Source organism: Macaca mulatta, chromosome 2 (genome assembly GCF_049350105.2).
Source record: "Macaca mulatta isolate MMU2019108-1 chromosome 2, T2T-MMU8v2.0, whole genome shotgun sequence".
Lineage (NCBI taxonomy): Eukaryota > Metazoa > Chordata > Mammalia > Primates > Cercopithecidae > Macaca > Macaca mulatta.
Genome location: NC_133407.1, coordinates 88,180,857 through 88,252,945, shown reverse-complemented (window position 1 = coordinate 88,252,945; position 72,089 = coordinate 88,180,857).

Here is a 72,089-nt window from a genome sequence, read left to right as displayed (position 1 = left end):
GTACATATTTATTTTCTCTGAAGTTTATTTCTCATATTTATGTTTGTGTAATATTTCATTATATCAAAACTATGCAAAAATTGCAGAGGCAGTATGTTTTGTAAAAATGCCTGCTTTAGTCCTTCTTAAATAATTTCTTTTCACTGCATTATTGCTTAATAAAATTGAATTAATAAAATAGAACTCTCACTATAATCCCTGTATTCTAATAGCAGTTTGTCAACTCTTATTTCTAACATAAAATTAACTTGGAAATTATACCTTATAAACTTGAAGAAAGAGTAAGTGGCAAATAATTTTAATTGTTCATATGCTAATAAACATCCATTATCATCCATTACTATAAATGGCTTTTATGTATTAAGGCACAGATTTCTTGCTTGTAATTAAACTACACAAGTATTGTGGTGTCAGTAGGTCTGTAAATGTGCTGATATTAATGGGTACATTAATGAGTAGTAAGCAAACCAAAGGCAGGCCTCCCTGGAAGCAATGGCTTGAGCAGAGATTCTGAATACTAGGTCACCTTAATTTGTGCTGGCAGTTACACCTTGTCTTTTCAATTTATTATTGTTTAATTAAAAGTGGCTTGAGGACGTACAAAAATTAGCCAGGCATGGTGGCCAGTGCCTTTAGTTCCAGCTATTTGGAAGGCTAATGTGGGAGGATTGCTCGAGCCTCGGAGGTCAAGGCAGTAGTGAGCCACGTGTGTGCAACTGCATTCCAGCCTGGGCAACAGAGCGGTAACTTATGAAAGCACCAATACAAACCAAAAATAGAAAAACAAAACCAAATAAAAGGAAAGACTGAGAATTAAGCACAACATCATGAGTGATGTAAACACAAGAAAAAGAAGAAGAAAAAAATTCTGTTTTTTAGCTCTTTAACAACAACAAAAAATCTATAGTGAGTTGGAGAAATCAATTTTTCCAAAGTTTATATTATGTTTCCCGGCTTCTGATCAGCATTATTAGTGGCATAGTTTCCCCTCGAGAGGAGCTCTACTTATTGGAAGTTCTGGTATGGGTCAAGAATGAATCCCAGCACTTTGGGAGGCCGAGGCGGGCGGATCACAAGGTCAGGAGATCGAGACCACAGTGAAACCCCGTCTCTACTAAAAATACAAAAAATTAGCCGGGCGCGGTGGCGGGCACCTGTAGTCCCAGCTACTCAGGAGGCTGAGGCAGGAGAATGGCGGGAACCCGGGAGGCGGAGCTTGCAGTGAGCCGAGATCGCGCCACTGCACTCCAGCCTGGGCAACAGCGTGAGACTCCGTCTCAAAAAAAAAAAAAAAAGAATGTACAAATTGGGAATACCAAAATCGTGTCTCAGTTATAGAATGTGAAGTTTTTATTAGGGAGAGTATAAATGAACAAAGATTGAACAAATGCTTTCTTCTGTGTTTGCCTTTCCATGGATATCAGTGTTGGAAGGTGGTGAAATTCTAGAGCTGGGATCAGGGTGTAGACTTCGGAGATAAGGACAAAGGAATCTATTTTCTCAACATTGAGTGTATGTTACTGCTTCACAAGCCTGACTCTAACCTGACCGGGAGTTTTGACATCAGTCTTTTGAAAAAGTCATCCAAGTGATTCTGCTAGAAGCCAGGAGAGGTAACCACTTATTTAGGCTACTTGGGTTACAAATGACAGAGAACAGCTCAAATGTTTGAATACTACATCACTGTATAGATGTTTGAAGCCCAAATACTAGCCAATAACATACATTAACTGCCTGAAGCCTTGTGGCAAGGCAAAAAGGACATAGCATTCAGGTAATCATGATTTTTACTTAATTAACCAGCACAATATGCAATGGCCTCAAAGAAAATTATATGTATGCAAATTTACATTTTGAAAATGAGAAACAGATAATGAGATTGGTTTCTAAATTAAGAGTGCGAGTTTCGTTGGGACAGGCAATGTTTATGAAAGATAAGCAGGAGAGAAAGTAGGATTAAATAGAGAAAGTCTTCAGACCATGATATAGATGTGATACCTGTGAAAAGAATGGGAAGAGAATGCAGGATTGGGTATGGGAAACCTCCAACACTGATGCAGATGTGACAACATCTTGTCTGGTCCATTTGTGAACAATAAGGAATGCCAGGCAGAGAGGTCCTGCATTGAGTTGAATGAGACTGGACCTGTTATCACTGACACTCTTAGTTATTGCCTGGGGGCTGTCCAGAAATATTTTGGTTCCATCAGAAAAGCTGAGGTGAATCTTGAAGGTTCTAAGAGCTGGAGGCAGTTGGTAATTACACTCCTTGCAGTTGGAGAGCATGATGTTCCTTGTTAAGACACTGAAGTGCTGTAGTTCTGTGACTACCACAAACTGCATGTAGCATATTGTTAACATTTAAAATTTCTTCTTTCAATTAGCATTTTTAATCATAAATCATTGATGAGATGTTACTATCTCCTGGCAAAGACATTTGGCCACCAAATCCAGAGGAAAGGGCAATAACTTGCCATCACTATACATCTCCACAGCTTCTTTGCCTATATTCTTGATTTATGGTTAATCATAAGTTTTTTTTGTTGTTGTTGTTTTTCAGAGAAGACTTTCTATTTTTACGTAGATTTCATGGGCATCAATAATACAACAACCTAGAGAAGGAGAACTCTGAACACAATGCAAGATAGAATTGATAGGAAAACCTACAATTTGGTCAATCATAAAAATCTTTCTATACTCAGTATGTCTCAGCTATCCAGCTTAAACAATGGCACTGTGCAAATAAGAAAAAATGTCAATATTTAAAATGAGTATGCCATTCTTTCAAGTATTTTTAAATGTTTCTAGATTTTATTACATATTTGTGTTAAATAGAGTTTTAGAGCAAAGTAATTTTTCTTAAGGGATATGAATTTTGAAAATTTTCAATTACTGTACTTTAGATACATATTTACAGATACATCCAAATGTGATGCTTAATTTGTTGGATTAATTTACATCATGGTCTAGACATACAAACAAATCACAAGTACTTTTATTCTTCTCTTTCACTGATGTGTTATATAATAGACTGACTTCTTCAAATCAATAGCAAATCTTCAAAAGTAATTATTGATTCCAAGGTTAAGCATTTTTCTTGTAAGTTACATTCTTATTTCAAAGTGCTACATTTTATTTTTTTAAGTACCTTTTCACTTTTAAAAGGCACTCAAAAGAATATTTAGCACACCAAACCACTTTATTTCCCAAGGCGTATTCAATCATCTCTCTATTTTAATCACATCATATTCATAAGAAAGCACCAACTTTTGTGAAATTCCAGGAATGATTATTTTTTCCAAAATGAAGTCCTTGACTTATTTCTATATTTCCATTTTTTTCTTACCCTAACAATTCAATCAAAGTTACTATGAGGCTCATAGAAGAAAGCACAAGGTAATGCCCCAGCTTTTTGGCTTAAGTACCTAAACTGAAAAACTTTAACATGTTCAGTATGCAAGCAAATAATTTTTATGCAGAATTATTTTTCAGTTAGAACAAGACAAAACACCACTCCAGAAATTTTTCCCCAATTTACGCAGACTAAACATGTATTGAAACTTGTATTTTAATTGAAGCCAGTCACTGGTATAATGCTAAATTTGCTGAATGCATTGTTAGAATAAAAGGTATACATGTCTTTAAATACAAATAATTAAAAAATTATATTCTCTGATTTAATAAAAACTAATTGTACTTTTAGGTTTTTTGAACAACTGTTGCACAAATTTTTTGGTAAAATGTTAGGCTAGATCTTAATAAGATTGTCACCACTAGGGCAACAATACAAGAGAAGTGGTACAAACTAAGTTTTCAGTTCATTAATTTGGAAAAGTATTTATTCTTTCATTTAATAAATATTTATTGATTCCCTCATTCATAAAGGGTATTGCTCTTTGATATCAAGATAATATATTAAACAACAGAAAAAACAAAGCTAGGGCTCATGCAACTTACACTTCAGTATGTTTATAGAGGACAGAATAAACAGGCAATAACGAAGACAAAAAGAATCAAGTGAATAAATTCAGACTATGATAACCATTATAAAGCAAAATAAAGTTGATAAGGCAACAATAATAGTGGAGTTGGAATGTTAAATAAATGGTTTCACTACCTTTCAAGTGCCCCTTATGGTTTTAAGCCATACAAAAAATTAGTGAGGGAAGAAAGAAAAAATTAGAATATGATTTCTCATGAGGTTCCAGAAGTTTCTTTTGGGCTCTTTCTTATTGTGATGAAAGAAATATTTCTTAGTTTTAATTTTTTCTAATAGGATCGAGAAAAGAGAAAGGTTGGTTAAGGTGTAAAATTTTATAAATAATGTCGCTCCTTTGTATTTTAAGGCTTCTTTGAATACTTTATTATGATTATATTTTTGGCAACTTGCTTTTGTCAGTTACTGGTCTGTAGAATGAAATCTATTTAACTTTCTAAATAGATTTTAAATTACCGCTAATAATATCAATGTATGGATGTACCATAATTTATACAATTAGCTTTCTTTGAAGATAATTTGGTTTGTTTCCAGTTTGGTTCAGATTTTAGTTGTTTTTTGCTTCTAAACAGCACTGTAAGAAATATATATTTTAGCATAGTTCATTAAGTATATTCCTATACTAAATTACTAGAGTGAAAATTTCTGGAACAAACAGTTTACATATTTTTAACTTTTGTAGATAGGAAATGCCCAAATGTACGCCTACCAAGGAGGTGAAAGTGATTCTTTTCCCTCAAATATGTTAACCATAGTGACCTGCTAATTCAAATATTTTAATGAAGTCCAACATAAAACCTGGTGTATCTCTTTTGGTATGCACCTGCTAGTGAAATGTTTCCTTTGGGCTGGGTACATCTCATAGGGTCTGATACACTTCAAGGAGTTTGGGGAAACCTTTATAGAGATTTCACTTTACTGCTACTTTGGGTAATTAGGTCTTGCAGGTAATTAAAATAAATATATCAATAAAACATAAGAATCAAATGTGATTTCATTTGCAGTTAACATAATAAGAACACGAGAATTAATGGTTCTGCTGTCTTTATGTTATAGTAGCTTAGCTAATATCATTTAGTCACTTATAACAAGCAAGCAATAGCTTAGCTAGAACTGCTTTGTTTCCACTTCTACCTTAGGAACTTCACATCATAAGGGATTTACCGGGGCGGGGGGCATTCTGGCGGCTACCTAATCAACTGGTGGGTAATATGGCCCTTGCTTTTCACCCCTTTCGGTCCTCCGCATCCTTCACTAGTACTTCCCTTTCTGTTCATATAGCCATATATATATGTATATATACACACATACATACACATAAATATTATATATAATATTTATATTATATATAATATATAATAGATATATATTATATATAATAGATACAAATCAAATATATATATATTTTAATTATATATAAATATATACAATATATAGATATACTATATATATAATAGGTTTAAATCAAATATATATATCTATTATATATGTATTATATATAATATTTATGTATCTATTATATATATGTATTTACTTTTTTGAGACAGAGTCTAGCTCTGCTGCCCAGGCTGGAATGCAGTGGCACTATCTCTACTCCCTGCAACTTCCACCTCCCGGGTTTCAAGAGATTCTCCCACCTCAGCCTCCAGAGTAGCTGTGATTACAGGTGCACACCACCCTGCCTGGCTAATTTTTGTATTTTTAGTAGATACAGGACTTTACTATGTCGGCCAAGCTGGTCTTGAACTCCTGACCTCAAGCTATCCACCCACCTCAGCCTCCCAAATTACTGGGATTATAGGCGTGAGCCACTGTGCCCAGCCAGTTCTACCTAATATTGAACTGAACATAATTTAAGATTACTTAATAATATATTTTAAATAATACCTAAAAATATATAAAAGGCAGTAAGAAAGTGTTCAAAATGAAAAGAAATTTCAAAATGGGAAGCAAAGGTAGAGAAATTAATGAGGCAGGTGCATATACCAAATTAAATGTCATGAGCTCCTGAACGCTTATGACAACAAAGATCATAATTTAGCAGCAAATTTATCAGTCAATGCTAAAAGCAAAACATTGATCCCCTCAACAGATATTAATTTCGACACTGTACTAGATGCTGAGACACAATGTGAACAAGGCAATGTCCTCATAGAGCTCACATAGGAAGGAAAGACTACAGTCTACTGATCAAGACTCACCATTGTAAAAAGAAAACCAAAATTTAGGATTTCATCAACTACCTAAACATGCCAATTGACTTCATATGTTATCATACAATCTACCACTTTTCCTCCTTCTGATGTATTCAACTATCATCACATATAATTTAATAGAATGTTAAATCAACATTTTTTTAAAAAAACTGAAAGGAAACAAGAAGCATACTTCAATTAGTAATTAAAAATTAGTAATATGAATGTATGTTACCCTCATGGTAATTATCAAAACAACTAAAGACAAAAGTTGCTAACAAATGCTGCCTAAAACTTAAGGTTTATTGAGAGAATGGTTTATTTATCATTTTCCTGACCTTATACTATATGAAAAAAAATCTTATCCATGCACAAATGCTACAATATTAAAAAATAACTAACATAGATTTTGAAATTTCTAGATCTTATGCACCAAAAAAAAAAAAATGGGGAAGAAAAGAGCATAACACAATGCCAAACATTTTAGGCTTTAAATTTATAGTGATCATAAATGTTATAAAAATGACAAAATGATGAAGGCTTCTAATTTTTAAGCTCTTACTCTGAGCTGTGCACTGGAAAAAGTACTTTTCATAATTTCATGTAATCTTTGTCTCATCTAAACATGAAATTAATACTCTTCTTGTAGATGGAGGAACATGAAGAATACCCTTCAAAGTGAAGAAATCAGACACTAGTATATTGTAGAAATTACATAATTCACTGTTCCCAAGAGAAAAAAATAAAGTTTCTTGGGAGAAATAAGGTTGATGTTGAAGCTTGTAGGTACTTACAAGAGAGATACATTTCACATATTTGTGAAAAAATAACATATCCCAATATCCATGCAGTAAATGAGTTTCCTAGAGCATTTTTTTATTTTTAAGAAAATTCTTATTGTAAAAATGAAAATGAACAGAAATATATAGAAAATGACTATCTTTCCTTCCTCCTTCTCCCTCCCCTTCTCTTCCTTTCCTACAATTTCTATACTTTAGAAGCAATCACTTTCTTTACTCTGCATTCTTGGCAGAATATCCGGCTAAATGTGGCTTTATATTATTTGAACAATTTGATATTTTCCCAAGTTATACAGTAAAATAGTTTCTGTGAGTTTAATCTAAGTGTGAAGCTTTTTGATATAGTTTACTTTAACACAAAGATAAATTATGTTAAACTACAGCTAAAATGATTTAATTTCTTATCCTTTAGATAATCCCATATAAATTTTTCATCAATCAGTCAAACGTTTATAGAATACATATTAGTTGTGACATAGTGTGGTCACTAGATCCAATTTATTTTTGCATTGCTTTACTTGAAATATTCATGGATTAATTTAGACAGCATTTAAATAAAAATAGCACTAGCCAGGATTGATAAGTGCAAAGAAAGCGCGGTGGATAGATGCCAAAGAGTTCAAAGGAGAGAGACATTTCTTCCAGTTGATGGGGTCATGGATTAATGGAGAATATGGTCAAATAAGAACTGAGTTGGATTCATTTGGAGGATAATGTACTTGATGAGAAAAAGAAAAAAAAAAAAACAGATCTAAGGAAGATGAGACAAAGGGAGTAAATGAAAAAGGGAAAAGGAAGACTAGTGAGGATTCATAAAGAGTTGTTAATAAGACCTTTAGATACTTCTTATACCCTTCCTAGGACAATATGTTAAATTATTTTTAATGGAAGTCTAGGGAGTATCTGGAGGTGCCTGTGAAACCTGAGCAGTGGATGGTATAATAAATGCACACGGCTTTGAGGCACCATCAAGGTCTCAACCCAAGCAGGTAAATTTTTTTTATTTTTTGTTTTCTTTTTATATTTAGGTGGAGGGGGAGCTCTTTCTTTGGTTAAAAGTGACAGAAACCCTATTTCAGCCTAAGGGGAAAAAGATATTATGTATCATTAGGAAAAAAAAAAAAAAACTCTAAGAAGGGCAGGATTGCAGCTTGGCTTTAGAGAATTCAACTGATGATTGAAACATTTCTAGAAAATACCGATTTCTTTGGCTTTATAAGATTGCCTATGATATGTGACATATAACTTCTTCATTTTCCTCAACATGATTCCCATTAGAGAGAGCTGCCTGAAACTCCTGTATCTTCCATCTTACATCATCATCATAGGTCCTACAAGGTGTTGTTTGAAAAATCTTGGAACAAAACACTGTTTCTGGCTCAGATGTGTGTCCTTGAGCCAATTAAATGGAACCAGAGCAGAGAGCAGTATGAAAAAATCCTTTCTGAATCCTTTCTGTTCCTCAAGCTTGCAAGGCCTGCTCTTACCTTAGGGCTGGCATTAACTACTCTCTCTGCCTATAACAGTAGACACTCCATGAAATGGGGAAATAATAGAGTTAAAGATTGTCAACACTCCATAGGTTTTAGCTGCATGTCTGAAAGTTAGGTTTTAATTAAGAGAAATCATGATGGTTGAAATCTACCAAAAGTAGTAACATCATATACTATCCATTTGTTTAGCATTCTTCTGATTGCTAAACTGGCAGAATGCCTATTGAGGGGTTTTGACCTATTAAATTCTGCATTGGATCTACCATATATACATATAATTTTTGTAATGCCTTTTAATTTCCACACTAGCCTTGTGATATTTCTTCAAATATCTCATGAAAATGTGATGTTTGCCTTATGTGTGCCTGATATATGCCAGGCATTATTCTCGTTCTTAGGGATGAAGAGGTGAATATTAATCCCCTTGGGAATCAAGAGCTTGCTTTCTACAGAGCCTCATAATATTAATCCCCATTGGGTAGGGAGGGAGAAGCCATATATATAAACAAAATAGATAAATAAAAAAATGCTCAAATAGAGTGGTGAGACAGCAGGTGACTGGTACTGCTCTTAGATTGTGTTATTAGGAAGGACTTCTTTTTGGTTTTGAATAATAAATGATCAGAAAGAGCCACTGTGTGACTGTCTCAGTCAATTCAAGCTGCTGTAGCAAGATACCTTATACTTAGTGACTTAACTAAAAAGACAGAAATTTATTCCCCACAATTTGATATCAGGGTGCCCGCAGGGCTGGGTTCTGGTGACAGCCCTCTTCTGGTTGGGTTGCAGGCAACTTCTCATTGTATCCTCATATAGTGGAAAGATGGCAAGAGACTCCCTGGGATCCCTTTTATAAGGACACTAATCCCATTCATGAGGATTACATCCTCATAACCTAATTAACTCCCAAAGGTTCCACCTCCTAACAACATCACATTCATGGCTGGGATTTCTACATAAGAATTTTGGGATAACACGAACATATTGCCCATAACAGTGACTATGAGGAACATTCCAAAATGAATAGTTAATGAAAAGGTCCTACAGAGGGGAGAAAATTCATTCATAAATGAGTCCATCTTATAAATCCTACTGACTCTTATTTTCTGCTAGGCACTGTGTTAGGTTTTAAGATTAAACAGTGAATAACATAAAGATCTCTGCCTTCATGACACCTACATTCCAGAGGTAGAATTGGACCATAAAAAATAAGCATACTAAATATGTTGTATTTCACATTAGACATTAATAACAGCTGTAAAAATAGTATACAATAAGGAGAAATTAAAGAGCAAGTTGTAGGGTGTGTGGAGAGGGCCAAGACATTGTAATACTAGGTTACATTATAATACTATGTTACATATTATAGTATTATATATAATACTAGGTTATGTCTTCATTGAGAAGATGTTTTGAACAAAGACTTAAAAATAGTAAAGACGTTGTGTATCTCATGGCATCTATGAAGAAACCGGAGGAAAAATACCCAGTTCATAACAGAGGCAAGATATCAGAGACACAGTCATAGCATAAGGACAATTTGGTAGGAAGGCAACTGATAGTAATGCCACTGTTGCTGAATTTGCCACTGCCACTATGCTTGGACTCTTAATACTCTATCTGTGAATGATTTCTCAAGTCTTTGTGTTTTCTCATCACTCCTACCAGATTTGAAACTCCAGAGAGAGGAAAAATTGTCCTTTAATTTATTTCTTAAGCCTTTTTCCTATCTTATAGATGGGACAAGAGAGACACACTTGGATTCTCTGGCATTACTAGAGAATCAAGAGCTTGCTTTCTGCAGAGCCTCATAAAATGGGACACTTCCCCAAACAGAATAATCTTCAGACTCTGTATAGCAGATAAAATAGCAGATATCATCAGAAACCTTTACCGTTTTACTTTATCAACTCCTTAAATAGCAAAATGAGAAAAAAGCACAACTGAATTAAAATGAAGTTAAAATCTTATTTACATGTGAATTATAGTCCTAAATTAGGTTCTAAAATTTATCCTAATATTTGCAATGTTTTGACTCACATGAATTTGACATTCAGTAATAGTTACATTGTAGTTACATTTAGCCATTACCTATTTAATATTCTATTGTCATAAAATATTATAAGAGCCTCTCTGTTTTAATAAAATCCACTGGATTTTAATTTTTCAGCTCTAAAAAGTCCCCTCTGAAATATCTGACCTCCAAAAGCAAAATACCAGAAAAGTAATTCACAAAACATGTTGCTTTTATTTTTCCCATGTTGGACTATCAGATTTCCCCTGGTCTTGAGAGATTTGTTAACTTCTCCAAATTCATATTGTTAATGCTTTCCCCTGAAGATTATCAGATTACGGTAGTCAGAGCTCATTGCCAACCCTTTTCTGATAACTTCCTGGAGAATATATGAAAATCCATTAATATGCAGTATATTGAGAAGCTTCAGGGTTTGCAACTGTATTGGAGAAACAGAGAACAACTTACACAATTTCTCTGGGGTATGTATAAATCTCTTCAACCCTGATGTGTATGCTGTATTAATAACCAAAACCATGCAGGATGGAGCAATTGTGTAAGGAACAGAATATTAAGTGTCTTCTTTTAAAAACATTACTGCTGCTCCCACAGTCTCCAAATTTTTATTTTACAGTGAATGCATTACCTTTTTGCTTGATACTTCATAAATTTGGATGCTTCTCTTTTTTTTTTTCTTAGAGATCTGTCTTCTGAATTGTTTAACAATTCCATAATATTTTTAGTGGTGCCCTCCTTCCTTTAGTGATATTTGTGAATGCACATCATGTCTTCTATTTATTGTGCCTTCTATGTATCACACCACCAAGAATCAGACGCCGCCTCTGCCTCTAAGATGCCTCAGGGCAACAGGCAAATGGCCATGGAACAGGACCTCAATATTTCTTGCTCCTTTTGCTTAGTTGCTTCTGCTGTTTTCCAATTCTGGACTCTATTTAAATAGCAGTTTTTTTGTGACTCTTCTATTTAATTTGCAAGTTAAGTTTGTTTTCTTTGATAATAGACTGAAGGGTTTTTCATTAAGCTAAGAGTTTTCTATTCTACTCTCAGGTCTAACTACCCAGTCATCTTGCTAACTTGAAGTGAAATCACTAGTATTAGTACTAAATGATTGTCCCCTTTATGCCCCCTTAAAAATGTTTACAATATCTAATTCCCATACTCAATGGCAAACCTTGATGTTTTTAAGTAACATAATGGAAGAATGGAAGTGAAATTTCATTTTTCATGTGTATTACAGTTTCATACTTTCATGAATTGACTGTACAGTTTCATGATCAATACTTACAATGAGTTCACAAATTTCTAAAGATTTTTAGGTTTATATTTCCCTTTTATTCTTTAGCAAAAAAATTATGCAAAATGTTAAAGTGATTCAGGAGACTGTATTTAGGAAACTGTAAGTTTCTGAAACTAAGAGTGTAGAACATAAAGGTAATGAGTTTTTTCTACTACCGTATCCTCAATAAAGCGGAAGTGAATGAAATCAACTTCAGATTTACCCAGTATCTTCTTTACTTACAGCTCCAATGCACTCACTTCATTTAATGTAATTAATGTAATTTTAACAAATTTTCCCTAGTTAAAATTATGCTTTAACAATCATTTTTAGTTTCTAATTTTTATTTTAAAAATTGACAGATGGGCTGGGCACAGTGGCTCATGCCTGTAATCTCAGCACTTTGGGAGGCCAAGGCAGGTGGATCACCTGAGGTCAGGAGTTCGAGACCAACCTGGCCAACATGACAAAACCCCATCTCTACTAAAAATACAAAAATTAGCTGGGTGTGGTGCCAGGCTTCTGTAATCCCAGCTACTCAGGAGACTGAGGCAGGAGGATCACTTGAACCTGAGAGGTGGAGGTTACAGTGAGCCGAGATCATGCCACTGCACTCCAGCCTGGGAGACAGTAAGACTCTGTCTCAAAAGAATAATATTAGTCACCCACCAATGCGATAGAATACTAGAATTTTTTCCTTCTATCTAGCTATAATTTTCTGTCCATTAACCACCCTCTCCCTTCTCCTCCTTCTGCTTCCCAGCTTCTGGTAACACTATTCTACTCTCTATTTCTATGAGCACAACATCACAACAGTTTAAGCTTCCACATATGAGTGAGAACATGTGATATAAAATGAGTTATTCTTATTCTTGTTATTGACAGATGTGTTTCATGCCTAGAGCGTCTAATGTCAGATGATAACCTGATATTTAATGAATAGATGACACATCTGAAGAAAATGAAAAAAAAGTCTATTCTGAAAATTTAACCAATTTCAGGAAAACTATCTTTGTAACAGTCACACAAAATTTAGTGGCTTAAAATAGAAACTATTTATCATTTTTCACAAGTATGCAGAACAACTGAGGTTCATAAGCCTGAGGATAGGCTGATCAAGGTTGAGTTACATTTGGTGATTCTCTGGTTTCAAATTGGTCGCTCACACATTCTGACACAGCTAAAAGGTCAACTGATCTAGACGGACATGACTGGGTTTAACTCAGTTCCACATGACTCTCACTCCTTTCCTGTGATCTGGTTGCAACTGGGGCATGGCCTTCTCATGGTAGCAGCAGAAATGCGTGCCTCTTCTTGCAACAGGTCTACTGAAATTTCATTAACAGAGCAAGCATATGTTCAATTCAAGAATCTGGGGGTGAGAAAGAATTTCCACTTACAGTAAAAACCGCCACAAAGTTACTTGACAAATGGAGTCAATACAGGGAGAGGTAAGGAATTGGGGCCATTAGTGCAGTCTTTCACACCGTTTATGATGGTGAAAAAAAGAGAGGATACCTACCTATCTGTTAACTAAGTGTTTATATTACTTTTAATGGCAAAAACCACAATTACTTTTGCACCAACCTAATACATCAGCTATCAATCTACTCATTAATATTTCAACAGTTAGCTATTTAAATATGTTTAATATATTGAAAAATTATCTGTATTGGTTTTTATGAAAGTGAGATGAACCATAGATCATAGAAATTATTTCCACTTAATAATTAAGGTACATCTCAAGGTGAAATGTACCTTCTAAACTTCCCACCAAATGATTCCACATACCGGTCTGTTTGCAATATAACTAAATGCAAGTCTTTAGAGAGCTGCCCTGGAGCAAACAAGAATTGGCAAGCAGAACAAATAGATAAACAGCAATAATCAAAGGGACCTTTCCATGGTGCTCAAATGATACATAGCAAATGTATTTATTTACACAAACTGCTAATGTGATGGCAGTTTTACAATTTCTAACTCTCTTTGTTCCCATTTTTCTTATCTATCAGATAGGCGTGCAAAGGTAAACCATGTAGAAAATTAACTTTTGTGAGAATCATTGATATTTCTTGTGCACTTCTATGTGTCAGGGTATTTTGCAAGTCATTTTACATTGTCTTCAAACCTTTCACAAAACTTCAGTGTAGGTATTACTATTGGTATTTTACAGAGAAGACACTAAGGTATGATCATTTAGGTAATCTGGCCACAGTCCTAGCTAGCAAATAATGAGAATTCAAACTTAAGATGGTCTAATTCAAATGTTTAGTTACTACGGGTTTTATTTTTAATATAATGAATGTGTCTATTGTCAACCCAAGAATAATGAGGCTCATAAATTTGGAAAGGAAAACTTTATTTTTCATACAACCTTGCAGCCTGCAGGGTGGCCATTCTGACAGACGGGAAAGCATAGCCTCTGGCCAGAAGCCAGAAACAGACACTTAAAGGAAAGAACAAAGGGAAAAGGAATTGATGCTGAGCAGGGTGGCAGAATATACATATTTAATAAAGTAGAAGGTGTCATGAATATCTTTGAAAGGAGAAACATGCATGCATGCAATGGAGCTTCATGCCCCTTCATGAGTTGCATATAGATTGGCTTGGCCAGAACCACTCCATGGGTGGTCTCTTATCAGGAAGAAATGCTGATGAATTGTAGTGTGGAAACTGCAGAAGGGGAGGAGCAGCATCAGGCAGTTGGTTGATAATAAGCTGGATAGCAGCCAAGCCTGATAGCAGCCAAGGAGTCTTTTGAAAGAGCTACTTTCTGTTTAGCCCTTAGGAATGAGAGGTTAATGGCAGTTAGGGAGGGAGGGGGATATAACAACAAGTGTGCGACCTCCTACTCCTCAGGGCCCAAAATTCAGTTTTCAAGGTTGCTCTGGAGTTCCATTGGCCACGCAGGGGACCATTCAGTTAGCTGACGAGCTTCGAATTTCTTAGCTATTTCTCACTGTATTAACCCAATTTGTGGAAATAAACTGAGGTCCCGGGCTGCTGTTGCATAAAGAGGGAAAGAAAAAAATGTTATCAGGGTAATCTCTTTGGGTGTCTATTGAAGCTCCCTTGCCCAGTTTTGATGATAAATGGGCTATTTCTGGCAGCACACTAACCTGAGAAGGCCATGGTGACCAGGGGCTTAGAGCCATAGGTCATGCCACTAGGTATTAGCAGAGGTACTAGATGATATTATAGGGAATCTAAAATGAATAGTGGAGAGGAGACAATGCACATCTGTTGGCAGGGGCAAAGGGTGTTTTTGTCCCATTGACCTGCTTTGCTAAATTTTCCTCCAGATGTTAGGTCTGCCAGGATGTATATTCAGAGGTGTATTTGAGTTATGTAAGAGATGAACTGTGGTGAAAACTCTGACGTGTCCTTCAGTGTTGGACTTGTTGCCCCTGCTGCTGGAATTGCTATTGGCATATAGCCTTCAGCTGTTAGCTCCTATGAGGATTAGACTCTGCTTAAGACAGCCACTTTGTTTACAGTCATTTTCCTTCCCAGGTCAGTCCCCTGCCTGTAATTGATTAAATTAGAAGTCTAAGGCTTGACCATCTTAGCCCAACTTGAGACAATTCTAAAGGATCCACACCTCACCATAAGTTGAACTGTGGTGGCTGCAGCAAATTGACTTCTTGTTCTTCACAGTTTTCTTTCCTTCTCTCCCTCTTGTATTGACCCCAAAGACACTCCATAGTTAACATCCTAAACACTAAACTCCATCTGAGACACTGTTTGCTGGCAATCCAAACTGCAACAAATACAAAAAACAAAACAAAACAAAAAAACTCTGTAATAACATTTTCCAGCAATTTATGACACTACAGTCTCTAAGTTTATATGGATTAAAGGAACGTCTTACCAAAAGAAGCAACAAGGGCTATTTGTACTTGACTTTTTTAAAATATATGCTCAATTACAATTTGACTTTTTCACAAAAAGTCTTTTTCACAGTCTTACATTTTGTCTTTTGGGTTGCTTCTTATTCTTACCTCTGGAATAATGAATGCAAAACCAAAAGGCCATTATGATGGTTTTTCATGAAAATAAGTTGTCTTCTTCAAAGATGAATTTAATTTCACTTCCACAAATAAGCATTAACTTCCCAATGTAAATTTTGAAAACTTAATGTGGAAGTTTAATTTTCTGCTTTGAGGAATTATTATTATTTTGTTTTAAATTTAGGATTTGGTCATTGAACTTGCTGAGAAAATCTAAACCTCAAGACAGGAGAAGTATTTGTTAAGCCTAACAAGAACATTAAATAACCACCATCTGTCCCATGTAATAAAATTAATGAATTTTCCTTCCACTGCCTCTACTAATAAAGTCTTTGGGGAAAAAAGTTGTGGCACTAAGCACCTGGGAATGAATTTCATGTGCTTTGATGGGACCACAATTTCCTGAAAAACTTTCTCCCAACTTTTAAAACTATTATTATTTGCAAATTATCAGGCTGTCACAGTTCAACTAATATACAGGGAAAGGATTTTTATGTCTGCATTTTCGTACCTGTGACTACCTTGGTAAGTGAGGGTATAGCAATGAATCTGTGGAACTCAACCCCAGTGGTCACTGTGGAGACAGAAAGGAAAGAACTTCAGGAAGAAAGGAAGAGGCATCTTAAGAGAAATTGAAATTCCATACATAGGCGCATCTAAATACTGTTAGGTGTGATAAAAATGTCAGGTGCTATTAATCTTGAGATATCATCAAAATATATGGCCATCATTACAACTTAATATTAATAGGACTTTCTACCATCAAGTAATAACATTATTAACATTTTATAGTAGTTGTTTGAATCATCCATATGTTTAAGAGGCTATTTTAAATAAAACCAAATTTTGTCCAACAGTTTAAGTTCATAAAATATTTAAAAAGAGGAAAGAAAAAATGAAGAGATTACCTTAGTGTTATCTTGCTACCACGCCATCAACTTGAAGGCTTATTTATCATGATGTCTATCAAAATGTCACTTCTTTGTATCACCTCCTCATGATGAAGAAATCTGTCTGCCATTTTCAAGCTTTACTGAAAACACTATCCATAATTTTGAGCAAAGTCAAACCATTTATTTCATGTTGAACACAAAGGAAAGGAATTCCTTCAATAAAAATGAAATGTCTTCATGGGAGCATTAAGCACATTCAAGTAACTATGAAAATAACTATTAGAATTAAGATTGAATCCAAATTTGGAAGTTTATTAGTGTCATATTATGAATATTACATCATAAATGAATCATATTTATAGATCAGATTGGAATTCATTTGTGATTATATTTTAGCTAAGAAAAGTTGGATTAAAAAAGGAGTAGGCACGCACATATAAGAATAGAAGAACTGAGAAAGAACAGAGTCCAAGCAACAGCTGTGACCAGAGGATTTTGCCCTATGGCATCTGAAACAGTCATGGGAAACGGAATGCATTCTTCAATGCTTCTAGCAAGAATCAATCTGGTATAAGTTTGAAGAGTGTTAATGGGTCAATGATTAATTATCTCTCCCTCTCCTGCCTGGATTTGTCTACATTTTTTTGATTAATAGATAATATCAATGTTTCATATATTCAATTTTCTTCAGAAATGTAAACACAATACTCTATACAAATAGGAAATTGAACACTTCTTCAAATATACTATTTATAATTAGCTGGATTTGATATAGAATATATTTAGGATGTTCAAATTGATTTCAGTAAAAAATAAAATTTTGCATGTGATTTGAACTGAGTTGGTGAGTGTTTTTGCAGTTATGGTGTTGTCTGAGCACTTTCATATCATTTAAAGTAGTTTTCTATTTGAGAAAGAAAAGATCATTAATTTGAAATTGTTCTCACTTCAGAAAACTCAAAATGTTCAAAACGTTAGAGTTGAATAGCAAATCTGAAAATGACTTTCCGAAATCTAAATCACAACATTCACCATTAGCTTATTAGAAATGTAGTAAAAAGATCAGGCCGGGCGCGGTGGCTCAAGCCTGTAATCCCAGCACTTTGGGAGGCCGAGATGGGCAGATCATAAGGTCAGGAGATCAAGACCATCCTGGCTAACATGGTGAAACCCCGTCTCTACTAAAAAGTACAAAAAACTAGCCGGGCGAGGTGGCGGGCGCCTGTACTCCCAGCTACTCGGGAGGCTGAGGCAGGAGAATGGCGTGAACCCGGGAGGCTGAGCTTGCAGTGAGCTGAGATCGTGCCACTGCACTGTAGCCTGGGTGACAGAGCAAGACTCTGTCTCAATAAAAAAAAAAAAAAAAAAAAAAAAAAAAAATCAGTAGGACACTAAAGCCAATAGAAATTGTCTTGAAATTGAGAAGGAATTAGATAAAAAGAAAGTCGGATCAGGGAAAAGGATATGAGTGGCATAACTATGAAGGTAAAGGTGGTGGTTATGACTTTTTTGTTTCTGTGATCTTGTCATGTCTTTCCCTAAGCTCCTGTACAATGTCTTCATTAAGTTTTTTTAAAAACTGCATCGTATTTTGGAAGTTTAGAAATTTCATCCTTTTTGGCAGCAATCTACTTTGAATGTTCACCTTTTAAAATTTTTCTTTTCCTCTCTAGTACCAAGATTGATTCAACAAGAATCAATCATTTGTCTTTCAGTTAGGTGAGTTCTTTACTGATAAGCTGATTTTTTGGATGTTGGTGTGGAGAAAAGACTGGGATAAATGACAGGCCATCAGGAATATTCCTTATGACAGAGAATTGCATATGAGTGAGCTCTCTTAGCCATCATTGAGAAAGTATTACAGCATAGCTTTATATAGTGTAACCTGGAGAACCAAAAAATAAATAACAATCTACACAATGTCCCAAGAGAATTGCATCTGGATCATTAGTTTGAGACCCTAGCATATGTATTTTCTTTCTTTTTTTTAGGTTATTTATTTATTTTTATTATACTTTAAGTTGTCAGGTACATGTGCACAACATGCACGTTTGTTACATATGTATGCATGTGCCATGTTGGTGTGCTGCACCCATTATCTCGTCGTTTACATTAGGTATATCTCCTAATGCTATCCCTCCAACTCCCCCCACCCCACAACAGGCCCCGGTGTGTGATGTTCCCCTTCCTGTGTCCAAGTGTTCACATTGTTCAATTCCCACCTATGACTGAGAACATGTGGTGTTTGGTTTTTTGTCCTTGCAATAGTTTGCTGAGAATAATGGTTTCCAGCTTCATCCATGTCCCTACAAAGGATATGAACTCATCCTTTTTTTACGGTTGCATAGTGTTCCATGGTGTATATGTGCCACATTTTCTGAATTTCTTAAATTTCTTAACCAACATTTGGGTTGGTTCCAAGTCTCTGCTATTGTGAATAGTGCCACAATAAACATACGTGTGCATGTGTCTTTATAGCAGCATGATTTATAATCCTTTGGGTATATATCCCGTAATGGGATGGCTGGGTCATATGGTATTTCTAGTTCTAGATCCTTGAGGAATCGCCTCACTGTCTTCCACAATGGTTGAACTGGTTTACAGTCCCACCAACAGTGTAAAAGTGTTCCTATTTCTCCACATCCTCTCCAGCACCTGTTGTTTCCTGACTTTTTAATGATCACCATTCTAACTGGTGTGAGATGGTATTTCACTGTGGTTTTGATTTGCATTTCTTTGATGGTCAGTGATGATGAGCATTTTTTCATGTGTCCCTTGGCTGCATAAATGTCTTCTTTTGAGAAGTTTCTGTTCATATCCTTTGCCCACTTTTTGATGGGGTTCTTTATTTTTTCCTTTGCCCACTTTTTGATGGAGTTGTTTGTAGGTTCTGGATATTAGCCCTTTGTCAGATGAGTAGATTTTCTCCCATTCTGTAGGTTGTCTGTTCACAAGCATTTTTATACACCAGTAACAGAGAGCCAAATCATGAATGAACTCCCATTCATAATAGCTTTAAAGAGAATAAAATACCTAGGAATCCAACTTACAAGGGATGCAAAGGACCTCTTCAAGGAGAACTACAAACCACTGCTCAGTGAAATAAAAGAGGACACAAACAAATGGAAGAACATACCATGCTCATGGATAGGAAAAATCAATATTGTGAAAATGACCATACTGCCCAGGGTAATTTATAGATTCAATGCCATCCCCATCAAGCTACCAATGACTTTCTTCACAGAATTGGCACAAAACTACTTTAAAGTTCATATGGAACCAAAAAAGAACCCGCATTGCCAAGACAATCCTAATCCAAAAGAACAAAGCTGGAGGCATCACACTACCTGACCTCAAACCTAGCATATGTATTTTCAAAACTTTCTCAAGTGATCCAAAAGTAGAGTAAGAGCTGGGAATCACTATTTACTTTTTGTTTGTCACCAATTACCTGAGTTGTCAGCCAAAGGACTGTTCAAACCACAGTCTTCTCATTGTCCTCCCAACAGAATTCTGGCCATATATATGGGTCAGCCCCACTCATTCTGTTTGGGAATAAATTGGGCACAGTGAAGCTCTTAGGGGCAAACCGTACTCCTCTTGTATTGTGTGGTTTCAAGTTTCCAACAAATAGTACTTTCACCAAAGATGGGATTTCAAAAAAATTTTGTGCTGATTGACTTTGAATAGCTTTTAACATGATAAAATAAACAATAAATTAAAAAAGAGTGTTTCCTACTATGGTAAATCCAGAAATCTTTATAAATATTTTATAAATTAAATCTCTTTTATATAATATAATTTATTTCTTTAATTTTTTTATTTTTATTTTTTCTTTTTTGAGATGGAGTTTCATTCTGTCATGCAGGCTAGAGAGCAGTGGCACTATCTCTGCTCTGTTCAACCTCCACATCTTCGGTTGAAGCGATTTCCCTGTCTCAGTCTCCTGAGTAGCTGGGATTACAGGTATGCACCACCACACACAGCTAACTTTTGTATTTTTAATAGAGATGGGATATCACCATGTTGGCCAGGCTTGTCTCGAACTCCTAACCTCAAGTGATTCACCTGCCTCGGCCTCTCAAAATGCTGGGATTACAGGTATGAGCCATTGTGCCCCACCTAGACTTTATTTATTAGAGAAGTTCTAGGTTTATAGCAAAGTTGAGTGGAAATTACAAAGAGTTCCTGTGTACCCCGGTCCCCACATATGCACAACCTCCCCCACTGTCAACATTCTGTATCAGTGTGGAACATTTGTTACAAGTGACTCACCTACACCAAATTAAGTATCTTTTGATGATAAAAGATTGGCTTCTTTTCAGAATTTGTCTTTATAGGCTGTTACTTCCTTTTGTCAGGAAACAGTGAGAAAAATCCCATGATCATTTCTCAGAAAAGTGTTTTGGAAAGAGTGATGTTTAGACTTTGAGCTAATGATAAGTCAGGTGCATTTTTTTTTCTTTCCCAACGCTTTCTCATGCTTTTGTGAGCTTCTATCACAAACACTGCCACAATTTCCATAAATACAAGTAGGTTCAATAAGAAAAGATATTAAACTATTTAATAACTTTTATGAACTAATCTTTAACATCATCCCAGAAGGAAATGATCATGATGATATTGTGTCCAAGAAAGGAAAGGCAACTTTCCCAGAGTGTTGTCTTTCCTCATTTCAATTAAACTTAATTTCTTTAAGGGGAACCTAGAAACCCTCATCATTTCATTGATAGAATTTCTTTTTTAATGTTGTAATAGGGAAGAAGCCCTGAGTTTATTCTTAGAGATTAACTCTACTACAATATTGATACTTCCATATTTGTGAGCGACATGGAGCTGTCTGTTATTGATAGCCTCAATTTGATTACATGTTCTGTTAAGAAAATATTTCTGTGTCAAGAAATACAAGTTGTAAGGTTGAATCAACTTACTTTTGTGCTGTTGTTGGACTATTTAATTATAGTTCATAGTTTTAGACCAACACAGGTTAATAATAAATATAAACAATTTATTGCTGGACATTAAATGTAGATTGATATTTCAAAAAGTGTTGGAAACAGAAATATTGATTTCATATTTTAATTTTAGCATAAACGGTAATAAAAACCATATCAAACTTCATAAAAACATAAAAATTCTGGTTGCATTTAATAGTGTTTTGTAAATAGAGTGTTTAGTTTAAAATAGTGGTTTTTAAAAACTTGAGCTGTATTTCAGCTTAATATTTCAAAATATGTTGCTATTGACTGCCAAGTTAAATGAAATATAGTATATATAAATGTAGATTTTAGCCGTATTTCATTACACCACAAGCCTGTTATAACAATGTGTACTATAATATGGATGAGGTTCTATTGTGGGCTGTTTCATTCTTTTAGGGACACAAGCATTCACAGAAAAATAATGATATAATACCCAGTAAATTTTTGAAGTGTTAGTTATATGCTCAGTTCCAGACTAACATAATAAATTAACTGAAACATTATGATAATTTTTTAATACATGAAACCTGAAATGTTAAAATCTGCATGCTTTTTATCAGAAGTTCATAACAGTGTCTAATTGTCAACTAAAATGGATATTCAGAGGCATAAATTAATAACAGATTAAGGAAATATTTATGACTTTAAAAAATTGATAATTTCTTACATTTCAAGTGAATTGCACACTGGAATAATAATAGATGGGCATATGCCTTCAGAGACCAATTAACAAATAATCTCTGGGAACTAGGGCTCAAGCATTGATACTTTGTTAAGCTTCCATAAATAACTAATGTGTGTCTAGGGTTGACAGCCTTAGCCTACCACATTCTACTTCTTCATCAATATTTTGAATAAAGGGTTTCCTTGATAAAATATTGCTTTTCTATGCTAAAGAAATGGAATTTACTTTAGATGCAGATGAGGTTGGTTAAGGGATGGCCTCTTCTCTTAGCCACAAAATTTAAGTTGTGATTTTTCTTTGCTTCCCATTCTTAGTCTTTGAAAGAAGGAAGATTTTCTAGGTAAAATGTAAGATTCTCTCAGCTTTGAATTTCTAGGTTTTTTAAGTAATGGAAGGAAGAAACTATTCTCTCTCTCTGCAATCATGAAGTGATTAATCTATGTAATATATTACCAGTTAACTGGCAGTAAACACAATTATTTATGGTGGAATTATTAAATAATTCTATGTAATACATTTGAGTCTTCTGCATTTTTATGCTAAAAATACAAATAGAAAATGAAAGAAGTAAATTTTTATCTAGAAAATTTAGATCAAAATTATTTATTTTCCAAAGACAGCATTCTAAAAATGAAACATTTTCTAAAACATCGATAATACCTTAAAAACATTTATTTTTCTCAATTTGCCACATATGTGAAGCTTGACTATAAAACAGAATCTTTATGCCAAAATTTATCTATATAAATTTGTTCTTTATATAATGATTTGTGATGTATCCAAATTTAAAACTTTGCATTTGAGCTTGCCATTACTATATGTCTCTATCAGTAGACCTCCAGCAAACATTCAAAAATGCATTCTCAGTATCTTTTTTTTATTTAGTTAACAAATATCCCTGTTGCAAATCTGCTGGGCACTGAGGATGGAGACAATTGTCACTTCTAAAGGAATGCAGGATACAGAATCATATATATATGATTATATATTATATTGTATATTATATTATATATGTATAATATATATTCATATTTAATAGGGGTTTCTTATAGACAGCATGTAGTTGATTATTACTTTATTGTACAGCTTGACATTCTCTGCCTTTTTATCAAAGTGTTTTAGACAAGTGATACTTTTTTAAATGTTGAAATGATAGCAGTAGACACATTTAAAAACATAAAAAGAAATATATGTGTATAATATATATTATATAATATATAATACACTACTATATATTATTATATATATTATATAATATATACATATTCCAATAGAGATATCAACAATATAATTTGGAACTAGTGTAGATGTAGCAAGTAACAAAAGGTAAAGGAGAAGTAATTCTTTAGGAGAAAAGGGGGAAACAGACATTACATGTGGAAGTAAGTATGTGTATAAAAAAGGAACATTTCGACAGTTTTAAACAAGCTTGTTAAGTTTAGAGAATTAGAATGCAGTTTGCAAGGTCATTTGGTGCTTGTATAAAAGGAGATAATTCTTTAAAAGAAGGTTACATGTTGATATAAATGTTAATTATAACAAGATGGTATATTTGACATTTCTAAAACAGAAAATGGCCACATAAAGATTAACTTTGCACTTTATGCAGTATGACTTATCCAAAATTCTTGAGATCAGAAATGTTTCAGATCTTGAATTTTTTCAGATTTTTGGAATTTTGCATGTACCTAATGAGATATTTTAGGGAAGGAACCCAATTCTATACTTAAAATTCATTTGTTTCATATACACCTTATACAAATAATCTGAAGGTACTTTTATACAATTTTTAAACAAATATTTTATCTGTAAAATATACACATATTTTCAATGATTTTGTACATAAAACTGTTTTTACTGTATTTTCACTGTGATGCATCACGAGATCAATTGTGAAATTTTTCTAAATTTTTCACTTGTGGCATTGTGTTGATACTCAGAAAATAGTTGATTTTGGAGCTTTCCAGATTTCAGATTTTCAGACTGGGGTATCTAACCTATATACCATTGAAAAAGAAACATTTGTTGTTCAATATGCTTCATTTGAAGACTCTTTCGCCTAAGACCTTAGTACTAGAAAATAATGTGTCCTTCTCAACTACAATATTGCTTTTTTTCCCCAGATATTGAGACAAAGCATTCCAGTTTTGCCTCTTTAACACCTAAGTAGAAAACTTAATGTTGAATTCTTGGTGGCAGAGGCAACCCATGTTCTGATTTTTTTTTCCCAGAATATGTTAGTTTTGCTGCTTTTGGAACTTCATACAAATGAAATCATAAAATATGTATTCTTTTTGTATTTGGTTTCTGTTTCTCAGCATCATGGTCCTGATATATGTTCATGTAATTCCACACACAAGTTTCCCTCTTACTGCTACATAGTACTCCATAAATGAATGTGTCTGAATATGCTAGGATATTTTTAGTCATTTTTTAATATTGGATACCTAGGACAACTAGATAGTTTCCAGATTTGGGCTACTATGATAAATAGATTTATTTGTGGATTAATCTACTATGGACATGTATGTACTTTTTTAAAACATTTAATTTATTTGGGCTAATACTTGGGAGTAGATTATGTTTAAAATTGTAAGAAACTACCAGATATTTGCCAATTAGGTGTATTATCTTAGGTCCTCACCAATAGTATCAGAGAGACCTAATAGTCCACAACCATGAGAACATTCATTGTAAAGTTCAATGATGTTCAAAAATGTATTTCATTATGGAATCTTTTCATCACCCTGCAAAGTTTCTTCCAGAGAATTTTTTCTGCTACTCTATGTCTTTCATATTAATTTTCTTTTTTTTTTTTAATTTATTTTTTTTAATTCTTTTTTTTTTTTTTTTTGAGACGGAGTCTCGCTTTGTCGCCCAGGCTGGAGTGCAGTGGCCGGATCTCAGCTCACTGCAAGCTCCGCCTCCCGGGTTTACGCCATTCTCCTGCCTCAGCCTCCCGAGTAGCTGGGACTACAGGCGCCCACCACCTCGCCCAGCTAGTTTTTTGTATTTTTAGTAGAGACGGGGTTTCACCATATTAGCCAGGATGGACTCGATCTCCTGACCTCGTGATCCGCCCGTCTCGGCCTCCCAAAGTGCTGGGATTACAGGCTTGAGCCACCGCGCCCGGCCTTTCATATTAATTTTCAATGATGTCTTTTGATAAACAGAAGTTGTTAATTTTGATGAAATCTAATTTTTTTAAAAAATTGGTATGGTTGTTGCTTTTTGTCCAGATTAAGAAGTGTTTGTTTACCCAATTGATGAATATATTATCTGGTGAATTTTTTCAAAAAGTTTTATGGTGGCTGTTTTTATGTTTAGATTAATTATCCACGTGAAATTAGTTCTTGGTATAATGCATACATTCAAATTTTTTGTCCTATATAAATATCGGGTTGTTCTTGTATCTCTTTTTGAAAAGACATTTTTCCTTTGGCCTGTTTTGGAATCTTTGTCAACAATCTAACCATACATATGTATAGATCAATATCTTGATAGGCACTCTATTCTCTTATATTGATCTTTCTGTCCTTTGTCAGTAACACAATGTCCTTAATATAAACTTTAGTTGTGTTGAATAAGGTACTCTAAGTCTCCAAAATTGTTATTTTTTTTCAATATTACTTGAGATGTTCTGGATGCTTTACAAGTTTATATTTAAAGTGGTTTCTTATAGACAGCATGTAGTTGATTATTGCTTTATTGTACAGCTTGACAATCTCTGCCTTTTTATCGAAGTGTTTTAGACAAGTGACACATTTTTTAAAGTGTTGAAATGATAGCAGTAGACACATTTAAAAGCATAAAAAGAAAGGCAATTGATAGCAATTATATATTTAACTCAGTATATCCAACATATTATCATTTCAGTAAGTATTAAATACAAATATATTCATGGGATTTTTACATTATTTTTCATACTAAATATTTGAAATCCAGTTTATATTTTACACTTATAGCATATTTCAAGTTTAACATAACATTTTCATTGCAAATATCTTATCTTTAGATTTCTTGAAATTTACAGTTAAAAATGTTGATTCGCATACATACAGGGTTCCAAAAATCCTGAAAAGTCTCAGAATAACTGAATTGTTTGTTTTCCAATTTAAACTTTAATTAATTAAACATTTAGTAAAGTTAAAAATTTAGTTCTTGATGTATACTAGCCACATTCCAAATGCTAAATAGCCACATATAGCTAGTGGATACCATATCAAAAAGTACATATTTAAAGTAATTCAATTCAAATAAAATATAGATCAATTCAAATTTATTGTAATTATTTGTATGGTTGACTTTAACTACAATCTTGCTTTTTTATATATTTTTCCATTCTTTCTTTTCTTGAATTACTTTTGCTTTTTAATATTACATTTTATCTCCATTATTGGCTTATTTGCAATACCTCTTTGTTTTACTTTTTAAATGCTAGTGTATGGTTTTTAAAATGAATCTTTAAATTAATAAAGTCTGTATTCAAATAATATTTTGCTTCTTTGTGTATAACTGAACATCACATAGTATAATTACAATAGTGTGCTCCTTACATTTTGTGCTATTGATGTCAGGCATTCTCCCTTCTAGATATGTTGTAAACTTTACAGTACATTGTTATTTTCATTTAAGTGTTTATCTTTCAAAAAAAGTTTTTTTAAGGGACAGAAAACTATTGTATATTTGCTCACATAATGACCATTTCCAGAGCTGTTCATTTCTTTTTATAAATCCAAGTCTTCATCTGGCATTGTTTTCCTTCAGCTTGCAGATATTTTTTATACTGTGGGTCTGTTGAAAACACATCCTCTCAGCTTTTGTCTGTCTGAAAAAAAATATTCTTTCACCTTCATTTGTGAAAGGTATTTTTGTTGGATATAGATTTTTTTCTTCTCTCTTTTAGAACTGCTTGTAAAGTTCCTGTTGAGAAGCCTGGAGTCATTCATATCTTTGTTCTTGTATCCATAATGTGTCTTTTTGTCTGGGTGATTTTATATTTTCATAACAGTTTTTGTGTAGTTGGGTTATATGCCTTCATGTACTTTTGTTTCATTTGTTGGTTTTTTTTTAGCCTACTTGTTGTTTTATATTTTTCTTGAATTTACTAGTTCATGATTTTTATCAACATTGGGAAAATTTTTATTTATCATTTTTCCAATTTTTTCTCCCAATTTTAAGGAAATCAAAATACCCATGTGTTCGATAATTTGACACTGTCCCATTTTATACTGCACATTTTCTTAGGACTTTTATTTTTATTTTTCTTTACTTCGGTTTTGACCATTTCTATTATTGTAGAGTCATATTCACTGAATTTTTTCTTCTGCAGTTTCTCATCTGCTATTAATCACATATAGTTTTTTTCTAAGCTATATTTTTCAATTCTATAAGTTCTATATTATTATTTTCATATCTTAAATTTCTCTTCTCTTTATGTTTCTGTTTTCCTTTGAGAATTTTGGCATATTTACATTAGCTATTTTAAAGTTCTTGTCTGATAATTCCACACTTTCTCTTACTTTTGGGTTAATTTATATTGACTAATTTTTCCTGGTTACACAATTCAATTTCCTGCGCTGGGCCAGATGCCGAACACTGCAAGTACTTTACCATTGAGTGGTTGAATATTGTTTTATTCCTTTATATTCATTGGTTCTTGTTTCTGTCAAACAACAGATTAGCTTGAATCTTTGAGACATATTTTAAAAAGTAGTCCTCAATTATTCTTTAATCTAGAGGTGAGGTGGCTGCGTATTACTATCAGGGCCATCTTTGCTTCTCAACAGATTGCTTGAGTCATCAACAAGGTCTTGCTCTGGCTAGTCAGAGTTTAAATATCTCCCTGGAATGTTTGACACTTTAGGAATTGTTCAATATTCAGCTCAGAGGTCACTGAAGTTTTATCATACCTATGCATAACTTAAAGTTCATGTTCAGCAAAGACTCAAGAGAATCCTTATGATATGAAGATGTTTGGAGCTTGTTTTTTTTTTATTTTTATTTTTTATTTTTGCTATATAACCTCCGGCTCAGTCAAACCCTGTCCCACCACTTGTAACTCTCTCAATGTTCCTGATCTCTGATCTCTGGCTCTTTACTTCAGTAAGGCAGCCTCATTTTTCTTGGCATTCTATTCCCACCCTTGGTAGAATGAAAGTCTGGGAAACCAGACTCCACCATTATGTTTATCTCACTCTTGGGTGTCATGGTTCTGTGCTGGCTTCCGTACAATGTCTGAAAAGTCACTTCATACATTTTGTTCAATTTTAAAATGTTTACAGCATGAGGCTGTATCCAATTTCTGTTTAACATGTTCAGACATGAAAATCTGCTCTTGTTTACATGATTTTAATTAAACTCTTGCTTTCTTTTCTCAACCACATCCAATACTTTATAGAAGAAAAACAGGAAAAGGGTAATTGTAAAAATTATTTAGTAATGGTACTTTTCCTGTGTATTCAGAACTCACACATGGCCAAATACAAACTTAGAGTAAGAAATTACCAGATGAGAAAATGTTCATATTCATTGTTCAGAATAATGGGAAAACTCATGAGTTAACAAGCATAATAAGCATAAAAGATCTCTTACATAATACATATCAAGGATTAATACTAAAAAATAAATAAGGTGAATATATAGAATTGTGTCCAGAGTTTGTTCCTTCTGGTGGGTTTGTGGTCTCACTGACTTCAAGAATGGAGCTGAGGACCTCCATGGTGAGTGTTACAACTTTTAAAGATGGCATGGACCCAAAGAGTGAGCAGCAGCAAGATTTACTGTGAAGAGGGAAAGAACAGGGACCTGAGCACGTTGCCGTTGCTGGCTGGGGGTGGCCAGCTTTTATTCCCTTATTTGTCTCCGTTTATGTCCTGCTAATTGGTCCATTTTACAGAGTGCTGTTTGGTCCATTTAACAGTGTGCTGATTGGTCAATTTTACAGAGTGCTGATTGGCCCATTTTGCAAACCTCTAGCTAGCTACAGAACACTGATTGGTGCATTTTTACAGAGCACTAATTGGTACATTTTACAACCCTCTTGTAAGAGAGAAGAGTTCTCCAAGTCTCCACTTGACCCAGGAAGTCCAGCTGGCTTCACCTCTCAGAATCAGAGACTTGTTTTTTCTTTTTTTGAGACAGAGTTTCACTCTTGTTGCCCAGGCTGGAGTTCAATGGCATGATCTTGGCTCACTGCAGTCTCCACCTTCCTGGCTCAAGCAATTCTCCTGCCTCAGTATCCCAAGTAGCTGAGATTACAGGCCTCTGCCACTACACTTGGCTAATTTTTTGTATTTTTAGTAGAGATGGAGTTTCACCATGTTGGTCAGGCTGGTCCTGAACTCTTGACCTCAGGTGATCCACCCTCAACCTCCCAAAGTGCTGGATTATAGGCGTGAGCCACTGCACCTGGCCAGAATCAGATATATCTCTAATGGTTATCTATCTTAGAAGCAGGCCAAGGAAATTTATTGAGCTGTAAAAACAGGTTTATCTAATAAATTCAAATAAAATAAATGCTAATAATTGTCTCAGTTCATTCAGGTGGCTTTACTATAAACTGGGTGGCTTATGAACAACAGGTATTTATTTCTCACAGTTCTGGGGGCTGGGAATTCCAGGATGAAGGCCCTGAATGATTCTAAGTCTGGTGAAAGCACACAAACATTTGGATCATAGTAATAATAATAAAGGATACTTACATAGATAAATTGTGTCTAAACTTGCATATTATTTACAGGTTGCAAAAGTTTCCACATTTTATCCAGACAACAAGCTGTAAGCAAGGCAAGGCAAAATTAACACAACTCTGTATGGGAACCATCAGGTTGGAAGTAAGTAAAGCACAATGTCTGGATCTATGTTGATACTGAGGCACGGGGATGGTAGCAGGGACAACAGACAGAATAGTTTCCACTTCTCATACTCGCAGTCCAGACATGGCAATAGCCAATTTCCAAAGTTAGGTGTTTGGGGCTCAGAATGGGGAATATCATATGAGGCGTAGGCGGGGTAATGCCTTTTTCTTCCCATTTTAAGGGAAAGAATGAGCTGAACCTCCTATGCAAAGTAGAATGATGATTCTCATTCTCCTGACAAGAAATAAAGTAAGTAGCCTCCAGGCATTCTCTTCTGCCAGAGGAGCAATTGTTTTGTAAATAGTCCTTTGGTGCCCAGTCTATTACTAAACTGTAAGAGTCATTTTTTTTTAATATTACTGCATGTGAGTTAACAGTCTTCCCAAATTAAGGTTTTAGATGGGCCCTTAAAATTTTTAGAACATGGTTTTCTGGCAGGTTTATATTGAAAGTATGGGGTCTCTCCCATTACTCCCCCTTTCATTTGTTTTAAAGGAGAAAGGGAGAAGTCAGAGACCAAATGTCATGGTTTTTCTGTAGCTGATCTCTCTGGAAGATAAGCAGCCCAGACTTGGGTTTCTAGATGGATACAACCAGGTGCATGTCTGAGGCACAGAGGGGGGTATCTATAATCCATAGTAACATTAAATGCAGTGCCTTCTTCTCCTGCTCAAGCGGGGCAATGGTCATCTGTAGCTCCAGGCATACACACTGTCGTTAATGTAGATTTCTGCAGGAGCATCCATCTAGGTGAGAGGTCAAATAAGTGGAGGAAAAGGCACATAAGCCCAATAAGAATAATTTTGTGTAGCAGGTAAAACAGTATGAGAGGAAACTGGTGAGACAGAAAGTATAAGGAGGAGAATCATTAAATAAAACCTATTGTAAGCGAGATTCAGTGCTGAAGTAGGAAGAGAACAGAGGGATGTTATTTTCAGGCTAATAGAAATGTTGAGATTTTTAGGTTTGTAAGAAGAAAAAGAAAGGTAATTAGGAGAGGTGGGATTAGTTAGATGGGTCTCCATTGCCATCAGAAAGGATTGAACTAGACCCATTTTGATTTGTTGTGCCAACTTCTGAGGAGGATTGGGGATTGATCCAGACAGGGGATTGATGATCTCTGGCTGGAATGGAAACAGGAACCTTGGTAGACACAATTAGTTTAATCTCTTCAATGGAATCAGAATTAGTGAGACCAGTGTGAATGGTGAATCCTTTAGCATAGGTGGATGCCCTACCTAGCACCAGGCCTACCGAACCTTGAGGTAAAAGGCCAGTGACCCCTGTGGGGACAATTAAAGGCAAAGAGTTAGGTAGTAAATTTAGAGGAATAGTACTACAGAGATCAACTGCCCCACCCCCTTCTGTGGAAGTGGACAAGCATTGTACTGAGACAGAAGGAGAGGCTGGGACCCACCTGGCTTGGTTGTAGGTAAATTTGTTTGTGCTGGGGACTGCACTGGGACCACCTGAAGCAGAAATGCAACATTGGTAGGAATCTGAAGCGTCCCATTTGATATTGGGGTCTGAGACTGGCCCTGCTCCCTGTTTGCCTGGTTTTGTGGCAGGGGGTTCCCATCTATATCATATGTAGAGCAGCAAGCACTTTCCCAATGTTTAACTTTGGGACAACATAGACAAACAGTAGCAGCAGCATTTGGCCATATTTGTTGAACTGGCTTGGCTGCTTTTAAGTTTTTAACAGTGCAATTTTTCTGAGTATGACCAAGTTGGCTGCAATTGTAGCAGGCTCCAAGAAAAGAATTAGTGGGACTGGGGCCAGTTTGATTGGTGTCCTTCATGGCCCTTGCCCACAGAATAGCTTTGTGGGTGTCTGATCCAATGCCTCACAAGCTTTGATATATGCAGGCAATACCTCATGATCAGGTAAATTTTGTTGTTGGATGGAACACATGAACATTTTACACTCATGGTTCGCATTTTCAAAAGCTAACATATGAAGAAGAATACCTTAAGTGCACTCATCAGAGACAGATTTTTCAATAGCATCTTCTAATGTAGCTAAAAAATCAGGGTATAATTCAGCCTGACCTTGTTTAACCATAGTAAAAGAAACAGGAGCTTGGCCTGGGGTGCATAATTTATCCCAAGCTCTCATACACACCTTTGTTACTTGTCCCATGGTAAGAGCATCAGAGTTTAATTAGGCACAAGTATCGGAGAAACTATTGGAGACTGTGAGTTGGGCCTGAGTAACTAGAATGCCATTAGTCTGATTTAGCTGAGCCTGCAAATGGACCTCCTCTGACCACCAGGAACAAAATTTTAAATGCTGAGATGGGGTTAGAAGAGCTTTTGCCAAAAGGTCCCATTCTAAAGGAAGCAAAGTGGCCTCAGTACAAAAAGTTTGTAATACCATTTTAACATAAGGAGAAGTAGGGCCATACTGAGTACAAGCATCCTTAAATTCGTTTAAAAAGGTAACATTGAGAGGTACATAACGGTGCATTTGTACCTGTTGGAAATTAGGAGGTTCTAGCGTGTCTGGATAAGCCCACACGTCTAATCTACTTGTTTCTTTGTTTTGGCATAATAAGTGTTGCATTGAAGTTTCAAGAGTAGGTATCTGAGATGGAGTTGGCATAGAAGTGACCCACGTTGGGTGCCAGATATCAGGGGAAACAGCCCCCAATATTTCAACATAGGTTCTTTTCTGTTTTCCCTAAGTGTCGGCTGGTCTGAGAAATAAAGAAAGAGTACAAAATTGAAAAATTTTTAAGTTGGGTGTCCAGGGGAGACATCACATGTCCACAGGTTCCATGATGCCCCCTGAGCCACAAAACCAGCAAGTTTTTATTAGAGATTTTCAAAGGGGAGGGAGTGTACGAATAGGGTGTAGGTCACAGAGATCACATGCTTCAAAGGCAATAAAATATCACAAGGCAAATGGGCAGGGCAAGGTCACAAGGCCAGGATGAAACTAGAATAACTAGAATCGCTGATGAAGTTTTATGTCCCACTGTGCACGCATTGCCATTGATAAACACTTTAACAGGAAACATGGTTCAAGAGCAGAGAACCGGTCTGACTAGAATTCACTAGGCTGGAATTTCCTAATCCTAGCAAGCCTAGGGGCACTGCAGGAGGCCAGGGCATGTTTCATCCCTATCTACAACGGCATAAGGCAGACATTCCCAGAGTGGCCATTTCAGAGGCCTCCCTCTGGGAATGTATTCTTTTCCTGGGGCTGTTAATTATTAATATTCCTTACTGGGGTAAGAATTCAGCAATATTTCTCTTACCCGTTTTCAGCATTAAGAGAAATATGACTCTGTCCTGCCTGACTCCAGGCAGTCAGACCTAATGGTTATCTCCCTTGTTTCCGGAAAATCGCTGTTATCCTGTTCCTTTTCTAGGTGCCCAGATTTCATATTGTTCAAACACACATGCTCTACAAACTATTTGTGCAGTTAACGCAATCTTCACAGGGTCCTGAGGCAACATACATCCTCAGCTTACAAAGATGATGGGATTAAGAGATTAAAGACAGGCATAGGAAATTATAAGAGTATTGATTGGGGAAGTGATACATGTCCATGAAATCTTCATAATTTATGTTTAGAGGTTGCAGTAAAGATGGGCGCAAGAAATTATAAAAGTATTAATTTAGGGAACTAATAAATGTTCACGAAATCTTCACAATTTATGTTCTTCTGCCATGGCTTCAGCAGGTCCCTCCATTCGGTGTCCCTGACTTCCTGCAACAGTTTGCTCTGGAAAATGGTTTCTCAATAAAAAGTCATCAATATTATAATTGTCATTTTGTAAAACTCATAAACATAGACAAGAAAAACTTCTGCTTCATCACAATAAGCCAGATGTTTCATATGTGAAACACTTCTATGTATAATTCTTTATTAGTAGTGCCATAATATACACAAAATTTTCTAGTACAGTGTCTGTCTTAGGAAGCACAAAATATACACATGTTTTAGACTCTGAATAGCTCAGTGTACATTTTGGCTCCACTGTTCCATTCTGCTTGACTGTGAGCAAATTGATCAACCTATTAAGTTTCCCCACTATAAAATGAGGACAATTTTAATAGTAAATTGAAGTAGATAATGCATGTATGCTACTAGTATTACTTAAAACTTTTATTATTAATAATATTATTATATTATTGCTTGAGAGAGCACAACTCTATAAAGTTCTCTATCATGATTCAACTATCCATGAGTCAATTCCTGAGAACTTTGGTTGAAATATTTCTATGTTTTGCACTAATATGCTACAATATTAAATACTGTAGCTTTAATGTGATCTTGATATTTGGTAGAACATATAGTCCAATTTTGTTCTTTTTTCGGGGTGTCTCATTTATTCTTGGTCATGTGCATAGCCATAGTAATATTAGACTAAGTTTGATAAGCAATATATACTTGCACACACCCACAGTTATACAGACTCCTAGGATTTTAAAATTGAGAATGCACATATTCTTTAAATCAATTTAGAAAATATTGATATCCTTACAATGCTGTTTCTTCTAAATAATAAACATGGTATTCCTTATTTTCTCTTCATAGAACTTTCTGATTTTCTGTCGAGAAGCTATGTGTACCTTTTGTAGGGTTCATTCCAGGATATTTAATATCTTACACTATTATAGATGGTATCATTTAAAATGAATTTTCTTTTGATTGCTACTATACAGTGAAACAATTGATAATATTAATATATATTATCATTATACCATGCAAACTTGCTAACTCATTCACTCTAACTTTTATGGGTAGATTTATTTGCATTTTTGCCCTACATATAATCTATAGAAAGTTTTGTGTCTTTTTTTCAGTCCTCAACTATATTGTTTTTCTCTCCACTTAGTGTACTGACTAGAAAATCAGTAAATTGTTAAATAGAAGTGGAAGCAAAAATTACCATTGTCTTACGTCCCATCTCAAAGAGAATAGTTCCAATGTTTTACCATTAGGTATATTTGCAATACAGTTTTTATATTTTCATAGATTACTAATATCAAACTCTATTTCTCATCAGTATGTTGATAATATGATTTGTTTTCTTTGTTCTAATAATGTAGCAAACTAACAGAATTGATATTCTAATTTTACCCTATTCTTGCATGGAATAAATTCATCTTAGTCTGAGATATTAAATTTGTTTTGCTAGGCTGGATTTTGTTTCCATTACTTTGTTTAGGATCTTTACATGTATTGTAATTAATAAGACTAGCTTATAGGTTTTCTTTCTTGTATTGTCCTTGTCAAATTGTGGTATCAAAGTGGTATTAGCCACATGGAGCTTAGAAATAAACTATTACTTTCTACAGAAAGGTTATATAAGGCTGGTATTATACTTCTAATTCTTTGGTAAAGTTTGCCATATGGACCTAGAGTTTTTTTTATATACAAATTTTTTAAATTATGAGTTTAATTTCTTTAATAGTCAATAGAATATGCAGTTTTACCAGTTCTTTATTTATTTAAAATAACCTTTATTGTGTATATTTATGTTATACAACATGATGTTATGGAATACATATAGACAGTGAAAAGGTTACTCTGGTGAAGTCAATTAACATATCCATTATCTCACGTGGTTACCCCTTTTTTTTTTTTGTGGCAAGAATAGTTAAAATTTACTTATGTAGCATGAATTCAATATACAGTACAATGTTATTACCTACAAACCTTAGGTTGTACATTAGGTCTCTGAACTTGCTTATCCTACAAATATGCTGCTTTGTATTCTGTGACCTACATCTCTTATATCCTCCACCCACCTTCCACCCTTGGTAGCCAGGGTTTTATTCTTCATCTCTGTAGATTTTAATTATTTTTTAAAGATTCCACATATAAGTGAAATGAAGCAGTATTTTTCTTTCTATGTCTGCGTTATTTCATTAGCATAATATCTTCTAGGCCCGTCCATGTTGCAGCAAATGGCAAGATCTCACTCTTTTTTAAGGCTGAATAATATTCCATTGTATATATGTACCAAAATCTCTTTTGCCGTTTGTCTATCTATGAACACTTAGATTGCTTTTTGCCAAGATATAAAAACAAATTTTCATGAAAATTTGTGTATCTATGCATACTTATATTGCTGTTATATATTGGCTATTGTGAATAATACTGCAATAAACATGGGAAGATATATACATTTACAAGGTGGTGACTTCAATTTTATTCATTATATGCCCAGAAAAAGTGTTGTTGGATCATATGGTAGTTCTAGTTTTAATTTCTTTAGAAACCTTGATATTGTTTTCCAAAATGGTTATACCAATCTACATTCTCACCAACAGTGTACAAGAATTCCCTTTCTCCATAATCTCACCAACATTTGTTATCTTACTGACTTTGGGGCATTAATAATAGTCATCTATTTGCATTTTTTGATTGGGTACCTTCTCATATACCTATTGGTCATTTTTATGTCTTCTTATAAGAAGGTTTTTCAGGTATTTTGATCATTTTATATTGAATTGTTTTTACACTATTGAGTTGTATGAATTCCTTATAAATTTTGGACACTAATCCTTTTATCAGATATAGTCATACCTCGTATTAATGAACTTCTTTTTATTGTGCTTCACAGAGAGCATTTTGACAAAATCCATACAAATTGAAGGTTGTAACAACACTTCATTAAGCAAATCCATTGGCATGATTCTTTTTCTACTGCATGTGCTCACTTCATGTTGTTGGGTCATGTTTTGATAATTCTTGCAATATTTCACACTTTTTCTTTCTTATATTTGTTATGGTGACATATGATCACTGATATTTGATGTTTCCATTGTAATTGTTTGGGGGATCACAAACTGTGTCAATATAAGACAGGAAACATCTTTGATAAATGTTACATGTGTTCTGCATGTGTTCTGATGGCTCTACTGATCAGCTTTTTCCTCTTCTGTCTCTGTTCCTCAGGCCTCCTTATTCCCTGAAACATAGCAATATTGAAATTAAGCCTAATGAATAACCACACAGTGGTCTCTAAGTGGTCAAAAGAAAGGAAGTGTTGTACATTCTCACTTTAAATCAAATGCTAGAAATGATTACGCTTAGTGAGGAAGGCATGCCAAAAGCTGAGGTAGGCTGAAAGCTAGGCTTCTTGTGCCAAATCATTAGCCAAGCTGTGAATGCAAAAAAAAAAAAAAAAAAAAAAAAAAAAAAAAGTTAATGAAGGAAATTGAAAGTGCTATGCCATTGAATACATGCTAAGAAGAAACAACAGTCTTTTTCCTGATCTAGAGAAAGTTATTGGTCTGGATTTAAGACCAAACCAGTCACTCCATTCCTTTAAGTCAAAGCCTAATCCAGAATAAGGTCCTAACTCTTGTCAATTCTATGCAAGTTAAGAGAGGTGAGGAAACTGGAGAAGAAAATGCTGAATCTAGCAGAGATTCATGTGGTTTAAGGAAAGAAGGTATCTTCATAAAATAACACTGCAAGACAAAGCAGTAAGTGCTAATGTAGAACCTGTATCAAGTTAACCAGAAGATCTAGATAAGATAATCAAAGAAGGTGGCTACACTATATAACAGATTTTTCGTGTAGGCATAACAGCCTTCTGTTGATAGAAGATGCCATCTAGGACTTTCATACTTTCAACTAGAGATGAGTACTAAACGTCTGATGTCTAAGTTACAAAATGCTGACTCTCCTGGTATGAGCTAATGTAGCCAGTGATCATAAGTGGAAGTTAATGCTCATTTACTGTTCTGAAAATCTTATGGCCTTTAAGTATTATGCCAAATCTGCTCTGTCTGTGATCTATGAATGGAACAACAAAGCCTGGATGACAGCACATCTGTCTACAGCATGGCTTATTGAATATTTGAGACTTACTATTGAGACCTACTATTCAAGAAGAAAAGCGTTCCTTTCAAAATATTGCTGGTCCCTGACAATGTACCTTGTCAACCAACAGCTCTCATAGTAATTTACACAGAGATTCATGTTGCTTTTATGCCTGCTACCACAACAGCCATTCTGTAGCTCATTAAACAAGGAGTAATTTGGACACTTGAGTCTTATTATTTAAGGCTTTATTACTGATAAGGTTATAGTTGCCATGAGTAGCTATTTCTCTGATAATCTGAGAAAAGTCAATTGAAAATGTTCTTGGAAAGATTCACCATTCTGAATGCATTAAGAATATTTGAGGGCTGGGTAGGGTTGGGTGCAGTGGCTCATGTCTGTAATCCCAGCAGTTTGGGAGGCCAAGGCAGGTGGATCACGAGGTCAGGAGCTCGAGACCATCCTGGCTAACACGGTGAAACCCCGTCTCTACTAAAAATACAAAAAAAAATTAGCCAGTCGTGGTGGTAGGCACCTGTAGTCCCAGCTACTTGGGAGGCTGAGGCAGAAGAATGGCATGAACCTGGGAGGCAGAACTTGCAGTGAGCTGAGATTGCACCACTGCACTCCAGCCTGGGTAACAGAGCAAGACTCTGCCTAAAAAAAAAAAAAAAAAAAAGAATATTTGAGGGCTGGGTGCGATGACTCATACCTGTAATCCCAGCACTTTTGGAGGCTGAGGCAGGTGAATCACAAGGTCAGGAGTTCAGGACTAGCCTGACAAATGTGGTGAAACCCAGTCTCTACTAAAAATACAAAAATTAGCTGGATGTGGTGGTGTGCACTTGCAATCTCAGCTACTCAGGAGGCTGAGGCGGAAGAATTGCTTGACCTCAGGAGGCAGAGGTTGCAGTGAGCTGAGATTGTGCCACTGCACTCCAGCCTGGGTGACGAGTTAAACTCTGTAAAAAAAAAAAAAAAAAAAAGAATATTTGTGATTCATGGAAGGAGATAAAAATTCAAAATTAACAGGAGTTTGGAAAAAGTTGATTCCAACCCTCATGGATGATTTTGAGGGATTCAAGACATCCATGGAGGAAGAAGTTACAGATGTAGTGGGAATAGCAAGATAAATTAGAAGTGGAGCCTGAAGATGGGACTGAATTGCTATACTTTAATGTTCAAAATCGAACAAATGAGAAGTTGCTTTTTATGAATAAGAAAAGAAACTGGTTTATTGAGGTAAAATCCACCCTTGTTGGAGATGATGTGAATGTTGTTGAAATGACAACAAAAAATGTAGTATATTACATAAACTTAGTTGATAAAGTAGCAGCAGGGTTTGAGAGGATTAACCCCAATTTTGACAAAAGTTCTGTAGATAAAATGCTGTGAAACAGCATCACTAGTTACAGAAAAATTTTTCATGAAAGAAAAAGCTAATATATATCTCAAATTTCATTCTAGTCTTATTTTAGGAAATTTTCATAGCCACCCCAACCAACCTTCAGGAACGATAACCCTGATCAGTCAGCAGATACCAATATTGAGGCAAGACCCTCCATCAGCAAAAATATTACAATTGGCTGAAGGTTTAGATAACTTTCTGCATTTTAAAATAATGAAGTATTTTTAAGTAAAGTATGTATATTGTTTCAGCCATAACACTATTGCACACTTAATTGACTACTGTATAAGCATAAGTACTATATGCTCTGGGAAACCAAAAAAAATCGTGTGACAAATTATAATTTTTTCTCCCTTGATTGGTCTTGCTAGTATTTCCAGTACACTATTGAATAGAAGTCATGATATTGGACCTCCTTGCCTCTTACTAGATCTTAGTAGGAAAGCTTTCAATTTTTCCACATTGAGTAAAATGTTACTATGGTTATATTAGCCCATTCTTGCACTGCTATCCAGAAATACCTGAGACTGGGTAATTTATTAAAAAGAGAGATTTAATTGATTCATGGTTTTGCAGGCTGTACATGAAGTGTAGTGGCTTCTGCTTCTGGAGAGGCCTCAGAAAACTTACAATCATGGCAGAAGGCAAAGGGAAAGTAGGTGCATCTTACATGGCCAGAGGAGGAGCAAAAGAGAGAAGAGGGAGAAGCTACACACTTTTGAACAACCAGATCTCATGAGAATGCTATTGCTATACAGTAATAAGGGAGAACGGTAATAAACTGTTCATAGAATTTCACTCCCATATCTAATCACCCACCAGGTCCCACCTCCAGCACTGGAACATTTCAACTTGAGATTTGGGTGAGGACACAGATTCAAACAGTATAATTCCACTCCTGAACCCTCTCAAATATCATGTCCTTCGTACAATTCAAAATACAATAGTGTCTTCTCAAAGTCTCCAAAGTCTTAACTCATTCCAGCATTAACTCAAAAGTCTATAGTCCAAAGTCTTATCTGAGAAAAGTCTTGTCCCTTCTACCTATGAGCCTGTAAAATAAATAAATAACAAAACAAGGTAGCTACTTCCAAGATAAAATGAGGATATAGAGATTGGATAAATATTCCGATTCCAAAAGAAAGAATTGACCAAGACAAAAGGACTACAGTCCCCAGGCAAGTTCAAAACCCAGCAGCACAGTCATTAAATATTAAAGTTCCAAAATAATTTCCTTTGACTTCGTGTCTCACTTCAAAGCCACACTGGTACAAGGTGTGGGCTCCCAAAGTCTTAGGACCTTGGGTAGCTCTGGCCCTGTGGCTTTGCAGTGTTCATCCCCTGCCCCTATCTGCTCTCATGGTCTAGCATAGAGTGCCTGTGGCATTTCCAGGTGCAAGATGCAAGCTGCCAGTGATTCTACCATTCTGGGGTCTGGAATATGGTGGCCATCTTCTTATAGCTCCACTAGGTGTGCCCCACTGGGGACATTGTGTAGGGTCTCCAACTCACATTTCCCATCACACTGCCCTAGCTGAGCTTTCCATGAGGGCTCCATTTCTGCAGCAAGCTTCTGCTTGGATATTCAGGTTTTTCATACATTCTCTGAAATCTAGAGAGAGGCTCCAAGCTTCAACTCTTGCTCTCTGCTTACCCATAGGTTTAACACCACATGGAAGCCACAGAGGCTTACAGTCTGAACCCTCTAAAGCAGTATCCTGAGCTTTACTTAGGCCTCTTTGAGCCAAGGCTGGAGCTGAAGCAGCTGGGATGCAGGGAGCAGTGTCTCCAGGATGCACAGGAAGACAGGGCCCTGGGCCTGGCCCATGAAAGCATTATTCCCTCCTAGGCCTCATGTGCATGTGTCTTTATAGCAGCATGACTTATAATCCTTTGGGTATATACCCAGTAATGGGATGGCTGAGTCATATGGTATTTCTAGTTCTAGATCCTTGAGGAATCGCCATACTGTTTTCCATAGTGGTCACACTAGTTTACAGTCCCACCAACACTGTAAAAGTGTCCTTATTTCTCCACATCTTCTCCAGCACCTGTCGTTTCCTGACTTTTTAATGATTGCCATTCTAACTGGTGTGAGATGATATCTCATTGTGGTTTTGATTTGCATTTCTCTGATGGCCAGTGATGATGATCATTTTTTCATGTGTCTGTTGGCTGTATGAATGTCTTCTTTTGAGAAATGTCTGTTCATATCCTTTGCCCACTTTTTGATGGGATTGATTGTTTTTCTTCTTGTAAATTTGAGTTCTTTGTAGGTTCTGGATATTAGCCCTGTGTCAGATGAGTAGATTGCAAAAATTTTCTCCCATTCTGTAGGTTGCTTATTCACTCGGATGGTAGTTTCTTTTGCTGTGCAGAAGCTATTTAGTTTAATTAGATCCCATTTGTCAATTTTGGCTTTTGTTGCCATTGCTTTTGGTGTTTCAGACATGAAGCCCTTGCCCATGCCTATGTCCTGAATGGTATTACCTAGGTTTTCTTCTAGGATTTTTATGGTTTTAGGTCTAACATTTAAGTCTCTAATCCATCTTGAATTAATTTTCATATAAGGAGTAAGGAAAGGGTCCAGTTTCAGCTTTCTACTTATGGCTAGCCAATTTTCCCAGCACCACTTATTAAATAGGGAATCCATTCCCCATTTCTTGTTTTTGTCAGGTTTGTCAAATATCAAATGGCTATAGATGTGTGGTATTATTTCTGAGGGCTCTTTTCTGTTCCATTGGTCTATATCTCTGTTTTGGTACCAGTACCATGCTGTTTTGGTTACTGTAGCCTTGTAGTATAGTTTGAAGTAAGGTAGTGTGATCCCTCCAGCTTTATTCTTTTGGCTTAGGATTGTCTTGGCAATGCAGGCTCTTTTTTGGTTCCATATGAACTTTAAAGCAGTTTTTTTCCAATTCTGTGAAGAAAGTCATTGGTAGCTTAATGGGGATGGCATTGAATCTATAAATTACCTTGGGCAGTATGGCCATTTTCACAATATTGATTCTACCTATCCATGAACATGGTATGTTCTTCCATTTGTTTGTGTCCTCTTTTATTTCACTGAGCAGTGGTTTGTAGTTCTCCTTGAAGAGGTCCTTTACATCCTTTGTAAGTTGGATTCCTAGGTATTTTATTCTCTTTGAAGCAATTGTGAATGGAAGTTCATTCATGATTTGGCTCTCTGTTTGTCTGTTACTGGTGTTTAAGAATGCTTGTGATTTTTGCACATTGATACTGTATCCTGAGACTTTCCTGAAGTTGCCTATCAGCTTAAGGAGATTTTGGGCTGAGACAATGGGGTTTTCTAAATATACAATCATGTCATCTGCAAACAGGGACAATTTGACTTCTTCTTTTCCTAACTGAATACCCTTGATTTTTTTCTCTTGCCTGATTGCCCTAACCAGAACTTCCAACACAATGTTGAATAGGGGTGGTGAGAGAGGGCATCCCTGTCTTTTGCCAGTTTTCAAAGGGAATGCTTCCAGTTTTTGCCCATTCAGTATGATATTGGCTGTGGGTTTGTCATAAATAGCTCTTATTATTTTGAGATACATTCCAACCATACCGAATTTATTGAGAGTTTTTAGCATGAAGGGCTGTTGAATTTTGTTGAAGGCCTTTTCTGCATCTATTGAGATAATCATGTGTTTTTTGTCTTTGGTTCTGTTTATATGCTGGATTACGTTTATTGATTTGTGTATGCTGAGCCAGCCTTGCATCCCAGGAATGAAGTCCACTTGATCATGGTGGGTAAGCTTTTTGTTGTGCTGCTGGATTTGGCTTGTCAGTATTTATTGAGGATTTTTGCATCAATGTTCATCAGGGATATTGGTCTAAAATTCTCTTTTTTTGTTGTGTCTCTGTCAGGCTTTGGTATCAGGATGATGCTGGCCTCGTAAAATGAATTAGGGAGTTTTCATTATGTTAATGTGATATATCACATTGATTGATTTGCTTATGTTCAACCAGCATTGCATGCCAGAGATAAATATTATTTTGTCATAATATATAATATTTTAAATATATTGTTGAATTTCATTTGCTTATATTTTATAGAGAATTTTTGCATCAATGTACATCAGATAAATTTATCTGTAGTTTCCTTTCCTTGTGACACCTTTTTTTTAACTTAGGAATCAAGGTGATGCTGGATTCATAAAATGAGTTTGAAAGCATACCCTCTAGCTCTATTTTTCAGAAGTTTTTAGAATTATTGGAAATTATTAAATTATTCCTTGAATGTTTGGTGGAATTCTGCTGCAAAATGGTCTGGTCTTAGGCTTTTCTTTGTTGGAAAGATTTTTACAACTTTTTTTATCTCCTATTTGTTTTTATATCTTCAGGCTTTTTATTTCTTTCTGGTTCAATCTTGGTAGATTGTATTTTTCTATTAATTTATTCATTCCCTAGATTATCCAATTTACTAGCATATAATTGTTCCTAATAGTCCCTTATGATTCTTTTATTATTTCTGAGATATGTATTATGAAATTTATGCTTTCATTTTCAATTTTGTATTTGACTCTTCTCTATTATTTTCCTAGTCTAACTAGAGGGTTGTCGATTTTGTTTATTTTTTTTTTAAGTCCTGTTTTTATTGATTCTCTCTGTATTTTTTCTGTTCTCTGTTTGATTTTTTCTGATAATTTTGGGAGTAGTTTGTTCTTTTGATTCTACAGGCATAATGTTAGGCTATTTATATAGAATGTTTCTTCTTTTTTAATGTAGGCATTGATTAATATAAACATCACTCTTAGAATTGCTTTGGCTACATTTCATGGGTTTTGCTATGTGGTGTTTCCATCGTTGTTTGACTCCATATATTTTTAAATATTTCTCTTGATTTCTTTCTTTACTCATTGGTTGTTCAGAATTGTGTTGTTTTTGGTGTTTTAGACACGAAGTCCTTGCCCATGCCCATGTCCAACAACAAAAGCCAAAATTGACAAATGGGATCTAATTAAACTGAAGAGCTTCTGCATAGCAAAAGAAACTACCATCAGAGTGAACAGGCAACCTACAGAAAGGGAGAAAATTTTTGCAGTCTACTTATCTGACAAAGGGCTAATGTCCAGAACCTACAAAGAACTCAAACAAATTTACAGGAAAAAACCAAACAACCCCATCAAAAAGTGGGTGAAGGATATGAACAGACACTTATCAAAAGAAGACATTTATGTATCCAACAGACACATGAAAAAATGCTCATCATCACTGGTCATCAGAGAAGTGCAAATCAAAACCACAATGAGATACCATCTCACGCTAGTTACAATGGCGATCATTAAAAAGTCAGGAAACAACAGGTGCTGGAGAGGATGTGGAGAAATAGGAACACTTTTACACTGTTGGTGGGACTGTAAACTAGTTCAACCATTGTGGAAGACAGTGTGGAGATTCCTCAAGGATCTAGAACTAGAAATACCATTTGACCCAGCCATCCCATTACTGGGGATATACCCAAAGTATTATAAATCATGCTGCTATAAAGACACATGCGCACATATATTTTTTGAAGCAGTATTCACAATAGCAAAGACTTGGAACCAAACAAAATGTACATCAGTGACAGACTGGATTAAGAAAATGTGGCATATATACACCATGGAATACTATGCAGCCATAAAAAAGGATGAGTTCATGTCCTTTGTAAGGTCATGGATGAAGCTGGAAACCATCATTCTAAGCAAACTATTGGAAGAACAGAAAACCAAACACCGCATGTTCTCACTCATAGGTAGAAATTGAACAATGAGATCACTTGGACATAAGAAGGGGAACATCACACACTGCGGCCTGTTGTGGGGTCTGGGGAGTGGGAGGGATAGCATTAGGAGATATACCTAATGCAAATGACAACTTAATGGGTACAGCAAACGAACTTGGAACATTTATACATATATAACAAACCTGCACATTGTGCACTTGTACGCTAGAATATAAAGTATAATAATTAAAAAAAATAAGTGTGTTGTTTAATTTCCACATATTTGTGAATTTTCCACAATTTATGTTTAGTTTCATATCTTTGTGATATGAAATGATACTAGATATAATTTCACACTTTTAAAATTTGTTAAGACTCATTTTGTGGTCTAACATGTGTTCTATACTGGAGAGTGTTTCATGTGCTCTGGAGAAAAATGTGTGTTCTGCTGTTGTTGGATGTAAAGTTTTGTAAGTGTGTTTTAAGTTCATTTGTTCAAAAATACAATTCAATTCAGTTATTAATTTTATTAATTTTCTTATTAATTTTCTAACTGGTTGATCTATTCATTGTTCAAGGAGGCTTATTGAAGTCCCCTACTTTATTGTATTGTTATCTCTCTTTTCCTTCATGTTTGTTAATATTTACTTTATGTATCTAGGTGCTCCAATGTTGGGTTCATGTATATTTACAGTGGTTATGTCCTTGTAATGAATTTACCTTTTTTATTATTAGAGACCTTCTTTGTCTGTTGTGATAGATTTTGACTTGAAACCTATTTAATCAGATATAAGTATAGCCACTTCTCTCTTGTGGTTGCCATTTACATGGAATGTCTTCTTTCATCCTCTCACTTTTAGCCTATGTGTGTTCTTAAAGCTTACATGAGTCTCTTGTATGCAGCATACAGTTAGTTCTTGTTTTCCTATGCATTCAGCCACTATATGTCCTTTGACTGGATAATTTAATCCATTTACATTCAAGGTTATTGATAGGTTAGCACTTACTACTGCCATTTTGTTAATTTTTCCTGGTTGTTTTGTATCTCCTGTTTTCCTTTTTTTCCCCTCTTGTTGTCTACCTTTATAATTTTATAATGTTTTGTAGTCCTAAGCTTAAATTCCTTTCTCTTTATCGTTTGCATATCTGCTATAATTTTTTGTTTTGTTACAATGAAGTCTGCATAACATATCTTATAGTTGTAATCTACTATTTTAAGGTGATAACAACTTAAATTCTGTGACATACAAAAATTCCAGACTTTTACCCTTCCCCTCACAATTTATGTTTTTATATCATAATTTATAACTTTTTATGGTGTGTGTTTCTTAATAACTTTCTGTAGCTTTATTTTTGACTCTTTTGACCTTTAGACTTCATACTAGACATATATATGATTTACACAGCATCATTATAGTAATGGAGTATTTTGGATTTGACTACATATTTAATTCTAACAGTGAGTTTTATGCTTTTATATATATACATGATAACAATTCTTGTCCTTACATTTCTGCTTTAAGAACTCTTAAGCATTTCTTATAAGGCTGATCTAGTGGTAACAAATAACCTGAGCTTTTGCTTCTCTGTGAAAGTTTACTTTTTTTTTTTCCACTTCTGAAGCACAGCTTTGATGGGAACAGTATTCCTGATTGGCATTTTTTTTTTCCTAGCACTTTGAATTTATCATCTGATTCTCTTCTGACCTGCAAGATTTCTGCTGAGAAATCTGCTTATGATTTAATGAGGATTTCCTTATATGAGAGTTGATGCTTTTCTCTTGCTGCTTTTCAATTTCTTTCTTTGTCCTTGACTTTTGATGTTTTGATTTTAATATGTGTTGGAGAAAACTTCTTTGCATTGAATTTATTTGGGGACTTTGAGCTTCAGAGATGTCCATGTCTTTCCCAAGATTTGAGAAGCTTTCAGAAAGTATTTCATTAAATAAGCTTTCTGTTTCTTTCTCTATCTCTTTTCCTTCTTTTAAACTCTCATAATGTGAAACTTTGTTTGCTTAATGGTGTCTCATAAATCCTGTAGGCTATCTTCATTATTTTTTATTCTTTTTTTTAATAATTTCCTTTTTCTTTTCTTCTGAATGAATCAATTCAAAAGACCTATCTTCAGGTTCACAGATTCTCTCTTCTGTTGTACCTAGTCTGCTGTTGAGGCTCCCAATTATATATATATATATAAAACATATAAATTTATATATAACATATAAATATATAATATATATATTAATTATATATAAATATATATTTTTATATATAAGTATAATGTAAATATATATAAATATTATATAGAGGGTGCAACAGCAACTGGACTGAGGGGAATGTAGGGAATCTGCAGTAGCTTGCCTCTAAGGGGCAAAGATGAAGCATTACCTTTGCTTGGAGATGGAACACTACTCAGTGGGCATGGTACAGTGGCAGCTTAGCCTCTGAGATTGAGGGATGCATTGGCTACTCATCTCACTATTATATATAAATATATATAATATATATAAAACATATATAAATATATTTTTTATTTCACTGACTGAATTATTTAGCTCCATTTTTTTTTATGATATCTAGCTCATTGTTGAGTTTCTCATTCAAATCATGAAACGTTTTCTAATTTTACCCAATTGTTTATTTTTATTCTCTTGCATCTCACTAAGTTTCCTTAAGATCATTATTTTGAATTTATTTTCAGACAACCCATAAATTTTGTGTTCAGATATGCCTGATGGTGCTGTTTGGGAAGAGTATGGTGGCTCTGACTCTGTGTGAGTGCAGTGGTATAGTCTCAGTACAGTTTTTTCAATTGTTGTCAGTGTTAGCAATGAGTGTGAGTGCCTCGGTGTTTTAGTGCGTGGGAGTTTATGGCAGTGTCGGTGGCTCTATAGGTTATTAGGGCAAAAGCTTTAGATAGTCTCCTGTTCTTGTCCTCCTCACATTGGGGCTATTAGTTGTAGGGATCTCTCTTAGTGTTTAGTCTGACACCATTCACAGGTAGCCACAGTGCTCAAAAAGTATCTATGGAACCATATTCCTGGCCTCAAGGACTTGTCAAGCTACCAAAGCACCTAGGACTTCAAGCAGACATTGACTTTCAAGGCCTGAGTGGATGCAGTTCTTCCGCTAAGCTAGGGTCTATTTCCCTGAGGTACACACAGAAGCCTGGACCCAGGGGGCTGAGAAGTAGCTGTGATTCTGACCCTGAGGGTCAGGGAACAGCACTGGCATGACCCTAAGGAAGAAGGGGTGCTCTGGAGTGTTGGGCCCCAGGGAGCAGGGCACAACTCTAATTAATAACTCAGAACTAACAGGGTACAGTGGCAGCTCAGGCTCCAGGGAATCACATTGTGGTGACTCTGGACTACAGCATGGAAAGACAGAGCATTAGCCCAGGCTCTATGGGGCCAGGTTCAGAAGCAGTAAATAATCAGAAATGGCAAGATGCCACTGACTTGGGCCTCAGGATGGTGGGGGAAGCAGTGCAGAAATGACATCACCCAAAGAGGCAGAGTGCCTCATCAGTTCAGACTGTAGTTTTTCCAGTTCCAGGTTAGTGGGTCACAGTGGCTATTTGGCCTGGAGGGTGGAGTTGGCATAGCTCAGTTAACATTCTGATTTCTTGGGATGCAAGGCACTGCATCTGCTTAGCCCCAGAAAGCACAGCTACAGGGATCAGCAAATACTCTGGATACCTGTGGCATGAGGGAGGAAGGCGATTATTTCAGTATGCCAAAGGCCTGAGGGCAAGGTGCTGCCTCTGCTGTGGCACTAGTGGCCATGACTGCCCTGGTGTGCTAGAGGCCTGAGGGCCACAGGGGCGAGGTGCTGACTCAGCTGTGGTACTGGGGGCATGATTGGTCTGGTAATTTGAGGCTCTAGTTCCCCAAGGTTGAATAGCACTTTCAGCTCAGCTCTAAAAGGAGGGTGCGACAGCAACTGGGCTGAGGGAAATGTAGGTGATCTGCAGTAGCTTGGCTCTAAGGGGCAAAGAGGAAGCATTACCTTTTCTTGGAGATGGAACACTACTCAGTGGGCATGGTGCAGTGGCAGCTTAGCCTTGAGTTGGAGGGATGCATTGGCTACTCATCTTTGCGGCAGGATGCACTCTAGGAGTGGCTCTGGTTCCAAGATGGTGCAGAGAAGTAGCCACACAGGCCACGGGGTGAGGGTGGGGCACAGTGTCAGTTCCTTCTCTAGGGGTAGCTCAGCACATTTACTTCCGAAGTTTCCCCAGCTGGGCTCAGAGCCTATGAGGACTACAGAAGTCTCCAGTAGTGAAGATGCAGGTGCCTGTGATGATAATGGGGGCTTTGAGGTCCTCTTGTTTACCTTTTCCTTGCAAAGTGAAGTCCCTTCTGGTTCCAAGCAGATTCTGACTTAGGGGAATGAAGTGGCTGAGGCAAAGTGTCTCCTTCCCTTCTGTATGTGGCCATCCTGAGTTTCTGTGCTCTCTAAGATTTCTGCAGCTTCTTCACTATTCTCCAGTGCTCCTTTAGTTATTTTGGATAAAGCGGTTTTTTTTTTTTTTTTTTTTTTTTTTAGTATTGGAGTTTCTTTTTATGGGAATGAAGACCACAAGGAGCTTCTAGTCAGCCATCTTGCTGATGTCACTGTCACTAGTTATTTCTTGTGTCTATCTTTTAATATTATGTTTTCCTAAAATGTTGTCTATTTAATCTAAATTTCCAGACATAATTTTTCATAATAATCTATTATCTTTTTATGCCTGCTAGCTTTCACAGACAAAGTACACTTTTACTTTTTAATTTGTTAGGAGTTATTTATGCATTCTAAACCCTTTCCCCTCTTTTTAAAATCATTTTGCCAGATATTTGCTTTCAGTCTTTTCAAAGAATTAACACTTGAATGTATTAATCATCTCTCTTATATTTTTTCAGTTTTTTATTCAGCTTTCATCTACATTATCTTTCCTTTTCTTATTAAGCTTTACTTTGTTGTTTTATTTCTAACATCTTTAGATGGATGCTTATCTCCTTACACTTCGAGCCGTCCTTATTTCCTAGTGCATTACTTTAAGGCTAAAAATTTTTCTCCATTACTATTCTAAATGTGTCCCAGGTCTTTATGTAATATACTTTTATTATCATTCAGTTTAAAACAGTTTATAATATCTGTTGTTATTTCTTTTTATTTAAGGTTTAACTAACTTTCATTTCTTCTTTAGCAAATAGAGTTTTTCTAGAGGCTGTTTGTGGTAGTTGCCTAGTTAAATTTCATTGTGGTGAGAAAACATATTCTATATTTGATCAATCCTTTGGAAATTGTAGAAATTTTCCTTAGGGATGAAAATAGAGTCAATTTTGTGAGTATTCCTTTTTTGCTTGAAAAGACTGTGGGTCTTAAGATTGTTGTATATTATATTCCCTTGTAAATTTATTTGTTCAATCTTAATTATTTTGTTAACGTAAACATTTACAAAAAGTAGTATTTTCAAAATATAACATTATTTTATATTTTTGTAAAACTCTAATTTTGACTGTTTGAATATAGCTAAATTCTTTTATCTGTTTCTGCATTCAACCTGTTGCAATATGTTATTTTGGTTTAAGTCCCTGAAGACAACTGGGTCTCATCTACTTAGCCAGTTGGAAAATAGAGTAAGTCGGATCACCAGAAGATGTCAGATCATATTTTAAGAATGCCTGGTCTAGTTCCATTATTTCATTAGATACCACAAAATAGTAATTTTCTAATTTTACCATTACCTCAGTATTGAAGTATTACCTCCTTTGTATTCTCTTTTAATATCTGATTTTTTTATTTATCATCTATTCAAAACAATATATTTTGTGCCATATCCATTTACTCTTGTGTTAATTCTAATCTTTTTCCTGATTATGAAACTTTATTTGTAATTATTTCCCAAGTTCTTTCAACTCTTTTTCATGTTCTTATTTCCCATTTTATCCAATCTTTCTACTAGATAGCTTATTTTTCTTTCATAATCCATGTTTACTCCTATAGAAATACTAGTTTGTAGGTTTTCCCTGCATTGTAACACATTTTTTTGGTGTCTCTCCATTTCCTGTAGGTTTTTGGTTCTCATGATCCTCTTTTATTTCTCTAATATCTTATGATGGTTTTGAATGTCATCCGTTTTTATTCTTTATGTCTAAGTCAGGTGAATTTTGTTATAATTTTAGAAATTTAAGCCAGAAAAGCATTTCTCATTTTATGGCTCCAGGGCTGCTTCTTTGGGGATGTGATGAAAATATTATTGCTATGACTGCTAGGGGTAATGTCCTGAGGAAGCTCTGAGCTATTAGCCTCTTCAGGGATTAGCTCAGCTACAGAAAACCACTTTGCTCACATTCACTCCCTTCCTGGAGTGATCTACAACCAATTAGGATGAGGGTGGGAATTAAAACCCAACTCCCAGCAGTTCCTGAAGGGCTTTTCTTACTGCAGAGCTCCCAGTGCGGGCAGTTGAGGTTATTGTGCTGACATTGCAGCTTGATAGCTCCCTGGATCCAGCCCCACTTCCTTCCCTCCCTTGCACAAGTATTGATCCCGAAGGCTCCCCCTTCATAAGCATCCAGTGTGCTAAATCTCATCTCAGAGCTTGCTTCTAGGACCCAACCTGAGCTATGACAACTAATATTGAGAAAATAGTCTCTCCATCACTTTATCAGAATTTCTGGCACCTACTTTCTCTGATGCTTTCCTCAAATGTTATCGAAAGCTTGCCTTCCTTTTACCCCAAATCTGTTGTATTCTTTAAGCAATTTGTATTTTACTTCAAGTCGTCTGTCTCTGTTGTCAAGTCTCTGTCCTTTTGTTGAGTATTTCAGTAGCTGTGAAGTCCCAAGTCACCCCTCATGATGAGTCTTTCCCAGAGAATCATGTACTCTTCTACCAGTTTGGATTGCTATTCTCAGATCCACTAGTCAACTTCTTTACTCCCAGTGGGGAGACTTTGGAGTGGTGAGGACTTAGGATTGCTCAGAGCCATCTTCTCTTTCTCCCCTTTGTTCTCACACCGCTGCTGACCTGGTGATTTGTCCCAGTCTCCTTGATGCATATTCATCAGGTCTCATTCAGCACATTATTTCCATCGTTTTGTTCTGCTATCCTGGTTGCTCCATCCATTTTTTTGGAGGATTTGTGGAGATTTTAGCAAAGCTCCACAGATATGCTTCTGCTATCTTCTTAGCATTTATCAGAAGGTAATATGTCTTGATATGTTCTAAATCTGGACAACTTTCAGGGAGTTTTCTTGCTTTCTTTTCTGCATCTCCTTAGTGATCTTTCCACTTCACTCTTACTCCTGCTCACAGCATTTCCCATTCCATGTGGAGCCTCCTCTTCTGGGTCCACCACTGCCAGTCTATCACTTCTCTTTTTTCCTGCTTGTCTCAGTTTTGGTTTTGCTCTGTTTGGTGTTGCTTAGCTGTATGAACATATAATTTAGATTTTTCCCCACTCATTTTGTTTTCTTGTTTAGTTTATTTGAGAAAAAGTAGAGCCGTTATTTTTGATAGCATAGGTTCCTAAAATGTGGAGGCAGAGTCCAACTCTTATTTGACACAGTTCTTTTACCTTTTACTCTTATTATAGGCAGCTAGCAATTGTGTAATTTTTCACTTCACCTTCCATTGTTGAGAATTCCATTTTACTGCATTTAAATAAAAATTTAAATTCTCAGTTGATAAGTAGTTACTGATATAAAATATAATTACTCACACAAACCACTAGTGGTTAGAGCCCTTGGAGGGAAACGCAGAACTGGATCTAATTTGGGGTAGACCAGTTATCTCCTTTAATAGTCTATGTCTGCCTGTCAATAACTAGGCCAGGTATTCAATTTAGTCTCTTGAAGTGAGATAAATGTCTCATCAAATGATTTATATCAACATTCAGAAGCATTTACCTAAGCGAGTGCTGCGTATAAAGACTATTTATGATTTTATAACAGATGAGAGTTGTCTGAAATAAGCATTCAGCCTGTACCATAGTCATATATCATTCCATTTGTAGATCTTTTGAATTACCTTTTTTGTATATGTATTCAACATATACACACACATAATGTATATGTGTATTGTGTAGTTTTCTAAGGAAAATAAAACATTCTCCTATGTACTCACCTCACCACTCAAGAAAAACAAAATTACCATTAGCCTTGAAATCCAGTGTGTGTGCTACACAATCACATGCTCCACTCTCTTTTTACAGAGATAACTATTATTCTAAATATGCTGTTTAAAATAAATTCTTCCATAGTTTTCATTTCCAAATGAGTGTTCTTGTCCATGTTTCCTGATGAACATGTACAAGAGTATTCTGGATTTTAAAGTATGCAATTGTTATATTAGGTAATGTAAGATACTCTTCCAAAGTGATTTTAAAAATCCACTGTCACAAGGAATGTGTAGGGGTCAATTTCTACAAATCATTGCTTGTGCTTGGTACTTCCACATTAAATTTCTTTGGGACAAATTAACATTTTACTGATTACTAATATTTAAGCATCTTTTCTTATTATTTCTGTTCTTTGTGTTGGCAAGCCAGGCAAACTTCTTTGCTTCGACACGAAGAAAATCATAAGCTTCAAAGCACGTGCTACTAGAGATGGATAGCACTGGTGGGCCCTGTGATGGGCCCTACAGTCAGTGAGGCAACCTGCCCACATATATGCTGTCTTCCCTCTGAAGGCTGAAAAATACTACACTCAATCATAATTTTGAATATGCCACTTTTTTATTAACAATTGTTCCTGGCCTTTTCTTCTCTCTTTTATTCTGACATCTTTCTTTTTAGTGTGATTGATACTTCTGACCTAAGAATCATGGTGCTCTTCCATGGTAGGGGTAGTTTTGATCAGTGCCCCATAACAAGCTAGTAATTTCCTTTAAATGAGTTATAATGAGTATTTGTATCAGGGACATTTGTATATCAACACCTGAGAGTAGCCTTTTGTAGAGTTTCTGCCAAAAGCTCCAGTCTGGGTATATTTTATTAGTAGTTTCTGCAGACTGGCCTTCTTCGGTTTCTGTCCAAAACTCGAGTCTGGGTGTATTTTACTTCCTAATATGTCTAGCATCATCTGAGCAATCAAGTACGCTAGTAAGGGCCAGGTTGGATTGCTTGTGCTATGATCCTTAGGAATATATTAAGGCATATTTTCTAAACAGCCATCCTCCCATCTAAATTCAGATTTGTTTCTGCTGATTTTGTTAATTGGACCAACAAGATTCCTGAATGAGAAATATAATTTCACCAAAACCCCAAATTCTTAGCTGTCTTTGAGTTTCCTAATAGTGGCTTGGTCCGTGAGAAATAGTAGCTTATTTCTCACAGTTTAAGGAATGATTCTAAGTTTAAGAGCTCATGCAATCCTCTAGAACTTCACAAACTTGGCAAAGCTCTGAATTTTTGTTGGATGCATCAGCTACACAGGGTGACTGTAGTCATTAACTTCTCCTGTGTGCCTTCCTCTCCGAAGCCAGCTATCAAGATATCACAGTTGTAGTAACTAACTTGCACTTAATTTTTGTCACTGTAAATCCTGCCTCTCTAGGTGATGGCAAAACAAACACAACACTCAAAACTTAATAGCAATAACATAAACCTAAAAAGGAACAAAATATTTGAACACACACTATACCAAAGAAGATATACCATTGCAAATAAGTACATTAAAAAATGTTCAACTTATTTTTACAGGAATGTCAATTAAAACTGTAATGAAATACAACTACATGCCTACTGAAATGGGGAAAAATAAGACTGGCCATGTCAGGTATTTGTGAGAAAATGGAGAAAGTGGAATTCTCATACACTGCTGGTGGGAATATATAATGATGCAACCACTTTGGAAATTAGTTTGCTATTTTCTTTTTTCTTTTCCTTTTTTTTTTTTTTTTTTTTTGAGACACAGCCTTGCTCCATCGGCCAAGCTGGAGTGCAATGGCACAATCTTGGCTCACTGCAACCTCTGCCTCCTAGGCTCAAGCAATTTTCCTGCCTCAGACTCTGAGTAGCTGGGATTACAGGTGTGAGCCACCATGCCTGGCTAATTTGCATATTTTTAGTAGAGACAGGGTTTCACCAGTTTGGCCAGGCTGGTCTTGAACTCCTGACCTCAGATGATCCACCCACCTTGGCCTCCCAAAGTGCTGGGATTACAGGCGTGAGTCACAGTACCCAGCTATTTTGTCGTTTTCTTAAACAAATGATATGTACTCTACTATACAACTCAGTCATTCACCTCCTCTATGCTTATTTGAGAGAAATGAAATATGAGTGCATACACAGGAATGATGTGAATCGTCATAGTAGCTTTTTGTGTAGTAGCCAAACACTAAAAACAAACAAAAGGTGAAGGAATGAACAAATTGTGGTATATCCATACAATAAAATACTACTCAGAAATGAAAAGAACAAACTTTTGATAAATGCAATACATGTATCAGTTTCAAAATAATTATGCTTAAAGTATCCAGATATACTTTATATGTAAATAATAGATGTTGTATGATTCATTTATATTACATTCTAGAAAGTATAAATTAATTTATAATGACAGAAAGCAGATCAATGGTTGCCTGTATAGGTGGAGACAAGCAGCTGGTTGAATAAATAGGCTAGTTGTTTCAATGATTACTAGTATAGGGATTAGTGGAATGGGAGAGATGAATTGCAAATGAGGAAACTTTGGGAAGTAATGGTTATTTTTACTATTTCGCTTATGGAGGTCTTTTTTTCACTTGTATGCATATGTCAAACTTATCAAGGTATACAGTTTAAATGTGAAGTTTATTATATTTCAATTATAACTCAATAAATCAGTTTTTATAATATAACAAATCAATCACTTCTTTAATCAGAACAATGATCTCTAATTTCTCTCCTGGTATTATAATACATTTTTTCTCTTACATAGCTTAACGTATAGTGCCAAAGAAGGCTTGAGCATTTTCAAATGTTCTCATCCAGAATGGCTAATTAACACCAGCTCAAAAATGAATTTAAGCAATGTACCCTTTGAAGATAGCAAGGACAAAATTCTTCATTCACATGTAATATATATCAAAATTTATCTTCAGGCCATTGTTAGTAATTTAACCCATACGTTAAGTCACATCTTCATGACATCTCCTTATTGCTCAGTCTCACTTTTTAGACCTTCAGAATGGCGTCCTTACTCCTTACAGAATATACACTAATGGGTATACAACAAGCACTGATCAAGCCACCCTAAAAGGTAATGCAAACACCCCTAAAACTGGAAGTTCTGAAATCTATTTTGAAACCAACATTATTTCATCTTACATTTGCAGATAATTTTAGGTTTTATGTAGGTTTTAATTTTTTTTCCTAACTTGGGAATATCATCTGCTATTCTCTTGGTTGTTTGAGAAGAGAGATTCTTTCCTCTATGTTGCTATACATAGAGATTAATATTGTTTCTGAACCAAGGTGGGAAAACTTTTCTTGATTGCTAAATAAAACAACTGTAGTAGATACATTTGACTTCTTAACTGTTATTTTTAATTGTGGCAAAATATGCATAATTTAAAATGTATTATCTTAACCATTTTGAAGTATAAATTTAGTAGTGTTAAATGCATTCACATTGTTGTGTAGACAGTCTCCATAACTTTCGTCTTGCAAAACTGAAACTGTATACTCACTCCACATTCTTTTCTCCCGAGCCCCTAGCAACCACCATTCTATTTTCTGTCTCTATTTATTTGAATACTCTAGGTACCTCACATAGCCTAATGTCATCAAGGTTCACCTATGTTGTAGCATGTGTCAAATTTTCTTCCCTTTTAAGGCTAATATTCCACTGTTTATATATACTGCATTTTGTGTATCCATTCATCCACTGATGGACACTGGGCTGCTTCTGTCTTTGGTTACTGGAAATGATGCCTCTATGGACATAGACGTACAAATATTTCTTCAAGACTCTGCTTTCAATTCTTTTGTGTATATATCCCGGGATGGCATGACTGGATTGTATGGTAATTCTATGTTTAATTTTTTGAAAAAACACCATTTATATTCTACAGTGGATGCATCATTTTATATCCCCAGCAAGAGCGCCCAAGGGTTCAAATTTCTCCATATCAGCAATATTTGTATTTTTTGTTTTTAAAAATATTATGGTCATCCTGATTATGTAAGGTGGTATTCCACTGTTGTTTTGATTTGCTGATTTCCTGTTATATTGCAGAAAATGGGAGGTCAGAAAATTGCAATTTATTCAAGATTATGTAACTGTTACATGACAGAGACAGGAATCCAAATCTGACTCAGTCTAGTACTTTTCGTCTATGTGGTTAATAAGCATATTATGATTACGTCACTTTCCCATTTAAACCCTTATTTTGATTCTCATTGCACACATAAAATCACGTTACGGCTTGCTAGGTTCTGTAAGATCTAAATCCTGCCTTCCCGATTGAATTCTTCTAGTCTGTACTTCCCTTCTCTCACCATTTTTCAAATTTTGCCTTTTATTCCTGTTTCTTGAACAGACATGACTCACCTACTACTTCTCAGGGTCTTGTCAAGAACTATGAAGGTTCCGATATTTTACCTTAATTGCAATTGCAGAAGGTTAGTCTGCAAAAGTTTCATAGATGTTGGCGAAACAAAAGAGATTTCTGGATCAGCCTTAAAGGACCTTATTACTTCCAGGATTAACAGTAACCAGAGTGTCAGCCTTTATGCTGATTCCAGGATTAACAGTAACCAGAGTGTCAGCATGTATGCTGAGTCTCTGAGTCACGACACCCAGGGCTTATTGAAAAGAACTCTAGGGCCGGGCGCGGTGGCTCAAGCCTGTAATCCCAGCACTTTGGGAGGCCGAGACGGGCGGATCACGAGGTCAGGAGATCGAGACCATCCTGGCTAACCCGGTGAAACCCCGTCTCTACTAAAAAATACAAAAAACTAGCTGGGTGAGGTGGCGGGCGCCTGTAATCCCAGCTACTCGGGAGGCTGAGGCAGGAGAATGGCGTAAACCCGGGAGGCGGAGCTTGCAGTGAGCTGAGATCCGGCCACTGCATTCCAGCCTGGGCGACAGAGCGAGACTCCGTCTCAAAAAAAAAAAAAAAAAAAAAAAAAAGAAAGAAAAGAACTCTGCATGTGCAGTTGTTTGCATTCCAGAAGGGTAACCTCAAGCTTCTGGAAGCCAAATCTTTGTAACAGATAGTGAACCTTCCTGATCTTTGCCCCAGAGATGACATTATCTACATTATGCCAAATGGGGTGGGGGGAACAATCTTCCCTTTGCTCTGGAGAGAGACATTATTCTTACCATTAGAATTTGTAAGCAAAGCTACCTTTGCACTGGAGGAAGACATTATCTCTATCTTCTAATGCTGTTTTCCACACACATATTCATGAAAAGGTGGTCTAAAACAAAGACAGTGAGAACCTCTACTCAAATGTCATGCAGAAATGCGTACAATTTTAATTTTCTTTAATTACCTTTAAAGTACTTGCTATATTTGAAATTTTCTTCTTTGCTTATTTTCCTGTCTCAAGCGTACCTTGCCAACTCTCCAATTTCCCTAAAACTATTAAAGCTTCATGAAAACAGAAATAATCAGCAAAATTATCTGCCTTATTCCTGGAGCCTATACCATCTGGCATATAGGTGCTTAGTAAACGTTTCTTGAAGGAACGAACCATTGCCTCAATTAGTACAGGTTTTATTACAGGATTCTGTGATGGTTTATTCTTGGCTTTCATAGACTTTTTAGGTGGTTTCCTTTTGGCTTTTATTTCTAGCCTTTTGTATGAGAAATGAAAGAATTTTATTCACTCATTCATTTATTCAGATTCAGGCGTTCAACACGTGTTGCACTTGTATTAACAAAGAAGCGAATGCAGCAGATACATTATTGTGAAAATATGCAAATAATTGCTCATCTAGGTATGTATGAGACCAATTTAACATTGTAATGGGCTCCTCTGCATGTAGTGCTGATTTTCAGGCACTGGTAGATGCAATTCAGTACAGAATTCTGCAACTCATCACATTTTCTAATAGGAGCAGCGTCTGAATTAGTCACACTGATTGTGTATTTTGGACATATAAAACTCTGTGTGAGATCTTCATCTTTCAAAATAAGTAGCAAATAAAAATAAATAGAAAAATATCTATAAAATACAGAACACAATATAAACTTAAATTTTAATTTGAATTGAAATCTTGTTATCTAAGTTGACTTTTTTTTTCTGAGTACATGGTAAAGACCCAATCTTACAAAAAGCTCTGCCTTTTTTTGTATGCCCACTGTTCCTCATAACTCAATATTAAAACACCACACATTGCTCTATTAGGTTATCTATGGAACATTTCTTTCCGAAACATATATACTCTTCTCTTGGGAGACTATGGGCCAATCAAAATTTGTTCATCCAAACAATAGAATATTGTGAAAAGTTCTATATTTTATCTCTTTTGAGAAAAGCAACGAATTTTTATTGAGCATCCACAAAGTGCAAGACACTATGCCATTTTCTGTAATTTTTCAGGACCAAAATAACCTTATGAGATAAATATAACCTTCATTACTATTAGTGCTATTATTAGCACTACTGCTTCTATTGTTATTTAAATAACATTTTAAAATGTGGAAGCTAAAGCTTGGAAGGATTAAATAATCTGACCAAGGTCACAAAATTAGATGTGGAAAGGCCAGGATTATGTTTTTAGTAAATCGTTCAAATGAGGATTAGGCAATTTCATTCTCTGAACCTTACCTGGACTGTGTCTGATCATATATCTGTATGCTAGGAATATTTCACATGCCATACATGACAATCTTTTGAAACAGGCAGATAATCCTAAGAATTTGGTATATAAAATCCTATGTTAATATATATTTTGCATAATTAGGTTCTGCTGTATCTACTGCATTTTAATTTACATTTCTCCCTATATAAAAATAACCTGGAACATTTTCTCATGTTGTTAGATGCTCTTATAGCCACAATGGCTATATTGTAGTACATCACGGGGATGCAAGACAATTAGTTGATATGGTTGCTTCTGACTTTGATCTGTTATGCTACATAATTACATATATAAAAACACTGATTAAAATTGTATAACATTTATAAAAGTTTAAGGTGCTTGAAACATAATTTCAAAGTCAGCTTCAGAAATTTTGCAGCAGTGTACTTTGCTGCAAGTAATATTTACGAAGCTTGCTTCTGATTTTTTCAGAAACTAGGTACTACCAATTAAAAAGAAAAATAACTAATTTTAAAAAAGAAAATCTGGTTGTTGTGGTTATTTTTTATTACTTTAGTGGTTGGAGTAGTGGAAAAGTTCTTCATCTCAATTGTGGTCACCATGACATTTGTTAAAACTCATCAAATTATCTATCGAAAACAGGTGAGTTTTACTGTGTGTTAATTCTTGCTCACTAAACTGACCTAACGTTAATGAAGTTTTTTATCTCACTCAGGCTCTATATCCACCATGGGTCAGCTGGGAGGTTTGCTTCAAGTAGTCCTCATTTTAGGACTCAGGTTGGAGGAGAAGCCACCATTTCACATATTGCGGAGAGAAAGTGAGTACAGTGAAAACTCTAAAGATTAACGATCACCGTTGTATTAGGCTGCTCTTGTATTGCTGTAAAGAAATACCTGAGACTGGATAATTTATAAAGAAGAGAGATTTAATTGGCTTGTGGTTCTGCAGGCTGTGCGGGAAGCATGGCACTGGCTTCTGTTCGGTTCTGGGGAGGACTCAGGGAGCTTTTACTCATGGCAGAAGGCAAAGGGGAAGCAGGCATGTCATGTGGCGGAACAAAAGCAAGAGAGAGTTGGGAAGGGAAGTGTCACACTCTTTTAAACAACCAGATCTTGCAAGAACTTACTATCACGAAGAAAGCACCAGGCAATGAGGGATCCACACCTATCATCTGAACACCTCCCACCAGGCCCCACTTCCAGCATTGAGGGTTACAATTCAACATGAGGTTTTTGGTAGGGACAAATATCCAAACTACATTAACCACATTCTTTGACCTTCTCCAATAGGGTACTAAACATTTTTCCTCACCAAGGATCATAAACTGAGTTTATCTTACTTAAAAGTTAAAACCACATATTTGGTCATGGGATTTTACCTCATAAATAAACATATGATGTTCTATAGATTGCCTATGCAGTTTTGGAAAATTAGTTTTACTAACAATCTTTAGTATTTTCCTGATACAACACAAGCTCTAAAATATTATTTATGGCTATAGCCTCAATATTAAAACAATGTCTGGCACATATTAGCCACACCAAAAAGTATTTGTTAAATGAATGGTCTGAGTAATTTTAGTGAGTAGAATTTTTTAAAGAGATAATTAAATACTGTTTGTTTCAGTCAAGAAAAAAATAGTACAATAGATTGTGTCATTACAGTATAAATTAACCTACGAACCAGAAGAAAAGGTCAAACATAAAAATTAATGGAGAGTCACATATCCAAGGCCTAAAAATTAAGAAATTGGAAAATTAAGAAAAATGTCAAATAGGTTAATATTAATAAGTATTTGGTTTTTTTTCATTATTGCACAATGGGTTAGGAAATGGTTAGTGGTCATTTGAAAGATGGCTTCATATTTAGTACTTAACTTCAGAGCAAATTGAAGTTGTTAGAGATGATAATCCACAGCTACAGACTTTATCACAGCAAAGATAATGTTTCAAATTATGTATATTATAAATGTAGACAATTCTGATTCTGGATTGGAGCATAGAACTAAACCACTCTATATACCCTACACATTTGGTGTTCTTGTATTTACCAGTAGCAGGCTAAATAGCACATGTACTCACTTTCAGCTGACTTCAAAACTCTATGAGATCCTGACTATGGAGCATGACATACTTCTGGCATGTTACATTCTGTCACTTGACAAGAAGACTAGTTTGATTGCACACTTTGTCTTCTTTTAAATGAAATTGAGATTCCTAAACCTAAATCTGAAGTGTGCGACTTAAGCATGATATGTTCTTTATAAACAATACTTTCCTGTATGTCATTATGCCACAATTAAATGTTTGTATTTATTTTCTTTAAATAAGTTGCTCATGAGCAACAAGAGCTGTGTTTAATGTACAAGATTATCCCTTTCTAAATTGCAAAATGAGTTTTCTGAAAGATTTATTATTTTTTTATGTATGTCAATGATCACATTTAAATATCTCTGATATATCCATTTATTTTGTAATATAGTTGTGTATGTAATAAATATGATAAGACTATATCCTGGCAAAAGCATTACAATCCAAAGTCTGCAGAAAAGAATAATACAATGTTAAAAATCAAAGGTAAGATCTTATGCCTTGAACAAACCATCCAGATAAAACCTAGGCTATTTTATTCAAGATCATAAACAACCCAATGCCTTCATTAACCTTTATTCTTTTTTATTAGCAGTCTAGGCACCATGGCTCTGCGCCGAGCCCAGCAGGCCGCCCATGAGGTGACATTTTAGAGATTGACAAAGCAATGCACTTTGTGTCAGAGTACACTATCTTGAGTTTTTGTCCTTCACAGCAGGAAAAAGCCTCTCTGGATCCTTTTGTCCTTTTAAAAAGAGACTTGAGTGCACATATATATAAACACATTAGTGTAAGAATTTTTCTTGCTAATATGAAAAATAAATTACTTACCCTTCTAGTTAAAAATAGAACACTAAGTATTTCAGTTGGTTGAAAAGTAACTTAAACCAAATTCAGCTGAAGAAAAAACGTAAAAAACAGAATTGTTTGAGATTTCCTTAATGATGCATTTATTTCACAAACATGTAGTAGGTATTTATTAAGTAGACCCTTCTGTAGTTTTATAATTTGCTTTAAATATATAAATATTTACAGAAAGTAGATAGGCAAGATCTGGTAATCATAAAAAACAAAATAAAATGAATAGCATACAGTATTTGGAAGTGGCAAAGATGTGAACATAACAACACTCTGGGTCTTAATAACATACAGCTGAATGAAAAGAAGTGAAACATTTTTGTGTATAACAAAATATCGCATAGTGAATTTAAATACACCCATTCAAGATATTAATGCAGATGTTTTAGGAAGGCAAAGGAAAACAGCCATATGCATTGAACACTTTAGGATTATTCCCAAGTTTGAGAATGTGAAATGAGAGTGCAGAGAGGGATAAATAAATAGGTAGGTAGGTAGATAGATAGATAGATAGATAGATAGATAGATAGATAGAACAAGAGGACTTTGTGTGCACTGGGGATGATAATGTGGCATAATGCAAACATTGTAATTAACTCAGATATCTTCTTGTGATAAAAAAATTCCAGTGTGAATTGAACCTACAAAACATTTGAGATTGTCTTCCTTTCTTCTATTCTATGAAAAAAGGTGTATTAATCAATAAAGAAACCACTTCAGATAGACTTGTATGTAGGGGTAATTAATATTAGATAAAATTATAAAACAGAAAATATCATTTCTAAGGTCATCTCTTTAAGCCCTTTCTTCACTTCTGTGCCTTTAAGGCCAAAAGCAAGGATCTGCCTCTCCTGCAAATGTCATAATTCAGTAAATTACTTACTTTGTGATTACTGAGAAATAACCTATAACTTCTAAAACTTCTTCAGGAATTTTTGGAAAAGGGAAACAAGAGAAAAGAAAAATCACGTCTACCTAACACATATTATACTATCAAAATACATACTACATGTTATATAATACGTATTTTATATTTTATATAAATTTATATATACTAAGTAAATACATGTAAATACATTATATATATACATATAACGTTTAACTCACCCTATGTATATAAAATTCGAGATATTTTCTGTACCAGGGAGTTTTCTAAGCTCTAGGAAAATCACAGTCAACAACACAAGGTCCATGTCCTCTGGGAATTTACTTCTGCAGAGGGAGACTGACAATCCATAAGCAAATAAATCCACAGTGTCAGGTAATAGTAAGTGCTATGGAGAAAAAAAATAAGCAGAGAAGTGATAGGTAGTGACAGGGAAGCTATATTATATACGTAAACCACAGAATCTCTGAGACGATGTCATTTGAGTACAGTGTGAATGACACAAGAATCCTACGATCCCCAATAACTTATGGAGTTGAGATGGCAACATGGCTCTCTATTACAAAAGCCATGCAGTAGAGTTTGTTTCCTGACCATAAACACAAATATACAAGTAATTATTTTTTCCTAATTCAGTATCTACTCTGTTTTTCGCTGGCATTTCAAATGATAGCAGCAAACAACTTAGTAAATTCTAAATAAATAGTGATTTCTGTTTGGAACTCAGTCAATGCAAAATTGCAGTCACTCTAATGTCTTTCTTTCTCCATTGGATTTGTCTAAGCAGTGGTGGTGATGTTTGTGTATATTTTTGGGGTCGGCGTGGACATAAAATATTCAGTAAACCATGCTGTAAACAGATATGCTGTCATCCAGCTTTGTTGTTCCATTTATAAAGCACAGATAGAGTAAATTTAGCAGAATTCTGAAGGGCCCTGGCATTTTCAGAATGGTAAATGAACATTGGCTTCCACTTGAAGTCACCAGCTTGTGTTAGCCCCTAACAAGAGTGTCAGCCTGTCTTTTGAAGCTTTGATGCCAGGCATTGACTTCTGTCCAGCTATGGAAGTTCTAGATGGCATCTTCTTCCAACGTTTGTCTACATTAAGTATCTGTTGTTTACTGTAGCCACCTTCACCAATTATCTTAGCTAGATCTTCCGGTTAACTTGCAGCAGCTTCTCCATCAACACTTGCTGTTTCACCTTGCATTCTTTTGTTATGAAGATAGCTTCTTTCCTTAAACCTCACAAGCCAACTCCTGCTAGCTTTCAGCTTTTCTTTTCTTTTCTTTTCTTTTCTTCTCTTTTTTCTTTTTTTTGACAGAGGTTTCTTTTTGCCCAGGTTGCAGTGCAATGATGCGATCTCGGCTTGCTGCAACTTTCACATCCCAGGTTTAAGTGATTCTCTTGCCTCAGCCTCCTGAGTAGCTGGGATTACAGGTGTGCAACACTACTCCTGGCTAATTTTGTATTTTTATTAGAGACAGGGTTTCACCATGTTGGCCAGGCTGGTCTTGAACTCCCGATCTCAGGTCATCCATCCACCTCAGGCTCCCAAAGTGCTGGCTTTACAGACGTGGGCCACCATGCCCGGCCTCCAGCTTTTCTTCTCTAGATTCCTCACCTTTCTCAGTCTTCACAGAATTGAAGAGTTAGGGCCTTGCTCTGGATTAGGCTTTAGCTTAAAGAATGCTGTGGCTGATTTGATCTTCTATCAAACCACTCAAACCTTCTCCATATCAGCAATAAGGCTGTTTTGCTTTATCATTTGTGTGTCCACTGGAGTAGCACTTTAAATTTTCTTTAATAATTTTTCCTCTGTATTCAAAATTTGGCTTGCTGTTCTGTGCAAGTGGCCTAGTTTCAGCCTATGTCAGCTTTTGACATGCCTTTTTTACTGAGTTCAATCATTTCTAGGTTTTGATTTAAAGTGAAAGATATGTGTGTCTCCATTTCTTGGGAACACTTAGCGGCTATTGCAGGATTAATAATTGGCCTAATTTTAATATTGTTTTGTCTCAGGGAATGGGGAGTCCTAAGGAGAGAAAGGCAGATGGGAAACGGCCTGTTGGTGCAGCAGTCCGAACTCACAACATTTATGGATTAAATTTGTCATCTTTTATGGGTGCAGTTCATGGCACCCCAAAACAACAATGATAACATTAAATATTGGTGAAATAGATCACCATAACAGATAGAATAATGATGAAAAAGTTTGAAATATTGGGAGAATTACCAAACTGTGACACAGACATGGAATGAGCATGTGCTGTTTGAAAAATAGAACAGATAGATTTTCTTAACGCAGGGTTGCCAGAAACATTTAATTTGTGAAACATCTAATATCTTTGAAATGAAACAAAGCAAAGAGCAATAAAACGAGGTATGTCTGTATTTCACAGATTTTGTAAAGGGCTGATTAAAATTCCTCCCCTCCTCTGGCCACAGACACAAAAAATTCTAGAGAAAATGTATGAAATCAACGAATGGCTGCTCCTGTAAAAAGATATTTCTGTAAGGCCAGGAAGAAAGTGGGACCACATTAGAAACCATGCCTACTCCAGAAGGATTTCTGTAGCTAATGGAGAGGTGGAGGCTGTTGACTAAGTCTTCAGTCTATACTGGGAAGAAAGTCAGTTTAGAAATCACCCACCTAAAACTGCAACTGAGAAAATGATGAGCTGGCACTAACCTATGAAGCCAACAATAAAGTAAAATTGTTTATCTGAATTCTGGCTCAGTTGGGGATTAAAATGCAATAAATAAAAATGCTTATTGTCAGTGGACCTGAATTACACTATACATGTTTTCTAAAAGTCTGTACCTACAAAATTTGAAAGATAATTACATCTGTAATTGCCTTGTGATTCTGGTCAAAGCAAAAATAAAACCTCTCAGAAAGGCATCCCCAAAACCACAGGAAGCTATGAAAGAAAATAAATTTAAAAATGGTGAGTTAAAAAATTGAGATATGGGAAAATCTAATATAATATTGACTACATAGCAAAAATAATATCATTAATTATTTCTAAATTCTAGACACTTTGAAAGTGTCGCAATTAAAACATAGGATAATAATAGCATGTAAGCTAGGAGAGGTGAAAACATCTTGGGGTCCTTAAGCTGTGTAGAAGGAGGGTAAAAACTTTAGAAAATTAAACCATTAAGTTAGGTATGTGCATATTAATTTCAAGGCTTACCAAACACAAATAGTTATTTTTCTAAAACAGAAGAGGATAAAAATAGAATTAGAAAAAAAAAATTATGTTAGCACAAAATAAGACATGAAGCAGAGAAAAAAAATAATTGGAAAATACCCACAAACAGGAAGCAAGAATAAAGTGGTAGAAATAAATGTAAATATAGCAACATATATTTAGACACTGTGTAAAAAACTCAATTACTTTGCTTTTTAACAGAACACACTTAAAATATAAAAACTGATAAAAGTAAAGAGTAAAAGTTTGGGGAAAGAAATTTAAAAGTTTGGGGAAAGGAATTTAAGTAAACACTAAACACAAGAAAGCTGGTGTAGCCATTTTTGTTCCAGGATACCTATTCTCATGGGGGTGGCTGACAGCAAAGTAGTGAGAGAGGGGGAGATGACATTCTTAAGTCACTTTACAGTTCTAGACAGCAACGAAGGGCAGCAGGTGGCAGGACACAATATGGATTGTTTGTAAGCTCATGTGAAATACCTTGGGGAGCTTCCAAGATATCCTTGTCTCAGGGTGAGGAGAGTTTTTTTGTGGTATTAGAATATGATTATATGCATGTAATTTAGGCACAAATAATGCCACATTAACACATATATGCACATATAAAATGTATAACACTTATAAAATTAATTTAATTTTATAATTTATAATGTTTGACTTGAATCAGCAGGCAGGTAAGACCTGGAGAAATATGGGCTGTCCCCATTAATTTGCTTACAACTTTCTGGGAGACTCAAGGCCATTGGTGAGCAGTTGATGTATCAAATGCATTCTCTCTGCAAATAAATAGATCTAGCTAATACTAAACATTAGGTATATATTCCAATTTGTCACTTTTGAAATCAAACTATAAGAGAGGTTATAGATGTCTCATCGATGTAAAATTAATTGTATCTAAAATAGAATAAATTATAAAATATTCATTATGGGAGCCAAATAGTGTCCGTTTTCACTTAATGGTCGTCTGTTAAGTCCAACTATTATGTCAGGTGTTTTTAGGGTATTCTTACTCAATCTTCAAAAGTTATCAAAGTGATTATATTAGCTCTGTTTTTGGCTAGGAAAATTAAATTTAATGAAATTAAGTAGTTTACAATAACATTGGAGAACTTAATGTAACAATCTTCTGAAAATTCATATCCTGTTTTTCTATTTTTTCACCTTGCACTTATCACTCTCTAACATATCACAATATTTATCATATTTTAAAAAATAGATACCTCCTCAAATAGAAAGAAGCCCCATGAGGATAAAAATTTCTGATATTTTTGTTCACTGCTCTTTTCCCAGAACCTAGAAGAGTTCCTTCCATAGTAAGCAATCAACAAGTATCTTTTAAATAAATGAATCAATAAATAAACAATCTGTGATTAAGGATTTTGAATAGCTTTATTCAGTGACTACTGGTTTCAAGCTCTTTATTATGACAGAAGAGATGGTGTTTGCAGAATATTCCACCTACTTGAGAGGCCCTTGTTTAAAGAAAGGTTTTGTCCTTCTTAATCTTGAAGTAATAAATCATAATATTATATCAACTGTTAAAAATAATTTAAAATGTTGAAAAATATATTGCCAAAACAAAACAGAAAAATAATCCTTACCAAATGTAGAAATAACACTTGAACTTTAGATAAGTATGAATTACTGATACCATATCCAAAATGTAGATGCTATGAAGAAAAATGAATACACACATTTGCACATTTACTTACAGGATATAATGACATGTTTTGTGGTTTAAGATCCTTGATATTATCTTTGGCCACAAATCAAAGCCACTAGCTTTGTCTTAAAAGAAAATGAAATGGTTAACTTTAATAAAAATTAATTGTGTTCCAGTTCCATGTTTATTATCATTGATAGGCAATACTATATACATCTACTTCACCTCCTTCTCACAATATGATTTCTTAAACGACATAAATAATATTTATTTCTTCAGATAAAGATGAGCAATGATCTCACCTCCAGCAATAATTAATTGGTGGCTTGTAAAGTTGAGAAGCATAATTTTATTTATGTAAATAATCTGTTTCAGTTATTCCAGGCTATAGATGAATTGTGACTAGCTTAGTCGGAAGAAGAAACTGAGATGTATTTTAATTAGTACAGTCAGGTCTAGCTATGCCTGAAAAACAAGATAAAAAGAATTTGAAAGGCATTCTATGTTTTATATATATTTTGAATATATTATTTTTAAAAATGTTTTTCTAACTATGTCAGGTTTTCAAAGATTTTCTTGTTAAAAAATCATTAATTCTAACAAAGCTTTATGCAGTCTTAAAATATAATGGCATCTCTTACTTTATGAGTACCTACTGCATGAGAAACGTGTTCTGGTTTTTTTTCCAGGTTTTATATAAACTGGTGGTTCAAGCATGCATTTCTATCAAAAAAAGATACTCATAGATACTACGTGCTCTATGTGTATTAATGTATTTAATCTTAAAGACAACTACATGCAGTATTTACTACTGTTGTTACTCTCATTGAACAGAAGAAAACTGAGGTTAGGTCCCATAGTCAATGAGCATTGGATTCAGAATTCAAACACAAGCATTTTGTTTCAAAAGCTCAAACTATGAACACTATAAAAATATTAATTACAATTAGAATTATAATAAAAAACAGCACCTATCTCTTATGTGACAAACATTGTGTTAGATGTTTTATATAAATTATCATCTTTCCATTAATTTACCATTCTTCTCTACTTAAGGTCAATTGACTACAGATACGTGTGTCTATTTCTAAATTGTATTATTTCTAACAATCTGCATGTCATTATTTGCAGCAATATCACACTTTAATGCTTACTGCTTTATAGTAAATATTGAAGTTAGGTAGTGCAAGTCCTCCCACATTTCTCCTTTTTTTTCAAATATGTTTTGAATATTCTAGATCATTTACATTTTCAGATAAATTGTAAAATCAATTTTTTAGTTTCTACCTCAAAATATTTTCATATTTTGGTAAGAAGCTGACTGAATCTACAGAGAACAAATATCTTAAGAATATTTAATCTTCTGATTCATAAGCATAGTATAACTTTATATTTGGGGGAGTGTTTATTAATTTATCTCAGCAATGTTTTATAGTTTTCCAAGCAGAGGTCTTGAAAATTTTGTTAAATTTAATTCTAAATATTTTACATTTTTTATGCACATGTAAATAATTTTCGGATTGTTTACTGATAATATTTATATATGAAATTGAGTTTTGTGTATTAAAAATGTATCCTGTAAACTTGCTGAACACACCTATTGGATCTAGAAGGTTTTTTTTTGTAGTAACAATTTTTAATTAGGAGTTTAGAAAGATAATCATGTCATTGTGACTAAAAAGTGTCTTACTTCTTCATTCCTACAATGTGTATTTTATTTCTATTTCTTACCCTATCACACAAGCTAGTATTTTCATTACAAAATTAGATAGATGAGGGAAGAATCATTATTTTGCCCTAATTCTTATTTTAGGAAATGTGCATTCTCTATTCGCCATTAAAATATCAGATCAATTATAGTTTTTTATCACATGGAAATGCTTCCAGCCTGAGGATGTTCACTTTTTATCCTGGTTTTCCAACAGATTGTTTTTCTAAACACAAAATTATATCAAATTGCTTCAAATGCTTTTATACATCTATAAATGTTGATCATATGACTTCATAAATTTGTTAATATGGTGAATTAGACTGGTCACTTTGAATGTTAAACCAACCTTGCATTCCATGAATAAACTTTGTTTATAAAATATTTTTAATATATTACTTCACTTAATTTCCTAAAATTTTGTGAGGAACATTTCATCTGTATACATCAGAAATATTATAGTTTGTTTTGCTTGTATGATTTTGATATGAGGGCAATTCTAGCCCCATAAAATGAATTGAGAAATGATCTGGAAAATTATGAAAACTTTCATATAAAATTTGTAACCTTTACTCCTTAAATGTTTGGTAGAGTACATAATTGGAGCTATCAGGTCTTGTAGTTTTCTTTGTGGTAAGATTGTGATAGATACACAGTAAGATTGTGGTAATTTAGGTCTTTCAAATAATTTTTCCATTCTATCTAAATTATTACATTTCTTAATCTAAATTATTTATAATATTTCCTTGTCATTGTGACACTTATAGTTTCTTCAATCATGTCTCATCTTTTAATCCTCATGTTGGTAATTTATTTGCCCTCTGTTTTATCATTTAAACTATATGACTAGAAATTTATCATTCTTCTTGATCTCTTCAAAGAAACACTTGATTTCATTCATTCTCTCTATTGCTTTCCTGTTAAGAATTACACTGATATTTGCCATTATCTTTTGTTAATTGCTCCCTTCTTTGGTTTGATTGTTCTTCTTTCCTGGTTTTGTGAGGGTAAAGCCTAGATATGAGTCTGCAGACTACAGCCCATGAGTCAGAACCTGTTTTTGTAAATACATTTTTATTGGAATGCAGCCACACTGATTTGTTTAGATATTGTCTGTGATTGCTTTCTCACTGCAGCCTCAGAGTTGACTAACTGTGACAGAGAATATAAGGCCTAGAAGCCTAAAATAATACTCTCTGAGTCTTTAAGAAAATATTTTTAGACTATCAGCTGAGATGACTGTTTTGGGATTTTTCTTCATTTCTGATATAAAAATTTAAAGCTATATATTTCCATTTAATATTTTACCTGCCTTTCTCAAATTTAGATATGCTATGTTTGATTTTCACTTGATTCAAGATATCTTTAATTTTCTTTCTGATGTTTTCCTTAACTCATAAATTACTTAGAAATGTATGGTTTAATTTGCAAGCCTTTGGAAATTTATCTTATTACTTCCTTTAGAGACTTATAGCTTAATCTCATAGTAGTTGGTTAGAGAAAATATTTTGTATTAATACAGACAGGAGACAGGGAAAAATACTGAGTAGAATAGGGCTGTCCCCAGCAAAGTCTCACCTTCAAGCCTGAACCCATGGCCCAAAGTGAGATAGGCATTCCTGTTTTCTGACCTGAATGTTGCCTTTTCCAAAACCACTCTGGCCTGCCCTGCTTCCAATCCTGTACCCATAAAAACCCCAGGCTCCACTGGCAAGAGTGGCAGAGTGGCAGAGCAGCAGAGAAGGAGAGAAAAGAAGAAGCAGCCAGACATT